The sequence below is a fragment of the Python bivittatus genome, unplaced genomic scaffold (assembly GCF_059951505.1).
Source record: "Python bivittatus isolate LINGU-HERP-01145 unplaced genomic scaffold, Pbiv_v1 ctg000680_np1212, whole genome shotgun sequence".
In the NCBI taxonomy this organism is placed as follows: Eukaryota; Metazoa; Chordata; class Lepidosauria; order Squamata; family Pythonidae; genus Python; species Python bivittatus.
In genome coordinates, this window is record NW_028277095.1 from 6,666,883 (window position 1) to 6,719,951 (window position 53,069).

The 53,069-nt window shown below is 44.6% G+C and overlaps 1 protein-coding gene across 2 annotated transcripts; it reads right to left on the reverse strand.

The window, feature by feature from the left end:
• Positions 1 to 13,632: 13,632 nt before the first annotated feature.
• On the reverse strand, positions 13,633 to 52,551 carry ARID5A (AT-rich interaction domain 5A). 2 transcript variants are annotated; one of them, XM_088151944.1, is made up of 7 exons: positions 52,436 to 52,551; positions 37,351 to 37,475; positions 25,730 to 25,919; positions 24,473 to 24,525; positions 23,417 to 23,514; positions 20,359 to 20,512; positions 13,633 to 18,107 (listed from the first exon to the last, which is right to left on the reverse strand). In XM_088151944.1, exons 1-7 carry the CDS (start codon positions 52,437 to 52,439, stop codon positions 16,602 to 16,604), a joined length of 2,130 nt encoding a protein of 709 aa, XP_088008070.1. In that variant the 5' UTR covers positions 52,440 to 52,551; the 3' UTR covers positions 13,633 to 16,601. The 2 variants fall into 2 exon arrangements, with proteins under 2 accessions (XP_088008070.1, XP_088008071.1); XM_088151945.1 differs by lacking the exon at positions 52,436 to 52,551 and adding an exon at positions 50,946 to 51,485.
• Between the last annotated feature and the right edge of the window lie 518 nt (positions 52,552 to 53,069).

The following is a 53,069-nucleotide window of genomic DNA, read 5'->3' on the forward strand; positions in this document are numbered from 1 at the left end:
CATAACGCAGAAAAAGACTTTTAAACTACTGGAGGATGATCATAAAAAATTGGAAGAAGAGTTACAGAAATCCCCGCAAAAAAAAGATATTAAAGCTAAAATGGATTTAATTAAACATAAAATGGGATTAATGGAAAAGGAGGAACTGGCACAAAAAATTAGAAGTGCTAAACAGAATTACTTTGAAGATGCAAATAAACCAGGTAGATGGCTAGCCTATAAACTGAGAAAAGAGAGAGAATCAAAAAGGATTAATCAATTAATAAATGAAGAAGGACAGATCTGCTTTGGTAATGAGGACAAGAAAAAAATTATACAAGATTACCATGGAAAATTGTATTGTCAAGAGAATGTACAAGAAGAAGAAGTAAGACAATATTTACAGAAAGCGAAATTGCCTCAGATACCTAAAGACATTGAAATAATGTTAGAGGGGAATATAACTATGATGGAATTAACAGAAGCTCTAAAAAAGCAGAATGTCGGGAAAGCCCCGGGTCCAGATGGACTGCCAGTGGAATTTTACAAAACCTTCCAGGACATATTGAGCCTTCAACTATTGGAAGTTATGAATGAGGTTATGACAAAGAAGAGGATACCCCAAACATGGACTGAAGCATATATTACACTTATACCAAAGGAGGACACTGACTCACAACAGGTCAAAAATTATAGACCTATATCCTTATTAAATTCAGATTATAAAATTTTTGCTTCAATATTGGCAGAAAGACTAAAAAGATATTTGAATAACTTTATCCATGCTGATCAAAACGGATTTTTGCCAAAGAGACAAATTAAAGACAACATGAGAGTAATTCTCGACACATTGGAATACTATGAAGCACACCCTGAAAAGCAAATGGCCTTGATATTCTTAGATGCACAAAAAGCCTTTGACAACGTGAATTGGCGATTTATGCTACTGCAATTGGAACAAATGGGCTTTGGTAGAAAATTTACCCAAGCCATTGAAACAATATATCATAAGCAGACTGCAAAAATCATGATAAATGGAGATTTAACAGAACAGATAGACATAACAAAAGGGACGAGACAAGGTTGTCCACTATCGCCTTTGTTGTTTGTCTTAACATTAGAAGTGTTGAACAGGAATATAAGAGAAGAGAAAGAAATAAAAGGAATGAAGATCAAAAAGGAAGAGTACAAATTGCAAGCCTTCGCAGATGACCTAGTATTTATACTAGAGGACCCACTGGAAACAGCACCTAAATTAATTGAAAAGATAGAAGAATATGGAAAAGTAGCAGGATTAAAAATAAACAAAGATAAAACAAAGATATTAACAAAGAATATGCTAGCAAGGCAAAAGAAAGAATTGGAAGAAGTCTTGGAAATACAGGTCACAAACAGGGTTAAATACCTAGGGATATATATTACACCAAGATGTAGTACATTGAAGGAGGATAATTATGTTAAACTTAAACGACAGATTGCAATAGACCTGACAAAATGGGAGAATTTACAATTATCAATGATTGGGAGAATATCCACTATTAAGATGAATATATTGCCTAGGATGTTATATTTATTCCAGACAATTCCAATTCGTTTAGGGAAAGAGTTTTTTGATGACTTAAATAAAATTGTATTGAAATACATCTGGGAGGGTAAAAAGGCAAGAATAAAGCTTAAATTACTACAAGATGCAAGAGTAAGAGGTGGGTTTGCCTTGCCTAACTGGGAATTATACTACCAGGTGACAAATCTGATGTGGGTAAAGGACTGGATAACTTTAAGAAATAATAGACTATTGACCTTAGAGGGACATGACCTGTTGTTGGGCTGGCATGCTTTCTTATGGTATAAGGGAACGAAAACACAGGGCTACTTTAGAAGGCACTATATTCGAGAGGCATTGTTTTTAAACTGGGAGAAGACAAGAAGACAATATTATTTAAAAGTTCCACGATGGATATCCACTATTGAAGCCTTTTCTTATTCAATAACATATAAAAAGGAACAAACAGTTAGATATACTGAGATATTGAATGAAAAGGGTGAACTTAAAACTATGCAAGCGTTGGAAGAACAAGGTATAAAAATGAACTGGTTCTCATATTTGCAAATACAATCTAGATTCGATAAAGATTTTAAAGCAGAAGGTATTTATGATGAGCTGACTGTTTTAGACAAAATTTTGATGGGTACTGATGAAAAGGTGATTTAAAAACTTTATGGTCATTTACTAGAATTTAAGATGGAGGAAGAACAGGTTAAAGATACAATGATCGCATGGGGGAAAAATTTTGGATACGGAATTGATTTAGAGAAGTGGCAAAAATTATGGTCTCAAAACTATAAAATGACAATGTCAACTGCATATAAAGAAAACTTGTATAAGATGTTTTACAGGTGGCATTTACCCCCAGCAAGGATTGCGAGAATGTACAAGAACAAGTCTGATAAATGTTGGAAGTGTCATCAGAAGCCCGGTACATATTACCATATGTGGTGGACATGCCCAGAAGCTAAAAGATATTGGATTAAAATCCACACATGGTTGGAAAAAATGATAAAACAACATATAGACTTTAAACCAGAGACATTCCTACTAGGAATTATACCTGAAACATATAGTAAAGAACTGAAATATTTGATTGTAAATGTTCTGACAGCAGCTAGAATTGTATTTGCTAAAAATTGGAAAAATGAAAAAGTACCTATGCAGGAGGAAGTCATTAAGAAAATTATGGAATGTGCAGAGATGAGTAAATTAACATTTGAAATTAGAGAGCAAGAAGATAAACAATTCTATATGATATGGGATTTGTTTTATCAATGGTTGGATGAAAAGATATAGTAATGTAATAGATCAGCAAATTATATAATAGAAACTTGACAAACTGATATAAATTATTATATATATATATATATATAATCAATGGATAAAAATGATATAAATCCTATTATGAAAGCTGGTGTTATAGACTAGTAACAAATGAATAATAATTGATAATTGATAAATATATAAATATGTGTTGGATAGATGACATGAGATTCTATATAAATGATGAGTGAAGATTATGAAAGGATGGCACAAATGATTGGTAACTGGCTGACACACGGTTTAAAATGGAAGATGGTTTTTTTTATGCTTTTTATGTTATTGTTTGTGTGTGTTTGTTGTAAAAAATAAAAAATTTATAAAAAAAAAGAAAAGAAAAGAAATCTAACTAGATGGGGAATCTTTAGCTGCAACTGGGCATCTTTATAATAAGGGTGGAATAACAATATGTGGGTTAATGTTTCAAAAAGTTCTTCACCACCAAGGGAATTCTCACTCAAAAACAGCTCTTGAAGAGGCATTCAATCTTGCCAGGGTTAGGGGTCTTCTGAATTTGGGAACTGGATATTAAGTTGCCTTGAAGCAGGATGTAAGTCCCCAAGAACGCGTCTTTGGGTACGACAGGCTGGTCTGACCGGGCTTCCAAAAGCCTGGCACGTTGTTTAAGGACTCATATCTCAGCATCAGGACTGATCAACAGTAGCATTTCCTTTTCTTTTCTCCTTTTCCTTGTTTTTTCCTTTCTGTTTTGTTTTTCTCTTTTTACGATTCATAAACGACAATAAATAACAATACCATGGAGACCTCAGCATTAAGTATTAAGCTCGAGATAGAAATTTTTATTATGCTACAAAATAATTCAGGCATTTCGCAGTAGTCTGTCAATGGTACACATAATTCCAACTGTATAATTCAAGCAATGTTAAGTTCATTAATATCTCAGAATTATAGCTAATGTTGACATTAACTTTTCCCCCTTATCTCTAAAGGCTTAAGTTATTTAAATTATTATAGTATTAACAAATGCTAGTTTATATAGTACAAAGACCACTGTACCCAGCTAATATCTGTATTCCAACAGAAGAGAATAATATCTGTATTCTGTAATGCATTGCCTGCACCTTATAATACAATAAAACAAATTTTATTGGGGGAAAATGGCAACATTTCAATTTTTGTGCCCTCCTACCCCAAGATGAAATAAAGGCGTTACTTAAAATCAGGCATGTCAATCCTTGTCGGGCCTTCAAGGTAGATCAGACTAGGAACCCATATCATATATGTCAATACTACTTTATTGAAAAGTAACAGAATCTTACAAGTCTGAATGTGCTTCCCCCCTCCCACACTTTATCTTTGTGGGAACTAGGGAGGGGCTTGTCTGAGATCTTTTCTCAGATTACCTACTTGGACCGGGCTCAAGACCTTCTTATCTGACCATTGATTTGGTACTGGTGCTTCCTCCTGTCCTTCAAGGACCTTCCCCCTGGCCTCTACAATCTTATGGAGGAAAAAGTGACTCTAGCCAATGGGAAATTGAGGGTTGATATCAATTCCGAAGGACCAGCTCCAATGTGTCAACTGGCTTTTCTGTTCACACAAACAGCAGATTTCAGGCTGTGTCCAAAGATGGCCTTGTGCATAAGTGTCTGGTAGAAGCCACCAGTGGGATCACTTGCATCATGATGTCATTGGCATCACAACACATCTGATCTTTGGCCATGAGACTGCAATTCTTCCAATTCCCAGCCACTGAACTGGGAGTGTCAGGACCAAAGGCTGGGTGCTGATTGAAAAGTGGGACAAAGGTGTCAGAAATAACTAAATACATTAAAGAAGGCTGGGGTAACCTGTGAGCACCTTTAATGGAAAGGGGACCTGTTTTACCAGTCAGTTTCCTTCACACCTTTTCATCCTCCACTGAAGACATCAAAGTGAAGACACCACACCCTGTGACTAATCTATTTTCAAATGACCCTGTTGATTTACAAGGATTTATTTTCCTTGTCATTGTCGACATTGTGGAGCCTTATCAGTATCTCCCTTGGCACAGAGAAATCCCATTAACAGCTGTAGATCTTAATCACTTAAATCAGGCATGTCTGCTGGGTGTGGTCAAAAAGTCAAGATGGTGGCTGTGATGGTGTAACCAAAACTCCATTTGATTATTTGTCTGTCGCATATTCCAAAAGAGTCACTTTGAGGTCTGCCGTAGAGCATCCTGAGAGGCTGAAGTGCTCTGATACAACGTTGTCCCTCTTTTGAGTCCTGATGTCAATCTTGTGTCCACTAAATCTTGGGGACAAAGTTTGTTCCATTTATCCTATGTGGAATCCAGAGAGGCATTGCTGACATATATCACATTAGGGGAAGAACATGTGAAGGAACCTCTAATCTTGCTTTTGTACTTCTTAGGGCCTTTGATGGTCCTGGTGGTGTAGCTGTGAGGGTAAAGAAGACATCTGGGTTTGTTGCAGTCTTTGGTTCCCATGATCTTTCCTGTTCCCATCCTGTCATTGTCCTGTTTTTTCTTTTTCTTTTTTTATAAATTTTTTATTTTTTACAACAAACACAAACAAACAAGAGCGTAAAAAACATAAAAACCATCTTCCATTTTAAACCGTGTGTCAGCCAGTTACCAATCATTTGTGCCATCCTTTCATAGTCTTCACTCACCATTTATATAGAGTCTCATATTATCTATCCAACACATATTTATATATTTATCAGTTATCAATTATTATTCATTTGTTACTAGTCTATCTATAACACCAGCTTTCATTATAAGATTTGTATCATTTTTATCCATTGATTATATATATATATATATAGTAATTTATATCAATTTGTCAAGTTTCTATTATATAATTTCCTGATCTATTACATTACTATATCTTTTGTCCAACCATTGATAAAACAAATCCCATATCATATAAAATTGTTTGTCTTCTTGCTCTCTAATTTCAAATGTCAATTTACTCATCTCAGCACATTCCATAATTTTCTTAATAACTTCCTCCTGCATAGGTACTTTTTCATTCTTCCAATTCTTAGCAAATACAATTCTAGCCGCTGTCAAAACATTTACAATCAGATATTTCAGTTCTTTACTATATGTTTCCGGTATAATTCCCAGTAGAAATGTCTCTGGTTTAAAGTCTATATGTTGTTTTGTCTTTTTTTCCAACCATGTGTGTATTTTAATCCAATATCTTTTGGCTTCTGGGCATGTCCACCACATATGGTAATATGTACCGGGCTTCTGATGACACTTCCAACATTTATCAGACTTATTCTTATACATTCTCGCAATCCTCGCTGGGGGTAAATGCCACCTGTAAAACATCTTATACAAGTTTTCTTTATATGCAGTTGACATTGTCATTTTATAGTTTTGAGACCATAGTTTTTGCCACTTCTCTAAATCAATTCCATGTCCAAAATTTTTCCCCCATGCAATCATTGTTTCTTTGACCTGTCCTTCCTCCATTTTAAATTCTAGTAAATGTCCATAAAGTTTTTTGATCACCTTTTCATCAGTACCCATCAAAATTTTATCTAGAACAGTCAGCTCATCATAGATACCTTCTGCTTTAAAATCTTTATCGAATCTAGATTGTATCTGCAAATATGAAAACCAATTCATTTTTATACCTCGTTCTTCCAACGCTTGCATAGTTTTAAGTTCACCCTGCTTTGTCCTGTTTTTTCTTGTTGCTTTGTGGATCTGCTTCAGGTTGGTTGGTTGTCTGTATGCAAGTCTGGGCCTACCACCCAGTGCTTGAGAAAGGGCAGGGTCTTTGTTCAGTAGGGTTTGTATCATCATCATCATCATCACCATCGTCATCATCATCACCATCGTCATCATCAATCCCCCACCCATCCATCACTTAAATCCTACATCGGTTCAGCCATTCGCACATCTGATGAAGGGAGCTGTAGCTCTTCACAGCTAATGCTTTGTAATAAAATGTGTTAGTCTCATAAAGATGCCACCACCCTTTCTGATTCTGGGCTACTATCAACTAACACAGCTCTCCTCCCACAAGGTCTTCTAACCCATTGTGATTAATGGGGACAGGCAGTGGAGCACAGCATGAGGGGGACCTTTCCTGTCATCTTACCCGCAATCTTGAATTAAGCAGCAGAGCTTGAGTTAACAGATCGATTCCTTCCTTCCTTCCGCTGCCCCCAAAGGCTTCCCAGAATGGCTTGTATAGAATCAATTCAGACATGGCACAGGAGGAGGGGAAAGAAGGACACAGAGGAACCAAATCTTCAATTCTGTAGAATTTCTTGTCTACCATCCACTGGTTATCTGGATTTTGGGAGCCCACATGTGGTAGCTGTGATCCTTTTGCATGCAAGCTGGTGCTCTACCCCTGAGCTATGACCCCTCTCTGAACTCTCAATACAAGCTTCAGGCTCTGTTCAGATGTATTCCTGTTTCCTATTCTTCTGTTTCTATAAGAGGACGACCATATTTTGTCTGCAAAGATCCTGACAAGCACTAGATGGCAGCAGAGCGAGACTGAACATTATAACTGTTTACTGCGATCATGGTCCATCTGGATTTTTGTAGCCCAGATACAGTAGTCCTCTATATTTTTCTTGGTTGAGTTGCACAAATTTTCTAAAAGGGCTGCTGAGAAATCATAATGAATACAACAGGGAAATACTGCCATCTTGTGGTGACAGAAGAACCTGCAGGAGGAAGGGAGATCTAGTCTTAACTGGATGAAAGTTTGGAATTTAGCTCAGCCTTCTGGTGCCTTCCAGAAGTACTGGGATTTGAAATTCCCAGCATTCTTAGCCAATATCACCTTTGAGGAATTCTGGGAATTCCCCAAAGGAATCCCAGGACATCTAGAGAGAGCAAAGCTGAGGAAGGCTGATTTAGGTCAACAGATATTCATACAGGGTCTGGAATAAAGACAAGTCATTTTCTCATTATCCCCTTATACCAGGGGTTCCCAACCTGGGGTGCCTGCACCCCCAGGGGGTGTGAGATGGAATTTCAGGGGATGTGGCCATTTTATGCGCTGAGTTAAAAGCTTATTTTGTTTAAGTTCAATTTGTTCACCTGCATTAGAAATTAGACTTCTTCACCTTCAAATGTGATATTACTTTTGTAGGGGGTGTGAACATTAATCAAACATTTCCTAGGGGTGTGGGGCACAGAAAAGCTTGGGAACCACTGCCTTATACCATCTCAGATACCCACCCATTGTTATGCCATCATTGTTACAAAATGACCTAATGAGGACAGCCTTTCTACCACTTCAGAGGTGGCTGGAGGACACTCCAAAGATCCTTGAAGTCTCTGGTGTGGAAATGGCCTTGCATTAGTAACTCCCCAACCAAATCCTCTCTGTTGGACCAGTTAGTGACAGAAGATTGGACTGAGACCAAGCCCCACCCTTCTACAACTGGATGACCATTGTGCAAAAGATGAGAGAGACCTTTTTCTAGAATCCCAGAGGAGAGAAATAGAACCAACTGGCATGGATACAGGTTTGCTTGAAAGAGGAGACCAAACAATGGAAGTGTTGGCTTGCAACTTGCAAGATGCAAAACAGCTTCCTTCCTTTGCAGGTAACCTTGGTGCAAACGTGCCCTGACAACATCTTTTTTCTGCCGTGTCAAGACATTTCCTTCATTCTGTCCCCAACTCATGAGTGAGACAAGTCATCCTTATGCTGAGGTTCCTGCTCCCCCTTTTTCTGGCCAAGGATGGCCCCAAGAGGGTTAACATCTGCTAGGGTTTGTCACCCATTACCTAGGATGGCAGTCAGAGGACTGGAAGGATTGGGAACAGAGGTGACAGAGGAAGCAAAAGGAGTGGCAAGGGAGACAGTCCAGGTCAAGCTGGTAGAATTTTCTGCCAAGTCCAGGGTGGATAGGGAGCAGGTCAACTCCAGGTGTAGAGGGAAAAGGGGATGGCCTCAAAGGACAGAAGGAAGAGCTGCTACCAAGGCAACTATCAGATAAGAGGGGCTTGAGCCCAGGCCAAGAACGTAATGTGAGTAAACGTCACAGACAAGACCCTCCCTAATTCACATGAAGATAAAGTAAGAGAGGGGGAAGTACACTGAGATGCGCAAGATTCTGTTACTATAGTTGCTACAATAAAAGTAGTCCTGATTTATATGGTATTGGTTTCTTAGTCCAGTCTATCTGGTTTTTTATTTTTTTATTTTTATTTAATAGACTTGTCCCCGCCCATCTCCCCAACTTTCAGGTTGGGCTGACAACAGGGAAGGTCAACAAAAAAAGATAACATATGTAGCTCAGGGTTGAACTGTGGAGTCCTTGGGGTTCTCTGAGCTTGGTTGTTTTCTTGCAAGCATTTCGCTAACTGGCTAGGTAACATCTTCAGTGCTTCAGTGCTTCAGTACTTCACTTCAGTATTTCGTTACCTATCCGGGTAATGAAACGTTTGCAAGAAAACAATCAAGCTCAGAGAACCCCAAGGACTCGAAAAGTCAACAAAACCAAGATGGTCATTGTGACCACACAATCAGAGCCTTGCTCCCTTCTTACATACAAATCAACATCAAGAGTAATAGTGACACACAGCATGCCAGCCCCCAAACAACAGAAGCTCAGAATTAGAGGAAGAGCCTTTCTTCCCTACTAAAAGAATTCTATGCCCTTCTGTGAACCAGCAGAACACAACATCAGATTGAAAATCTGTCCACTTCGATGATCCCCATCCTGCCTTTGTTGCCTGTTTCAGATCCTTCTGGTTTACTCCAAGCTAATGGATTGCAAAACCAGGCAGATTTTACAGAACCAGAGGCTGCTATTGGATGCTGCTGACTCACGTGGGAAAACGCCTCACTAATATTAGTAACAGTATAGTGTAGTGCTTGTATCTAGGGGTGGTACAAGACCCCTTTTTTACAATATCTTTTGCTGCAGCTAAGGATGCCTTTAATCTGTCTATGAAAGTGAAAGTTGGACTTTGGAGAAGCAGGATGACCAGCCACAAGGTGGAGGGACTTAATTTCAACACCGTTGGAAGATATGAAAGATCAGGTCATCCTGGTCTTTCATCATCTATGTGGTTGCAAAGAGTCAACACAAACTTGATGAACTCATTTGCTGGAGAGAAGATGATAGCAACATCATGGGGACACGGCAGAAGAAAAGAGAAGTTTCTCAGGCACGTTCATGGTCAATCAGGTTCAAATGACAACCTACCCTAAGAACTTTATCCATAGAAAAAAGAAAACAGAGAAATATTTCTAGGGGAGGTGGAAGAACAATTGAATGTTTGTGCAAGTTACCAGATGTTGCAAATTGACCAGGGCTTGATTTCACAGATGCAGGAGGTGTCATCCCCTAGCAAGTTCACTTTCTGTGACACGGTGCCTGGAGCATTATTCCAAAAGCGTTGAGTGGACAAATCTGTGGTGGGGTGAGGGGGATGAATGGCATGCAAGTGGGGGGTTGACTTTTACACAAAAGACAATTATTGTTTTCGACTTTGCAAATGCTACACAGAACTTTGAATCACTGGGTTTCACTCTGTGTATATTTAAATGTCAGCATGACTGCTTCAGGCTCTGCTTTCTGCATTTCATTCCCTTTGCACCTTCATTTACCCAATTTGGGGTAGCAGGAGAACATTCGAGGTCTCTTTACTGATGGAAGGTCAGAGTGGACCTTGCCAGATGAATAATGCAAATGAGAGTTCACACAACTGGCTCAACCGGTCAATTAAACACCTAATCAGTGCATTTCACACTTGGGCAGTTTGTGTGTGCTTGTGGTAGGGTAGAGATCCAGTGTATTGTGTGAATCCAGTTTATTTGGTATTTTACTGTTTAATGTACTGTGCAAGTGTAGAAAATGGGTTAATTCAGTAACCGAGTCAAGGGAACGCAAGTGAATTCACTAATGAAGTTGAACATCCAAACAGAGTTCTCCTACTGATGGGAATTTCTTCATTTCATGTGTTGATCTCAGCATGTCCAGTGGAGCCCACATTGTTTCAATACTTGGAAGAACTGTTCTTAGTCCAACATCACCAAGACAATTAACACTCCTGTTCTGTTCACTTTCATCATGGAGAAAATCTGTGTAGGTCGCTAAGCGTCGACAACAACTTGATGGCATGTAATCATCATCTTCTGCTCACATTGCATCTTAGTCTGTGTGGCACTCAGACCCTTCAATCTGGCCTATCTAGCACAGACTCCCCACCAATCCATATCACAACCACTTAAATCTTACAATTCTCCAATGCTTAGCCAACCCTGAAGGGATGATCCAAAGAAGTTGGAGGATCCCAAGTACTAAGTCTTGGGATCCTCCATTTTTGAGACACGATCACAAGATCAACGGTGGTTTGTGTCAGCTAAGCCACAAACTCTTTTGATCACGTCATTATGTACTTTTCCTTGCAATCTACCCACCATCTCAACTCAACTTACATCTGAAAGGCAGATCTTCATCCGCTTGTCTGCTGGACTTGAAAACTGAATTCCTTCCGCTTGAATTTTCCATGAATAACAAACTTATTTTGGATTGTAAGCAAACACTGGAAGGATGTGAGTTAATAATATGTGAATGGTGAGATCCCAAATTTCAGATCTATTCTCATGAGATCAGAATACTCCCAGCCCAAGTATTTATGCATTCTTAGATGAAGGACTTCTAAACTGCTTCCTCTAGCCTATGTTCGTAGGTTCTCACCTATAAGAAAAAAGACTATCCAGCAGTTCCAATGTTCATTAAATTGTCAGTTACTTCAACTGCTACATTTTACCATGATGAGTGGGATTACAATCCAGGAAGTACCTCAGTTTGATGCAATTTCAATGCAATTCGGCCAGTAGGGAGCAGCATCTAGCTGTCCTTAACTGATCACGGAAAAGCTAAGTGGAACTCAGACTCTTTGATGCAGCCCTGGATTAACCATTAAGCAGACTAAGCCCATGCTTAGGACCCAAGGGAAGGGAAGTATCAGAGGTTTTTTCCCCTTAATTATCCTGCCCTTAACTCTTTCATTGCCACCCTCAACTTTAGTTTTCTGCGCTAATTGAGTCTTAATGCCTTGCCAGTGAAGCAATGAAAGGGCCAAGGGGCACCATTGTTGGGCTGTGCTTAGGGCATCCGTTGGCCTTAATCTGGCCCTGCTTGGATGGGAGATCACCAGGAAACCCTAGGGTAATCTGGGAGGTTAAAGAAATCCCATTAGAAGACAGTGATAAATGACTTGTGTAAGACTATCAAGAGTCAAGGAAAACTGCTTACTTCTTAGCCTCTTAGTGGCCAGGCTCTTAATAATCAACTATCAGTCTTAGCTCACTCTATCAACAGGATAGAGCTGCAGCAGGAGTTGGTGCTCCATTGACTTCGTTTTGTTTTTATAGTATTTCTAGGTTACCCTACACCTTTTGGAATCTGGATGACATGTCCTTTACTGGAATGTGTGACTGGTTGTAACCTACAGCTACACACAGGTCTGAAATTATTGTAAGGCAGTGGGAGCAGGGGTGGGGGAGAGAGACAGAACATTTATGAGGGTTGAATGAAAAATAAGGCCCCCAATGTTATAAATTGCCAGTAGATGGCAGTACTGATGCACTAGAAACTGATGTGTTCTTTAGCATCTGTCCTTTGACTTCAGTTGTGCTTTAAGCAATGTGCTGTAATTGAATGAGTCCCTCCAACTGAAACTCACCACTAAAATGCAGGTTGCTTAAATGGCTGTGTTGAGATGAGTACTGTGCATTGCAGGGCCAAAAAATGTAAAGATGGAGAACCAGGAAAAGCTGACTTGTTTGGCCAAGATCAAAGTAGATGACAGCAATTGACAAGTTTCACATGAGAAGAGTTGATGAACTAATTAAGGACAATCAGCAATCACTCAAAGAGAAATTGTTGTCAAGCATGGCATTTCACAGGAACATGTGGGTCACATTATTGATGTTCTTCAAAATTGGAAAGTTTGTGCAAGACGGGTTCCTCGCATACTGATGACAGGGGTGAAAGGTTGAAGAGCTGAATCTATCAGCAAATGTTCTCACACTGCCAGAATGAAGGTGAAACATTTCTTCACAGCATTGTGATAGCTGATGAAACATGGCTCATTATGACCCCAAAATGAAGCATTATTCCATGGAATATCACTATAAAGTTTCACTGTAGAGGAAAAAAAAATTTCAAAACCCAGGCTTCAGCAGGAAAGCTCACAGTTATAAATTTTGAAGATGCAGATGGTGTTATTCCCATGGATAACACTCTGGCACCACTGTCAGCTCAGAGTGCTATACTGCAACATTCAAAACTTTGAAACAGTGATTAAGCAGAGTTTGGAAGAACATTGTGCTTCAGCCTGACAATGCTAGGCCTCACAGCTCACGAGCCACCCAAAATGCAAATGCAAAGTTGGATCTCACCTTCTTTCCCCATCCACCATGCAATTTCCACCTTTTCTCAAAATTTGAAGGAACACCTTTGTTTGACTCAGACAAAAAGGTGGAAAGGACGATCAGGACCTGATTAAAGAGGCAAAGTATGACGTTCTTTCATGATGGCTTTCAGACGTTTGTCCATTGTTGGCCAAAATGTGCAGCAAATGGAGGTGACTATATGAAGAGGTAAATACAGGTAACAGAAAAGCTCATTTCAAGGATTATTTTCCCTGTTCCATTTATTAAAATATCCCTATTTAAACTAAAGTTATGGAGGTGGAAACATTACTTTTCATTCAACCCTTGGCATTGTTTGCACTCACTCCAAAGGTAGAACAATTGAGGTGAATATATGCAATAAATCCCTATTATAATTTGGGAAAATATTGCTTTCTGTTATGGAATGTATCTACGAAGAGGGACGTGATGTGATGGACAGCAATAGCGCAACGGGTTCTCAGGAAGGAGGGAGCACATTCCAGGAAGGTGGGGGGAGACAAGAGGCAGCACAGTCCGGAGCAGGAGCGTGGGAAGAGGAAGAATTTAAGGTAGCCGCTCCCTAGAACCTCCCAGGGTATATTCACTAGTTGCAGTAGGAAAGATGCAGTCTCGCAAGATTCTGTCTATATAGTGTAAGCAATAAAAGAACTGAACTTGGCTGGATTGTTTCCTTGTTGTTCTTGGGCTGGGCCTGACACTTTCAGATTTTTAGGAAATAAAGTTCCTCCAGCCACTTCTTCTTTTCCTGCTCCTGTTTCTACATTTGGGATAAGTATTATCTAAGGTTCTTGCTAGACCGTGGAATGGAAGGTGGTTTGAACTGTTCTGTCAAAAGAGAAGCCAAAATGCACCATTTTGCCAGGATTTTAATCACTAAGTAATTTTTGCAATTGCTTTCATTTATGCTCTTAAATGTTCTCTTTGTATTCTGTGTTTTAGTCAGGGTTAGCCACCATGAACATGCAAGGGAGTAGAAAAGGGGTATAAGAATCAAATAAATAGTATTTAGAGAAAGTAAATGCATTTAGGAAAAAAGGAACCAGAAAATAGCTATGAAAAAGGTTATTGTGATTTGAAGATCCACGTAAATTGTGACATTTCTCTAGAGCAGGGAGCAGGGGCTTTGGGGGCGGGGAGGCCATCCAAAAAGCAAGATGGCAGCTACAAGTGTGTGATCAATGCAGGGCACATTAAAAAAGGGCAGGGCTTGAATTATGTGGGTGCCATCTTGACTTTCTGGATGTTCTCACGTGAAGAACAGAGGAGATATACACCTGACGTTCCCACGTTTCTCCCCAGTATTGGCATTGCAACATCCAGAATTTCTCAAAATCATGTTGACTAAGCATTTTGGGAGACCCCAATTCTTGTGCTTGGTCAATCTCACCATCAACTTCTCATCTCCAGTCCAAGTCTTGAGTGTGGTGAATGCAGCCACCACGCTTCCTACAGATTACTCTATCACATGTCATATACCCCATGATTCATTCTCTCTTTCTCTTTCTTCTTCTTCCTTCCTTCCTTCCTTCCTTCCTTCCTTCCTTCCTTCCTTCCTTCCTTCCTTTTCTTCCTTCCTTCCTTCTTCCTTCCTTCCTTCCTTCCTTCCTTCCTTCCTTCCTTCCTTCCTTCCTTCCTTCCTTCCTTCCTTCCTTTTCTTCCTTCCTCCCTTCCTCTCTCTCTCTCTCTCTCTCTCTCTTCTCGTGGTCTGCTGCCACCTGCCACTTCTAAGAAAGTTTCGGGACCCTGCAAGACAATTCTCAAAAGTGGATGTGATAGGGGATGCCACAGTTAAATCTCCCTTAGAGATCATAGACATGATTTGAGAGTTAATTTTGCTTCCTGGTGCACCCCACCATTCTGAATAGTACAAAATTATTTTTGCACTTACAAGCAACATGCGAGTCTCTGACTTTATACATTCTAGTCATAAAAAGGAAGAAGCAAATGGGTGCTGGGGAAGGGGGGCAAGTGACATCACACACCCCATGATGTTATTGTGCAAATTACAAATTCGGGTCAATCACATGACATGATTTGTTCCATCTGCGCGATAACATCAGGACGAGCGTGAAGTCTTCACCCGGAAGTTCGTCCTTGGTCCTACGTGTCCCTCTGTTCATTCAGGGAGCGGGTGAACTTTTTCACCAAAACATTAACTCGGCATCTTTGAAAAACGTTACTGCCATGCCACCTTGAACATCTGTATAAACTGCACTTCCCAATCCCAGTTCAGCACCTTTAAAATGTATATAGATAGCCCTGTAAGTTTTTAGAGAGTATCCTTTTAAAGATTACAGCGATACAGTATTCCTGCTTAGCTTCAATAGTTCTGGTCAAAACCCTTCATCCATAATTAACATTATATTACCGCTTAAGCAAATGCTCTCATCTGGTAGAGCATCCGGCATTACGCACTTGCAGCCTCCATAAAATCGTGTCATTACTGAATGCCCATAGGTGAATTATTGTTAATGAACTGCCTTTTGTTATTTTATAGTATCTTTATATTGGAATACAAGAATATATTGGCAATCAGTGCTCTTTCCTCTTTACAATAAACATATATACTGTGTGTGTATGATTCCCCTCGAGACTTAAAAAAAAAAATATCTGTCCCCGAGGCAAAGATTTATCTTGGCTCAGTTTCTTGCCTGCCTAAAGTTGGATATCCAGCAAAAGTCGCTGAGCCCTTTGCCTGAAAATGACAGCTTGGAGATCCACCTTTTGGGACTGGCAGCTCTTTCTGGAGAATGCCCATAATGTGCTCTCCAAATTCAAATGTGCCCACAATTCTTAAAAGAAAAAAGAAAAAAAAATTAATTCTTCCTGTAACCTAATCCTCAGACCGAAGCGTGTTCCTTTTTACGAGTTAAGCAACACCCAGAGCTAATTGCAGAGGCTCAGGTCACATCCAGAATCCCATGGGTTGGTCATTAAACCAGGTTCTCCTCTTTCCCCTATTCTACCTCCACCCCATAACTCACATGGTCCTCTTGAGGACTAGTCACTTGTGCATGCCAGCAGCATTTGAAGCAGCCTACGAAGAATGGGCAAATTAGAAGGAAATTAGGCCCACGCCGTGCACAGATATAAATCTCTGTTTATAAGAACTTTGTTCCCTCTTAAGTTTTTTTTTAAGCACAAGTTATTTGCATATCATGTCAGATACAAAGACAGTTCATAGTCTGAGCAGTTTTTTTTTTTTTTTTTAAGTTATAGGGTCCTGTTTTGCAGTGTCCTAGATAAGAGCTCGGAAAAGCAGGAGAATCAAAAAGTCGAAAGGCTGCGGACGTGAGGTTCGCACATCCCTCGCACTGCTCCCAAATGTGACAAGTCTTTGGTGGTCCTGGGGAGGAGTGGGGGGGCTACAGCTTGGTGTTCCGATGGTAGGCTGGGACATGGGCAGAAGCATAGGCTGGCTGGCTGTGCCACGTGGACACCGGGTACAGCCGGTGGCGTAGTGCACTGTCGTAGGAAGTGGGGTAATGGACTAGGCTGGTCCCCAGAGGCTGGCCCAGGTCCGAAGCTTGGACAGACGCAGTTAATAGTGGGGTGGGGAAGGCGGGGATAATAAACGGATTGATGGAGAGAGACTGGATCAGTGAAGGGCCCTGCTCCTTGAGGTGTTCTCCCGGGCTGCCAAAGTTAACAGGCAACCTCAGCATCGTGCCCTTGTACACGTCCTGGAGTTGAGGCACGGGAGCCACCGGGAATCCTGACCCCGCCACCGTTGCTTTGGGCTTTGCGATCCCCGGCTGCCCGCTCGGGGACGTCCCCCGCTCCAGCCCATTGTTTGGGTCCGCCTCCTTGATGAAGGGGGACACAGCCTTCAGCTTCTTGCCATGCAGGAAATAATCCTCCTCCGAGGCTCTTTTCTTCTGCACGGGGATGCCCGCCTGGCCTGGAGACACGGACGGCCCTCCGTTCTTGGAGACCTGCGGACTGACCTTTGCCAGGTTGACCACGGGTGGAACCCAGGAGGCTTTGACTGGTGGAAATGTGGGAGACCCTGCCTTGCCGCTCAGGGGACTTGCCTGGAAAGCAGAAGAGTGCTGATGGTCCCCTTTCCAAGAAGACAGAGGTTGACTTGACTTCCTACGGAGATCTTCGGGCTGGTCCTCCAAGCTCTCCTGCTTTTTCTGAGACCCTGGAGCTACCAGCACATCTTTTCCAGGCTTCAGGTAGGCTGGAGAAGTCTCAGAGAAATCCTTCAAGCCGGGATAATATTCCACCGGTCCTCGAAGAGGAAGGCCGCTGATGGGTTTCATGACAGAGCTTCTGGCTGTGTGAAAGTATCCACTAAAGACTGGTGGCCCGGTGGATGGGTGAGCCCCACAGCTTTCCTCATCTGCTTTCATGCACCCTGGGCTCTCCTTGAGATTCAGAGGAACCTTCAACAAGCCTTCATGGGCTTTTCCAACCTGGGAAGGACCAGGACGACTGCTGGAGCCGTTCACCTCTGCTCCTGTCTTTGCTGCCTCTCTGTGGGGACGACCAGCCTCAGACTCCAAGCCTGACATTTCCCGGATTCTGGTCTTCTTGTATTCGGGGCAGTGGCTGAGATGCTTCTCATGAGCATACAAGCACTCATCCTGGCTCACCTGCGCCAGCAGCTTCTTCTTCGCCAAGGGAGACATGATGCCATTGTTCCCCCTGAAGTAGAAGCTGGAGAAGAGCCGGGTGTAGGCTTCGGAGCAACCGTGGGACCGACAGTTCCCCAGGCAGCTGCCAGTGGGCTGAGTCTCAGGCATCTCTCGGCTGCTTGGAAGGGAGAGACGCCCCTCCGTCTGCTCCCGGGGCTGGTTCGGCTCCATAGCGTTGGGAGGTTTGGGGACCGAAGCAACATCTGGTCTCACTTTCTCCGGCAGACCCTGCAAACAAAGGAGAATATTTAATTTACAAGGAGAGCCAAGAGGGAGCCAAGGAGGCCCTTCTACACATCGGCAAAATGCAGATGAATAGGACTCCTCATTCCTCAAGGTTCAGCTGAGGGTGCCAACAGGGTTCTCGCTTATCTCCTCTTAGTAAGACAGAATTGTGAGTTTTCCGCATCAACAACAGAACATACTTTTTTCACTCCCGTGGAATTTGTTGGCTTTTTTTATATGGAGAAGGTGTTGTTGTTGTTTTAAAATGTATGCCGACCACAGGGTAAAGCCTCTGACAGACCTTGTCTGGGTTTGGAAGGCATTTTTATCCACCTATCGAGTCCTTCCCAAGGACCTGGGATAGGCAGATGTTGTTTCTTGATGGTGTGAAAGGTGATGTCCAGGAAGGGAACGAGCGCGAAAATGTCCCTGGATGCCTTCTCCAAGCCAACCCCAGAGGGCAGCCAACCCCAAGAAATGTTCACATCCAAGGTCTGTTTTGGGATGGCAAAGCCATAAACTAGGTTCTCCTCAACCTGGTAGCCTCCAGATGCGTTGGGCTTCCCAGAAGGAGCTGAAGCCCATAATAACTTGGAGGGCTCCAGGCTGGGGGAAAGCAAGCCATGGAAAGAGAGAGGTGCCCGTTTTCTTGCAAAGATCCAAAATCCTCTGCACGGTGGGGTCGACTGACTTGCCGCACGAACGTGAACCAGCTTTCAAGTTTCCAGAAACTTGGGGTGAAGACGAGATAAAGAAGGAGGTGCCCAGGGAGATTGAGAAAAAAGATGGTGACTGTGCAATCATATGCGACCCATATAAAGGAGAGGCAGGACTTTGATGGCATGGCTGTGACTGCCATCTTGGCTTTTTTGACCTCCTTTGAGGATGGCCTTGATCCCCACATGCCTTGAGGGAAGCAGGGGACCGGGAAAAAGGGGGTGAAAGGGGGTTGATGTTAGAACCATCTATTGGGGAAGGATCTAATGGGGGACCTGTGTGGCTGTGCCAACTGGGCCATAAAGGAGAGAGAGGGGCAATTTTGGGGCATCTGAGGGACATCCTTGGCCAGAATGCCCTATCCAGAGGTCCCATCGTCCATCGCCAGGGACTTAATGAATGGATGGAGCTAAAACATCCAGAAAAATGGCATCTTGGTCCTTCAACCTCAGTCCTGTTTTGGGGCAGATGAAGTACAAGTGTCTACCTCCCCCTGTTTTGCCCCTTAAGGTACCCAGAAAATATACCAAAAAAGTCCCAATGCTTTGGCCCCACCCATGCAGTGGGAGCAAAAGCCTCATTTTATTTCTTCTTGCTGTATTACAGAATATTTCAGGTTACAGCTTCCCCTCAAAATAAAATAAAATAAAATAAAACCCCAGGCATTCATGGGGGAGTTTCTAATTCTATTTCTATGGAGTGGGGCTGGAGGCATGAATGTGGTTGCATCGCAGTAGCGTCCACTGGGTGAGGTCAAAAAAGTCGATATGGTGGCCACCACCCTGCGATAGACACCCTGTCCCTTCCCCCCACCCGTAATTTATTGTATTACTATAAAACAGAAGTCATACATTTTATTATTGGAATGCAGTGGTATTTATACAAGATTGACTAGAGATTATAAATGCTGCAATATTTAGACAAATTCAGCCTTCAGAGAGAAAGAGGTTTATCAGTATGAACTCTGATTCCTCAAATGCCAGTGCTGATAAGGATAAAGTTGTTTAAATTTTGCACCCAAAGCTAAACGTGGCCTCATTAAGCCACGGCAAAATACATCAAACTGTTGGTTATACAATAAAGGTTTCTGTCTTCAGCTTCACACTTCACACTAACATCTCCACTGGATGGTTCCTTCTTCTTGTTTGTACGTATTAAAGAAAAAAGAAACTTTGCCCTATTTTAAGTGAATTCACATCCACCATGGATGAAGCACAGCAGCGTCCACTGGGAGGGGTCAAAAAAGTCAAGATGGGGGCCACCAGCCTGCGACAGAACCCTTGAACCTTTTTTACGTGCATGTAAAAAGGGTCAAGGTTTCTAGCACACGGTGGTGAGCACTACCTCGACTTTTTTGACCCCTTCCAATGGATGCTCCTGTGAGGTATCCATGGTGGTGGCCACCATCTTGACTTTTTTGACCCACCCTCAGGTGGCCGCCTCCGGGGCCCACGTGCAGCATATCGGTTGCCCACCCCTGCGTTGCTCAGCGTGCAAGAAGGCATCATTGGAAGAAAGACGATCTCCCACGTCTTACCGGATCTCTCATCTTCTCTTTCTTCGTTCTCTTCTTCTCCGCCGCGCGATCCCCCTTCGGCTCCTTGGAGATCTTGTACTGTTTTCGAGGCTTGATTGGGGGCAGCGGCTTGTCATCCTCCCCTTTCAAGTGCCGGACGTATGGGAGGACCAGCCTGCAAACAGATGTTAGGGAGGGAGAAATTATGGCCGTGGTCCAGATGTGTTTTGGCCACAGGAGGCCCAGGATGGATCAATAATGCCTTTTTCCCCCCCTTCCCTGAAAATCCACACCTACAGGATTTTACAAAGTCCTTGCTGGCTGTTGCGGAATTTGGACTCTTGAAGGAGCTCGGCTCTCAGGGGTAAAGCAAGCATCTAGTCCTCAATGTGTTGAAATGAAACATAGGCAAAGCAGGATCTTTGGGGACCGACAAAAGCTCAGATTTCAGGATAATCAGCTATCTCTGATCTAGGGGTATTGTTGTGGGGGTAAAAGAAAATTAAGAAAACCCATTCCTCTTCTGTGCGCTGCCCAAAAAAGGGCATGGCTTTGATCACACAGCCGTTGCCGCCACCTTGACTTTTTTGACCCCCTCAGACACCCCTGTTTGATCGTTCTGTTGATCTTTTCATCATGCCATTTATCAGAATAAAGTCCAATATTGGAATCAAAGCCAACCGGGCTCAAACTTTAAAATGAAATGACACGAAATAATAAAGTGAATAACTCATTTCTCTGTTTGCTCGATCACAGAGTAGTCGACGACTTTACATTCGCAGCTTATGTCCATATTCAAATGATTGTAGCAGTAATCATTGCCTTTTAAAAATGTTTTCAAAAGTCTCCCTGGGAAATCGTGAAGGAACCACACAACAGCCCTGACTCTCATAACCCCGAGTATTAATTCTTACAAGGAAGTTTCCAGAGATTTTTATGAGCCGATCGCTACACAAACAAAGCCACCTAAACATTGACATAAAATGAATCCTTGACCGGGAACCAAGTACAATCAGTCTTCCAGCAATTAATCTACTAAAGCTGAGCTGATTAAAAGGTATTTTGTTACACGTTTTCTTGATTGGCCCACGTGCAACGTTTGAGATGAAACCTTCTGATGACAGGATCAGAACTCAGAGCAGGAATGATGGCCGTATTGAGCATGGAGGGGTGGCAAAAAGAATGATATTAAGACGTTGGAAAAGTGATATCATTCCAAGGAACGGTTGTTGGAAATGTGTGATTCATCTGTTTTTGGAAAAGGCAAAATTTTCTCCTTATCAAAGGATGAAGCAATATGTGTTACTATGGCAGATGTTTTGTGACGTCTTACAGATATCTTGCAGTGTTCATATTATGGCAGTGAATTCATTAGTAAACCAGTGATTATGGATAAAATGTAAGATATAAAGATAGATAGATAGATAGATAGATAGATAGATAGATAGATAGATAGATAGATAAACAGACAGACAGACAGATATAAATAAATAAATAAATAAAATGTATAACTCCCACCACCCAGAGTCCCTGGGAGTTAGGCGGCATACACATTTAATAAATTATTATTATTATTACTATTATTATTAGGTAGATTTTTTTTCTTTCTTTTTTTTTCTTAGTCTGCATTCTTAGTTTGTACTTTTAATATTTTTTAAAAATTCTTCTTCTTTAAGATTAAAGAAAAAAAAGAATAATTTAAAAAATTCAGAGCAGACGTGGCAAGTCGAAGTTTCGTCAAAATGACAAAATGTGTGTTGCGATGTCATTGCACAGGTTCCGCCCCTTGCCTACCTTCATGCAACAATGCATGCTGGTACAAAGGGGAGGAGTTCAGCTCAGGGGGTCACAAGGCAAATTTCACCCTTTCCTTCTGTTGCCAGCCCCCACCCCTTAGACACAAAGACCAGCTTCTGTAATGGTCTGCGTGAGTGACCTTGCAGGCTAGGCAATGGTCAGATAAGAGGCAGCTGAGCCCACAGAAACAATGGAGGTGTGGAAAACATCTCAGAAGGGACCCTCCCTAGTTGCTTGGACTGTAAAGGGGAGGGGAGAGAGATGGGTATTTGAGTTCACGGGACTGCAGTAAACATCCACTGAGTTACCTGAGATATTGTGATGGAATGGAATTATGAAGGCCAGGCTCAGGGAGATAAACATTTTCTTAGCTTGCCAGAACCGCGTGGGAGGAACAAGAGGATGAGACTGGCTCCTCCCTGAGGAATTCACACTGTTGTGGCTGGCTGACTTTGGAAACTGAGGTTTTAGTCTGGGAAGACTGATGTCAGGCCTAGCCCAAGGAACTCCAAGAGACAATGCCAATTCAGTCCAGCTACGTTTATTAGCTACAACCTCTAGCAAGAATCTTCCCAGACTCAAACCCCAGTTCCCAAAGTCCTCCAGCCACAACAGTGTGAATTCCTCAGGGAGGTGCCAGTCTCATCCTCTTGTTCCTCCCACACGGTTCTGGTGAGCTAAGAAAATGTTTATCTCCCTGAGCTTGGCCTTCATAATTCCATTCCATCACAGATATATAGCACTGAGACTCAGTAGCTAATGAGAGGGTCCCAAACCCATCATCCCTGCCCCTCAACCTATAAGGTGGCTCTGCTGTGTGCTGCTCAGTGGTTGGCTGGTTCCAATGGGGACCTTGCAGGGAGGGGACCTGGACTGGCTTCAGGTCTCAACAGCAGAACAGGTGGCGAAGGCAGCACCTGTAATGGTCTGTGGGAATGACCTTGGGAGACAGGAGGAAGAGTCGCAGGCTAGGCAATGGTCAGATAAGAGACAGTTTAGCCCACAGAAGCAATGGAGGCATAGAAAACATCTCAGAAGGGACCCTCCCTAGTTTCTTGGACTGGAAAGGGGAGCGGGGAGAGATGTACTTTCAGACTTGCAAGATTCTGTTCATGTAACCTTACAATAAAGATAGAGCTAGTACTCCTGGGTGTGCTTCTTGTCTGGACTACCTCGCAAGGCTGACAGCATCTACAGTTTGGCCCCTTTACAAAACACAAATCTGGGCCTGCCCAGTGCCTCCCTTCCTCTGGTAAGAAAAGGGGATGGATGTGAGCAATACCTCTCATAATGTCGCCGGGTGCAAGTGGCAGCGCTGGTACTTCCCGGGCTGCCTCCCAACATGTCGTAAACATTTTTCCAAAGACGTCTTCCAGTGACCTGAAATAAAGGTAAAATAAAGTCTTTCTCAGGTCAACCTAAGTTCTTTTTCAACTTCCTAATCTGGTCTATATTTCTGAGATTTCCTAGTGGTCTCCTTTTTGAGTCCTAGCCAGATCCAACTCAAGTCGGTTTTTTGAACAGCACCAGTCTCCCTTGGCTGGGCTTGACTCCCAGTGACCTCATGGACACATCCAATGGAAAATGTTTTGCTCTTCTTTCGGAATTTTTTTTCTCTTCCATTTCTCCATTTAGTCTACAACCCTGTTTTTTTGGGGGGGGGGGGTCTCTAAGATTTAAACTTAAGATTTAAATCTAAGATTTAACCATGTTGGAGTATATTTCAAGATCAGCCAAGGACAGCGGGCGGATGAATGAAAATTGAAAATGGGAAACTGAGAAAACACTCTTAAGAGAGAGAGAGAGAGAGATGTTTAGACAGACACCCCAAATAAATTTTCAAATTCGATAAGCAGAATAAAATGCAAAACAGATAACAAAGGAAAGCTAATTAAAAAGACACTTCATAAAATATGCCGGGGAAGTCTGAGAGCACTTCCATATTGCCATCTTATCCCCCTACATACACCCCATTGCCGAGGAGAATAAAATGCCCAATTTTTTAGGTTTTAAATGTCACAGGTAGCCATAAAGTTGCTCTGAGACCACCAAGGGGCTCCCCTTGAGCATCGTGGCCCATCCACCCCAGTCTGCTCTCTACAAAGGATCCAAAGTTCAGAGGGAAAGCCCAGTGCAGCTACGCACAGACCTCTTTTTAATGCATACATTATTCCACAAAGTGCCCCTCGCAGCAGCATAAAAACCAACTCTTTGTAACGTTCTTCCTGTTGCGCAGAAGGGGAAACTTTAATTAAAAATCATGTCCTGCTCTGCCAAGAAGTCCTCAAGACGTTTCATCCCCCTTTCCAAGCAGTGAAGTTGACTTGCTCTTTCTTACCAATTCGTAGGCTCCGAGTTTCTCCACAGCTTTGTAGATCTTAAACAGATTAACTATTAAAAAGAAAAAAAAAGACAGAAAAATATCAGATTACAGCCAGGAATCAGAGAGGCAAGACATAATGTATGTTTTGGGTTGAAACGTTTAACTTGTGAACTGCCTGGAGCGGCTGGGAATTGGGCAGTATACGCATTTAATTAATCAAATAAGTAAATAAATAAAAACCAGGCTGTCCTCAAAGCTATTATTCTGTGGAATTGAGAACTGGGTATTGATGTGGCCCAATTTCTGAAAATCAGCATTTTTTATTGAAGCAAACTTCTACTGACCACGACTGAATAGCTATGCTTGAAACAGGGGTGTTCACAGGGAGGTCCAAAAGATATAGGCCTTGCACCCTGAATGTACAAAGGGTGGGGCTTCAGTCACATGGTTGTAGCCACTATCCTGGCTTTTTTGAGCCCCCCCTCTGGTGGGTGGGTGGGTGGGTGGATGGAGAGAGAGATGGATGACAGATAGATAGATAGATAGATAGATAGATAGATAGATAGATAGATAGATAGATAGATAGATAGATATTCCTTTCTGGTTGGTTGGTAGATAGACAGGCAGACATCTTCTCCATCTCCTACAGTAGAACTAGCTTCACACCTCCCCTAACAAAACAGGTCAGGAAAAGCTTTCTCATGTGAATGTATGAGTCCAGGGAAGTGGAGTGCTGTTTTCCTAGCAGGAATGGGTGCTTAGACACATGTCAGCTCGGCTTTCAAAAGGGGAGGGGAGATGGGTGAGTTCTGAAGGGCCGAATATGATCAGATCATTCAAAATGGGCCAATTAAATAGGAGGAAGGCTTCCTGTGAGCCAGGAATTCCAGCAATAGGTGTCCTTGATCATTAGTTTTCACCTCCATGCTCATAGATGTTATACACATGGGTTGTGTTCCCATGACACACTAAACTAGGTTGTACGGGGTTGACCGTTTAGGGTCCATTGTATTGTGGGAATCCAGATACGTCTTAGGATGCTGTGCACCTCAAGAAAGTCTCAAGAACCCACCATGTGGTTTATGGGCTTTGCAAACCCAACAGAGCTTTGTTAACCTAGGTTTAGAGTAAGGTGTGTTGTGCAAATGCAGTGACAGACACATTGAGTTTGTGCGATACAACAGGTTGCCTGAGGAAAGCAGAAGATATATGAGAGAGGACCCATGGATACACACACACACACACTTTTGGAAAAGGCAGCCAAGGACATACTTTGCTTGAAGCCAAGATGAGGCACCCTCTCAATTGGCGTGTGGCGCTCTTTCATGAATTTGTAGAGGTTGACCAGAAAAATCTGCTCCTCTTCTTTCTCACTGCTCAGCATCTGCTCATCTCCTGAATCCTCTTCAGAGGGTTTCTGCTCAGCTTCAGAGGTGGCATCCAGCTTGTCAGTTGGAGACACCTGAACGAAAAAGGACAGGCAGTCAGGCAATTGTTTACCAACCACAACAGAGAAGCCAAGAGGGGACAGTGAGATGTTATGGAAGCTCAACAGAATCTCACCTCCCCATGGCATCGAGCTCTGCCCATAGCACAATGGATGGGGCCTCCAGAAAGACTCACCAACATCAAGAATACTAATGTTCAGGTCACGACAACATCAAGAATACCAATGTTCAGGTCACGCTTACATGAGCAGGATTACGGGGGGGGGTCCGCAAGAGCCCCCCAAAGATCTCTACTTATTTTCTCACAGTACCACATAGACCAACCCCAGATTGAGAGCTGGGAAATGCCTTCTTCTTCCTGAAATCAGAGATGTGTTCCCCAACCTAGTTCCCTCTACATCTGGGAATTATGGAAACGAGGGTTGAATACATCTGAGGGCATCAGGTGGTAAAGAAACTTTAGGAAGCTTGCATGGGCTAATGGGCTAATGCAGTATTACTCAACCTCAGCAACTTTAAGAAGTGTGGACTTCAATTCCCAGAATTCCCCAACCAGAATTCTGGGAATTGAAGTCCACACTTCTTAAAGTTGCTGAGGTTGAGAAACACTGGGTTAATAAACTCATTTTAAGGCCTGCTCCCTTCTTTGAAACCCAAAAAGCACAAAGTAAGCTGACAAGAGATTTACAAGCATTGTAAAGATTTTAAGTACAGATTCTCAGGATATGAATTTCGTTCTGTTGAAGTTCCTCATGTCATCTGAAAACGACCAATCATTATTAAACTCAAGAGCATGTATGAGTATCAATGACAGTAATCAGCACGGGATAAAACATAAGTGAAAGTGAAAAATTGCAGTCTTATCTAGTCAATCAAAAATCTATCCTTATTTAACAAATCGCCCTTGATATAAATGTTAAAACTATTATGTTAAGAGAAACTCAAATTTCAGTGGTACAAGCCCAGAGGGAGAATTACAGTCCAAAAATGGTTTCCATGTTAAATTAAATTCTATGCCAGATTTATTTTTCAAATACGAGGTTATTTTAGACATCATGGCATACTCCCAGAACTTATTTTGCCATTCTTCTGTTGAAGGAATTATACATAATTTCCCATGCAAAGACATGGAGTATCATACCAGCTGTTAACATGTACAAAGCTAGTTTGGTACGCTTTGTAGGAGTACAATGTTTAGTCATATTTAATAGAAAGATGGCAGGTTGGAGAAGTAATTCAACTTTAAAAACTTGTTTCATTATATTAGAAATCATTTTACAAAATTACTGGGCTACACAACATTGCCATCAGAGAGAGAAGAATGATCCAACCTGATTGTTACATTTCCAAGAGATTTTAGAAAAGGAATGATCAATTTAGCAATCAGGACTGGAGTTACAGAGCATTGGTAAACGTCTTATCCCACTTTTCTCTAAGTCTGATATTTGTGTAAATCTAATATTTTCCTTCCCTTGAAATGGTTGCATATCAACTGTTCTGTCTAAATTCTACTTCCACTTAATCAGACAATCTTTAACTTGCTTGGTTTCTGAGTCATATTTCACTGGCAAATGAAATATAAATAATGCCAAGCAAGCACTCTGAGGTTTGTATAATAAGATCTTCAAATTCAGTCCAAGCTCTAAGTGTTCCACCTTCTTTTTGCAATTCATTTAGAATAATACTAGTTTTTTTAAAACATACTGAAACCGGTCAGGAGGTGCTGATCATTCTGAAGAGAAAACCTCAAAGAATTTCATCCTGATCTCATTTGCAATTAAAACTTGCAGTCTGTATGATTTATTATTTTTCCACTGACCAAATTCCTTTGCACTTTCATCTTCACGAAAACACATACTTAATAATAAAGCAATAGTGAGACCAGAATGTCATCCTTGTTGTGATGCTAGAGGAAGGTTTCTCAACCTTGGCCACTTGAAGCTGTGTGGACTTCAACGCCCAGAATTCCCCAGCCAGCCATATGGCTGGCTGGGGAATTCTGGGTGTTGAAGTCCACACAGCTTCAAGTGGCCAAGGTTGAGAAACATTGTTCTAGAGATCTGGAGACCTTCAACAGACAACTCTCTGCATTCTCATTCAAGTTCCCAAGAGCCTTTGATGAAACTTTTCAAAGGAATGAAAGTGAGATTGGACCACGGGGAAACAGAAGTTCCAAATTCATAGCTGGATGATATTTTAATTAGGACCAATGAACATAATACGAAACAGTAGGCAGGAATGAACAAACTTGGATCAATTGCATTCTTTAAAAAAATTGTTTTGGCAGCAAGGGTTACAGGAAGTCCAGTAAGTAGGTTCAACTAAGGTTTCAGCTAAGCTGTATTCCAGGGCTCAAACAACTATTTTTTTCAATTTCCCATCTAAAAACTGAGGGAAACCACATCACTGGTTTTTGGCTGGGGGGAAAAAAAAATCAGCAGTGTGGTTGGGGAGGGGGGCCTCTGGGTGGGGGCCAGAAATCTTGTTCATCCCTAATTTAAGGCTGGGAAGTAGCAATCTGTCAGGCAACACATTTTGTAAAACGCAAATTTCAATAAAACACGCTTTTCAATGAAAGAGACTGACCTCTCATCTAAGCACGATTACCAGATTTGGCTACCTTATGAGATTTTAGCTGGTGTTAACTTCAATCTTTATCCTCTAGATCAGTTTTTCTCAACCTTGGCCGCTTTAAGCGGTGTGGACTTCAGCTCCCAAAAGTCTGTATGATTTATTATTTTTCCACTGACCACATTCCTTTGCACTTTCATCTACAAATACTTAATAGTAAAGCAATAATGAGACCAGAATGTCATCCTTGTTGTGATGCTAGAGGAAGGTTTCTCAACCTTGGCCGCTTGAAGCTGTGTGGACTTCAATGCCCAGAATTCCCCAGCCAGCCATATGGCTGGGGAATTCTGGGAGTTGAAGTCCACACAGCTTCAAGCGGCCAAGGTTGAGAAACACCGCTCCAGATGTTGTTGTAGGTGTCGTGGTGTCCCTGCACACTGCATTATCACTCCCACCCCATGCAGGAGGTAGACTGGTGGAAACCTATCTCTTAATATTTCAAGTGAAGAGCTGGTGAACCCTTTCTTGGTAACCGTAGTAGAACCAGCCTCAAACGCTTGGGTTCCTGGTCAAAGAAAGCCCACCTGGTCTCCACCCACCCTCAGAAGGGAAGATGCATATATATAGCCAGACAATCTCTCCAAAAGACACAATTCAAAGGAAGGCAAGATGTTGGCCCAGCCAAGCTAGAACTTTGGTCCAACTAAAGTACTGATGGCCGGCTTGATGATAGACTTCCAGGGTTTCAGATAGGAGTCTCTTCCAGACTTTGGAAGGTCAGAGAGGAGTCTCTTCCAGACTTTCAAAGGGAGGACTCTGAAGCTGAGTCTGTAGCAAAACAGCAAGGCGTTCTTGGCTTCAGAGCCTTCCTCCATGACTAGGAATCTAGGATGTCCTCAGAGTGAGTCCTACTGACAACTCGCTGACGCTCATTTAGCATTGCAGAGTTTTCTACCCCAAACTGAGAACCAGTTTGGTCTAGTGCAATGTTTCTCAACCTTGGCAGCTTGAAGATATATGGACTTCAACTCCCAGAATTCCAGGAGTTGAAGTCCACACATCTTCCAGTTGCCAAGGTTGAGAAACACTGGTTAGTGGTTAAGGCACCAGGCCAGAAACCAGGAGATGGCGAGTTCTAGTCCCGCCTGAGGCATGAAAACTGGCTGGGTGACTTTGAGCCAGTCCCTCTCTCTCAGCCCAGCTCACCTCACAGGGTTGTTTTTTGTGGGGAAAAGAGGAGGATGAAAGAGTATTAGGTAGGTTCGCCGCCTTGAGCTATTTATAAAAATTAATAAAGGTGGGATTAAAAAATCTAAGAAAACAAAAACCAAAAACCAAAACCCAATCAGAGGCTGATGACTGAAGCCGGGACAGTCTTCATACAAAGCAGATGTTTTGTCACTCTGCTACGGCTCTGCCCCCGCAACTGTGCTCCAAGCGGGATCCAATGCCAGAAATCATTTTATAACCCAAACAGCTTCAAAGCGCTGGTTTGTAATCCAGTTCCTTTCTTCTTTTTAAATTGGCTTCTTCTGAGACCCAAATCATTTGCTCTGGTGGAAACCGAAAACAGATGGGAGTCTGTTTTGGTTTGGAACAGCTGCAGAAGCTGTAGCTCCAGAACGCATGACCTCCAACCCCGCCGTCAATTAGCAGGATCCGGGAACAACGAGGCGCACTGTTCCCAGGAGAGAAGAGCAAGGGTTGTAGCAGAAGTTGAGCAAAGTCCACCGCCATGTTCTTTTTCTTCGACTTCACATTTATCAGCATGATTGCATCTCCTCCATAGATCAGCTTTTTCCTCTTTGGCTTAGCTTGTTGCAGACACACAGCCATTCTTGGTTTATTAACAACTGATGACTTGAAACCTCGGCTTAAGCATTACCTTTCACATTCCTCGTCAGAACTTCTCAACAGCCTCCACCCATTCTGGCTTTGGACCGTGATCATTCCTGACGCGTCGTCCTCAACCTGCTACTTAAGGGCTGGAGCAACCATCTGAACTTAATGTACTCCTGTCCTAGTATGTACTGAGAAGCCAGCCAACTGTAAATTTCCAAACCAGCCGTGATGCAGAGGACACAGCAGATGAAAGGGACCTTAGGTTGGCCCAGCTCGGCCAACCCCCTGCCCAGGAAACTCCTCCCCTGAAAACAACTTAATGCAAACGGAGAACCACTTGACACTGCGCTGCTCTAACGCATTTCTAACAAGGGCCGAAATGTGTGACTCCCGCGTGGCTTGGTGCAGCATTTCCAAGTCTACCCTTCAGAAGTAAACTGGACCAAGGGCCATTTTAATGGGCGAGGGAGTCGGAAGTTCAACCAGGGTGTCCACAGGGAACAGGGCCGAAAAAAATCAAGACCTCAATCCCACGGCCCCAACTGCCATCTTGACCTTGGCTACCCACCCTGAATGCTCCTGCCTTAAATTTTTGCAAGATCTCTAAGACGCTCAGTTTGTTCCTAGACCTACGCATATACCCCCCCACCCCACCCTCCACACACACACTACGCACACACACACCGCTGGGGGCTGTCAACCTCAGGTACGTTGTGCAGATTCAATTAACTGTGGCTAGTTGAACAAACCAAAGTATTTTCAAAAGAGGGAAAGCATGATTTCCCCAACTCCCCCCCCAAAACCCCACCAAAGTTCAGCAGTGATAGAGGCTGCCCTGCTTAAAAGCAGAAGGGAAGAGAGAAGCCCCAGAGCCAGAATGTGCAAACCTCAAGATCATCAAAACACAGAGTGGCCCATCCACTTTAAAGGAAATTACAGAAGCGCCCAGATGTGGTTCCTGATCAGCCTTGATTTCTAGATCGTTTGATAACAGCTTTGTGGCCGCCACTCTCCTTGGGAGGAGAAAGAGGGGCAGGGGGAAGCAGCGAAGGGCACTTTCTCAACCTCCCTCAATGCCAAAAGGCGGCCGGAATGGGCCCCCTTCTCCTCCCCTGCGCCCCCCCCAGCACAGCTGTTCCCTCCCGTCAAGAGCTGTTTTGTGGTTGGAGGCACTTTAGTAGCTCCAAAGACCAGCCAGCTCACTCCGCCCCGAGAGGCGCGCAAGGAGCGTCTTCTGCTCACGGCCGGGCAGCCGGCCAACTTGGTCAGAGTGCCGAGATGTGTGAGAACACAAGAGGCTGTTTCCAGGAAAACACAGCGACACCAATTCTCGCTCTCACACGCCCTCCCTCGCTCTCTCGGCTAAAAATGCTTTGCGTTTGTTTGTTCTAAATTTTCCGAGAGTTATAAAACTTGCTGCTATTTTTGGGGAAGGCAGCTGCTTCGTTCTCACCCGTTCTGCTTCGCTCTATTCTTTTCGCTGCTCGCAAGAGATGGGTTATTTTAGCTGCAAGGCTATTTATGGGACTGGCTCCCTTTTTAAAGGCAGCCTTCTCTGAAGCAGTAAAACTGGAATACGCTTTCAAGGACAGATTTGCCTCTCAGGGGGATGATGGGCGACAGAGAAGCCAGAATCTTGGTTCTTGTAGGACCAAAGGATCTGAGATGTTCTTAAGTGATGGCCGTGGAACACCCACATTAAACACAAATTAATTATTATAGATCACTTTTAGGTTACCAGATATATCTCTACGCTTTCAAGGACAGATTTGCCTCTCAAATGGCGACAGAGAAGCCAGAATCTTGGTTCTTGTAGGACCAAAGGATCTGAGATGTTCTTAAGTGATGGCCACGGAACACCCGCATTAAATACAAATTAATTATTATAGATCCCTTCTAGGCTACCAGATATATCCATTCATTAGAACAGTGTTTCTCAACCTTGGCCACTTTAAGATGGGTGGACTTCGACTCCCAGAATTCCCCAGCCAGCATGGAGTCAAAGTCCACCCATCTTAAAGTGGCCAGGGTTGAGAAACACTGCATTAAAAGAACACAATAGCCTTCCTTCCTATTTGGTCCCCATATTAACCTGGTTAGGTACATTGAGCTGGCCCAAGGTCACCCAATAAATGAATGCCTCATTTGTCTGGAATCTCAAACCTGGGTCAACCCTGTCCTTAGTCCACTGCATAGACTTCCTTGTACATTTTTACACTGTTTACATTTTTGCATTTGAATGCCCACCAGATTGCACATGGTACATAAGATGGCTGTGCGTACTTCCAAAATGATCCGAAGGAAGTGCTTTAGGCATCCACGCGAGCCTAAAACAAAAGATGCAGCTGCATTAAAAGCCATGTCGATTCACGTGGCTCCTTAAAGCAGCTGGATCTTTTTTCAGGGTTGCCCAGAGGGGCTGTTTTAATGAGACTGAAAACGTCTTCCAAATAATTTGCGAAGCAGGCATCACTCCATCGAGTGCTTCAAAGTGTTGCCGATATTAGAGATCACAACCCTGAAAATTATGGAAATTTGGGAGGAGCACAGAGTTAGGCTGCAACTCTAGTACTGTTAGCACATACTCAGTTGCCCCTTCTGCAAAGAGAGATCGTGCATGCTTCTATTTGGCCCTCAATCTGCAAAGCCTCTGTGACTGGTAATGTGGGTCAAAAGAAAAGTATTTGTATACTAAAGGCAAAGTACTTCTGCATCACACTGCTTTTAACTCTTGGGCAGCTATTTATGGCCGGATTCCAGATTTATCTCACCAGGTTCTACGAACCCATCTTGATGTACTGCAGCCAAACTGTAAGCGGGACCTGGATTCCTTCCTGCTCAGTCATGAAGTTTGGCCATCACCTCTCAAGCTAAACCTCTCTTTAGGGTTGTTGTACAAAGGTCCAATCCAATGTCACCTTGGCTGAGTCCAGACGCATGAGGCGCTTCTCTCATTGGCCAATGCCAATGAGAAATGCCTCTGGGGCACACTATAGGAACCCAGCCACCCTAGGCTAATAAACCACTGTTTATGGTATGAACAAACCCAGCCAACTGCGATTTGTTCAAAACAAACATGGTTAAGTTAACCGTACCTTGTGCGATATGCAATATCATGGGCTATGATTATACATTTGACAGTAAAACAATCTGACATATGTATGTATCAGCCCATCATAATGGGATGGTCTTAAATTTCTCAGTATTTGTCCTGGGCACCTTGTGCTTCAGCAGGAGCACCCAGGGTGGGATGCGGGAGTAAAAAGGAGCAGCATGGTGGCTGTAACCACATGCAATATGATGCAAATAAAAAAGAGGTGGGGGGTTGAGTATGTGGTCGTAGCCGCCATCTTGACTTTTTTGACCATGGTCCCCAAGATGCCCTTTCCCCAAACATCATTTGCCATGAGCATGACATCTGCATGCACACTTAAAGCAACAACAACACAGAATTCCAGATTTTCAAAGCAAACCAAATTTTCTGCACCACGTGCCACTTCCTCTTATCAATTCATCGGTATTTCTGCGTTCTATAATAATAAAATAAAACGTTTCTTGCAGCAAGGCTTTTAACAACAAGCTTCCAGTGCAAAGCAATGGGTCAATGTCAAGTTTCAGTCCCCAAAGCAAATCGCGAATTTCCATTTTGCTTCACGGCAAAAGTCTTTTAGTTTATGGAATTCCACGCTAAAAAATCATTGGTTTTCCTAGAAGGAGGAGTTGCAGCAAAACTTCTCACTGCTGCAGACACCCCAAAACTGTTTCTTCTTCTAGTACAAAAAGAGGAAAGAACAGAGTGAACGTCAGCATGATCAACTTGAAATAATTCAAGCATACCGGTTTAATTTGTTTTACAGTACACCCATTTCCATGAGAACAAAACCCAGCTGTTTGAGTAAGCAAACAGAAGCCGGAGGAAAATAGCAGAGGACGGTCCCCATCCTGGTCCCCATTAAATCAAATTGATTCTCAACAAGCCGCAGCAGTGAAACCCCAAGGAGCAGACAGCTTTGAGTCTACGCTCAAATACGGTACAAAGGCAAGGCTCAGACCATCTGATCCCAGGCTACAGGTAGTCTTCACTTAACACCCATTCCTTTAGTGATCGTTTGAAGCTACAACAGTGCTGAACAAAGGGACTTACAACCAGTCCTCACACTTACAACCGTTGCAGCACCCCTGCGGTCACGTGATCACGATCGGGGCACTTGGCAACCAGCTTGCACCTACAACAGTTGCAGCATCCCAGGATCGCATGATCACCATTTGTGACCTTCCCAGCTGGCTTCCAGCAAGCAAAATCAATTGGGAACCACATGATTCGCTTAATGACCACACAATTCGCTTAACAGCCACAGCGATTTGCTTAATGACCGCTGCAAAAAAGGTTGTAAAATCGGGTGTGACTCGCTTAACAACCATCACGCTTAACAACAAATTTTCCAGTCCCTATTGTGGTCATTAAGCGAGGACTACCTATATGATGAAAATATAACCAAGCTTCTTCTGATAGTCAACCAGAGGCCAACCATGGGTTCACTGGCTCAGAAAAGTAAGGGGGGAAAGCAGAGACTTTAAATCCTGGAGTGTACATATCAACAGCTCTGAATACCTTGCCTGTGATGGGCAATCTGTTGTTGCATTAGAAGTTTTATCCTTCTCTGTAGTAAAGACACTAATCTACCTGAGTTGCATCTAAGTTTTCTGCCAAGTCAAGCCAAGCACTGAACTAAGGAATTAAGTGTCTGGAGGGCTGTGATTTATTGCCAAGCCCTAGTGTGAAGACCAACACATGGAAACTCCCTGGAGTGGTCCCTTCTCAACCTCCAAAGGTTGGAAGGATGAAAATGGAGGGCAGGCAATGCTAGAAAGCAGTGTTTCTCAACCTTGGCCATGTTAAGTTGGGTGGACTTCAACTCCTAGAATTCTGGGAGTTGAAGTCCACCCATCTTAAAATGGCCAAGGTTGAGAAACACTGTTATAGAGGATGCTTTGAACTCCTGAAGGAAAGGCAAGATAAAAATCAAACAAATGAACACCCACAGCTTAAGAGGTGTTTCTGTTTGGACATTAAACAGGTTCTCCTGGTTATGAGGAGAAGAGGAAACAGAAAAATAAATCATTGGCTGATAATTCAAGGGATGGTGATTATGTCACACCCTTTGATTTCCAAGATGACAGGTGGGATAGAAATCAAGTCAGATCAAATCAAATCGATCATTGTCGCGAGCCAATGTCATTCACCCAGATTCAACTCCTTGAATTAAGAAATCAAACTTAGTTTTGCTTGTAGAGTAGACACTTCAAAGGAGGAGGGGCAAATTTGGAAAGCCCACCCATCAGGGATGTCAACACGAGGTGGAGGTCAGAAAAGTCAAGATGGTGGCCACAACTGTGTGATCAAAGCTCCGCCCCTTTCAGGACGTTGACTGCATGGTCATGGATGTCATCTTGACTTTTTTGACCCCCTCTGTGGATGCCTCCAGTGCTGATTTGGGATTATGACTAGCTGTAAATGGTTTCTCTTCTCTTGAATGCTCATTTCACTGGAAATCTGCTCCAGCTGAGCTGAAATGAATGAAATGAGCTAATCCAGTTCCAGAGAACAACTCAGTGCAGATTTGCTCTGAGTCCAAAGTGGTAAGAAAGGAAATGAAGACTTCCCTCACTACAAAACTGTTTCTCAGGAAGAAGAATGATTTCTTGGCAACAGAAAACTCATTTCAGAAGTCCCTGCAGGTTTCAGTGCTCAACACAGAACACACATTTGTGTTGCAATTTCAATTTCTCTCTGGATATCACTCTCATCTGAGAATTAAAAGTTTTTTCTCCATTTCTCATTTAAATTGTACCTGTTGTCCGAGATACAATAAAAAAATAAACACTCACCGGAAACCTCTAAATAGAAAATAAACAATTGGCAGTATCACAAATTCACAAACATTGCCAACACTTGGGTATCTCATATTATTGCATCTAAACTCAGAAAGATAAGAAGCAAACATTTCCATGCAAATTAATAAGCTATAAACTGTAATCAGCCACTTGATCTGCAATGCCCCTTGTCTGAACCAGGAAATGCTGCTGGCCAATTTCAGAACAAACCAGGATCTTAATTTAAGCCGTCAAGCGTCTTATGCCACCGTCCTTTCGTGGGAGAGGGACACCATTTTTCTGGAAGACCCTAGATCAGACTGGGAGCCACGCGGAGAAGGCAGCATGGAGAGGCAAAAGATGCAGGACAACATTTCAACCCCCCGTTTTAATGTATTTATTGACTTTGCTTCTGTACCGCCCATTCCCAGAGGCTCTGGGCGGCTAACTTGGTAAGCACAAAGAAATAACTCCAGAAATACTTGCAAGCATAAAAACAAAAATAAAGAAATAAAAACAAGCAATCCATCTCTTTCGAATCACAGAGCGACCTCCTCCTTTGCGAGATGGGTCTCCAAAGCTTTGCTGAAACCCAGGAGGGATGAGGCCCATCAAATTCCCATGGGGAGGGAGTTCCACAGTATGGGGGTACCTACTGGGAACACCCACTTCCAAGGGCCCATCAGGAGGCAATCCCACAGCAACGGAATCGGGAGAGGGTTGATCCTTTCTGACCTGGTTGGATGGGCAGAAGAATACAGGAGAAGGCAATCGCTTAGTTCAGTGTCTCTCACCCTCAACAACTTTAAGATGTGTGGACTTCAACTCCCAGAATTCCCTAGCCAGCATGCTAGGGAATTCTGGGAGTTGAAGTCCACACATCTTAAAGTTGCTGAGGCTGAGAAACAGCGCCTTAAATAACCACACTGCAAACACTGTGTTCAGACTCAAAGAGTAGGTTCACACTACACTAAGTCATGGTTTGTTTTAACCATAATACGCTGAATCAGCCACAATGGCTAGATTCACACAACATGCTACACCTGAATGAAATAAACCACCTCATGTCTTAGCTTTCAGTCAAGGAGATGCAACCATTTCTTTCCACTTGGTTTATTACTCTTAATAAATTATCATAAAGCTGGTCTCAGTACTCACTGCTTGTTCCGGCCTCTCCAGGATGTTCTGTTGCTCTTCTACTGGGCACAGACCTGGCATCTTCTGGGATTCACTCTCAGCCATGGGAACGCTCTTCTTTTTCCGTTTGCCCTTAAGACTGGGTGCTGCAGGAAGAGAAGAAGGCCACTGAGCCTCAAAGAGGTGGAACAAGGGAGTCACCAGCTTTGCCCCCCAGCCCAGATCTGGAGCCAGAAAGAACGCAATCAGCGTTCAACCCTCTACTTTGGCCATTATGAACTTCTCTGATCTGTTGGGGAAAGGCCACCGCTTTGCAGAAATGCTCCTGCTTGCCAAGTGGACCCCAGGTTCGCTTTGGGGTCTCCACGTAAACAGAACCAGATTGCAAGTAAAGCGAAGGTCCTCTGTTAGGATCCCAAAGAGCCAGTGCTCCCTGGAGTACAGTGACGACTACAGCCAAAGGCTCGTGTCATTTGTGAGCTAAGCAACCTAAGGCCTTGCTCTCCCATAGACGCCTTCACCCACCATTACCCAAATCACGAGGAGGAAGCATGAAACAATAAAGCTTTCGTCCTCATCCTCACGTTTGCAAACAAGGACTTCTGCAGGGGAGGTCAACATCTGCAAGATGGCAGCTGCAGGGTTGCCATCACACCCAGCCCCATGGATGCCCCTGTTTGCAAAGGTCATGGGAGCACAGAAGGAATCTTGTTTCTTTCCTTAGCCTACCCACTGAAGCCAATAAAGACGATCGTTTTCTGCTCTCATCACCAGTGGGAAATCTGTGATGTGAAGCTCCAAAACATAATAAATATGTAGTAATAATAAATGACTAATAATATAACATAATAATAGATTATAAACACGATAATAACATAATAAAAAGGAAGACAAAATAAGGTCCCCTCTACAACCTCACCACTGCTCACTGATCTCCTATCACTAGAAGAAACCAGCCATCTGACCAGTGGGCCAGTGGGAAATGTGGGCCTGCATCCACGCCCCCCCCCCCCATTTTAGGCTAGGTGGACACGCTGCTTGACCTAGTCTAAGCCACCTTGTTACGAGTCCTGGAAGTGAATCACAGGCAAAAAGCAAGTCACCAAAGACCAATCAAGACATCCTTTCTCAAGCCATTTTTCAATCTCTTGGCAACTTTCACTTAAGTAGAGGGACTCCAATGTTTATCATGAAGATTGGTTCCAAATGTAAGAGTCTAAGATCTCACCTTTGTTGAAGCAGCATTTAATCTATTCCCAAAAGACATAAACAATGACCCTTCCTAACCTGCATCTCAGATATCTTTTCACCTCCCTGTACAACACCTCTGCCCTACCCCATCCTTGCATGCTGGTTTTCTCATCTCTGCCCTCCCATCAAATTATCACCACCCCTGCCTGCAGGTTTGATGCGTTCCATGTGTCCACTTCCACTCCAGTGATTTGGTTCACACAACAGCCTAAGCCCTAATCTGGATCAACAAAGCACAGTGACTGTGTTTACATATCATGTATCCCAAACAAGTAAACCATGATAGCAACCTTCCAATTCATGAAGGAATGTCACAGGGCAGAGGATGTGGACTGATTCTCCAGAGCACCCAAGGGTAAGACAAGAACCATTGGGTGGAAGCTTGACAGAGGGGGATCCAAACTTGAAATAAGGGGAATTTCCTGACTGTGAGAACTATTAATTAGTGGAACAGCCTGCCTCCTGAAGTTGTGGTTGCTCTATCACTGGAGGTTTTCAAGAGAAGATTAGACAGGTATTTGCTCAGGATGTTAACAGGATGCTGCACTGGCCAGGGGGTTGGAGAATATTACCTCCAAGGCACTTTCCCACACTTTGATTCTGTGATCCTCCAGTCCTATCCTAGGATTTCATTTGATGGCCTGGTTCACCCAACCACCAAAGACAACAGTTGAGTTCCATTTCATCTAGACCACAAGTACCCAACATTTGAGCCTCCTTTAACTGTGCCAATTCAGCCAATCTGCATTTGTGGTTGCCAATTATGACATCCTGATTCAGCAGACAGAAATTTCACACCATTCAAGTTGGGTCTACACAGGGTTCCAAATGGAGCCCTGGCTGAAACGTTGCCAGCCCAGTCGCTAGATAATACTCCTTTGATGTACACGGTTCATTGGTTTCCTGTTTGGAGATAGGCATCCACGCAGGCAGTGGCGCATCCCAGCAGACAGGCAAGCCTGTGGGGGTTCCACTTTCATTTTCTAAGTGGTTTCCTGAATGGTGTGAAATTCACCCCACATCCTTCCCTCCTAGACATGGCTCAACCAACTGCCTCTCCTCAACATCCTTGAGGCCCACACTTAGCGCAAATTCTTCTCTTGAAATGGGGCAATGCGCTTCACCTCTACCACACACTCCTAGTAGGAACAGGCACGACGTTTCGATCAAGAGAAGCTCCCCGAGTCACAGTACAAAGCAACAGGGGACAGGAAAGCAAATGTTGAGAAGAGAAGCAGAGATAGGCATGGAGATAGGGATATTTCCTCAGCATTCAAGATGTTTGAATAGGGTTTCTCAGCCTTAGCAACTTGACCCATGGATTCCAAAAGCTGATGGAGAAAAGAAAACATCTGAAATTGCCCGTTTTTGCAAATACTAATTCCAGACGTTCATCCCTAAACCTCTTCTCATCTTCTACAGCCATCAGAGCACGGCCAGGCGGCTTACAGTCTAATTGCCAATGAAGTCTTTCCCACTGGAAACAATGGGTGGTGTGATGGAAGACATGAGCAAGGAGGATCCTGGAATGGAGCTTCAAGGTTACAGGGAGAGGGAGAGACATTCCAAGCATCTCCTCAGCCCCCAGCCAGAGCATGTGGAAGTGAAGAGGAGACTGGCCCCTCCCTAAGGGATTCAAGGTTACAGTTGCTGTCGTTGGGGGTTAGAGTTAGTCTGGCAAGATTGATGTCAGGTTCAGCCCAAGAACCACAGCGAGACAATCCAGGAACAGCCCAGTTACTTTATTAGCTTACACCTATTAGAGAGAATCTCACCAGACTAACTCTAACCCCCAACAACAGAAACTATAACCCTGAATCCCTTAGGGAGGGGCCAGTCTCCTTCTCTTCACTTCCATACGCTCTGGCTGGGGGCTGAGGAGATGTCTCTCTCCCTCCCTGTAACCCTGAAGCTCCATTCCAGGATCCTCCTCGCTCATGCCTTCCATCACAGGTGGACATCAACTCCCAGAATTCCCCAGCCAGCATGTCCACCCATCTTAAAGTTGCCAAGGTTGAGAGACCTGGTTTAGAACATCAGGGCATCTCCTTCTGCTTTACCCTTGGCAGCTGTCACATCTGAAAGTCTCAGTTGTCAACTGTCAAGTACTTAAACCCTGTCAAATCTGACCACATGCCAACGAACAAAACCCAGTTTTGCCATGTCAGTTATCTCATAACCAAATGTCTTATAGTGAAACCAAGCATCACCACTCGTCCAGTACAGAACATCAAATATTTAATGAATATCCAGGATGAAGGAAGCATCTGCAGAACGTTCAGCACCAACCTTACCTGGTTGCTAGTGCTAATCTCCCTTATCACACTTGGGCTGAAATTGTGTTTTTCCTGTTAGGTGGTCAGCCCAAGGAAATTTTCAGGGAAATGACAAAGTATTGCCCTACAACAATCCTGGTGAGGAGACAGTGTGTCTGACAACATTGGTCTACGAGTCCTTCACTGGCTTCTGAAACTTGACCGACCCTCATTTATTTAATTTATTTATCCATTTAGTATTATCATGATATTTTTGGTTGCTTTCTCTTAACCTCTTTTATCCAGTTTTTAATTCCCTTTCTCTGTGTGCATTCTGTTACTCTGGACCCATGAACCGTAAATTTAATAATGACATGACTGCCAACATTTGCAAAGGAAATTCACTTTTTGATCTGGACTGTAGCCTGAAGTGAACCAAACTCCATCATCCTTAGCTTCTCCTCTACGAGGTGGACATAGTCACCGTGACCTTCCACAGTATAAAGATGTTGTGAAGAATACCAGAGTCATACCAAGACCCTGAAAGACCAAAAATGCTTTTGACCATCAATGCATCGATCTCTAGCCAAAGCTAAATTGTACCGATATTAATTAAGGAATCTCACTGCTGATCTTGAACTTCACAGGCATCTTCTTTAAACTAGATTCACTCACTGTCCAAAGCCGTAATCACAGCCCACCACAGCTGGGGACATTTGCCATGTCGTCACGATGCAAGCTCCATTCCTTATGCACTTGTGTTGCAACAACATGACACACAAACCAAAGGATAGCGCTTGGGTCACAATGTGCATTTGCAGGTTTAGCATCATCGTGCTTAGAATAGTCACTGATGACCACGTTACTTAACCACGCTCTGTAAATAAATCATGGCAGCTTGGCTCATTCAACATGCTAAGCCACAAAATCACAACGCTGGTTACATACCAGCTGTTAAGCCAAAATGAAATAGATCATATTATGACTTAGTGGGATGTGCAAACCTTGATTAAGAAAGCTATGTCAGGAGGATAGTCCATCGGGGGTTGTCAAGACAGTCAAGATGGCAGCCAGGATTGTGCAAAGTTGCTGCACGTAAATAAAAGTCTAGGCTTTGATTATGCACTCACAACCCAATCCTCACCATCTTCACTTTTTGGACAGCCCTGCACATCGGGATGTTCTCAGACAGAAATCCCAGGCCCATTGGAAAAATTATAATGACTTTCAGCCTTCCTAGAAAAACCAGCTTCCAAACAACCCAACGAGCCGTTGCTTTCAAAACTGAGCGAGCGGAGTGAGAGTGTGGGGAGAAGACCAGGTATAAGAGACTTTCTTATTTTTTAAACAAGTTTGCATCAGCCTGTGGCTCTGAGAAAAATAAACTCCAGAACCCATAGAGAGAGTTACAAGCAGAAGTGTATGAAACCGTAGCAAGCTTTTGAATTTCCAAGAATTCTTAATCAGGCAAGTTGACTAGAAAAAAAAGGGGGGGGGAGGAAAAAGATGTAATTCATCTTGTGCTTCTGATTAGAAGGAGGCTAGGGAGCCATCAGCTCTACAGAATAAGCGGGGCCCATGGATTCCAAAAGCTGATGGAGAAAAGAAAACGTCTGAAATTGCCCATTTTTGCAAATACAAATTCCAGGCATTCACCCCTAAACCTCTTCTCATCTTCTACAGCCATCAGAGCACGGCCAGGCGGCTTACAGTCTAAACGCCGATGAAGTCTTTCCCACTGGAAACTGGTCCATTTCTAACACGCAACGATGGGAAAGAGGAATTAAAATCAGGGAGGGGGCCCAGAATAGGCAAATGAACTCCCCACCCACCATTTCCCTCCCTTTGCCCCACATTTCTTGCAGCCTTTGTTCCTTCTTCCTCAAACCCGTCTTCTGCTGACAAAGGATGTCCACCACAACTTTGAAAGAATGGCGTAGCCAACAGTGGGGGGAGATTAGCAGTGGGGCACGGGAGGCTTTAATCTCCGCAGGTTGTCAACCTCAATCCTGCATGGGTCACTAGGAACTGGGAGCCCACATTAAAGGTGGGGGGGAGCGGGGAGGGGACGTGACAGCTGGTCCTTCCCATCCCCACTGTAAAACTCATTGTGGGCCATCAGCTCATTAGGCTTTCTCTCCTACGCCTTCTCCCATCTTTTTCTTGACTGCCCATCAGGGAAACTGAGGAACAAATGAGTCATAGTAGCAGAGAAATTCCTCTCTCATCCATCCGAGCAGCTCCTTTGAAGAGTCAGGATTAGTAGGGGTTCAGGTCAGGTGGCACAGCAGGATGGGTTTCCAAGTCTACCATCCGCCTGGATCCTCAGTGCAGATTGCCCCATGCTAACCAAACGGGAATACCTGGGCACAGAGAAGCGAGGAAGAAGCCCCCAGCCCTTCTCCCGGGTTCTGTTCAGGCTCCACCATGAAGGAATGCGGGGGTGGGGGGCGCGGTCAAAGCCCCAAGTGGAGTGGGAGGACAACTCTATCTGACTCACAGTGTTCAGATCTCCCCTGCCAACGGAAACAGTTAGTAAGCAGTTCCAGAGCTATTGTTTCTGAATTGCAAAATATTGCATCGCCAATCTTGGAGCTATTCAGCCCTTCCCCCTGCAAACAGTGCTGTTGCTGGCTATGGGCTTTCAAAATTAATTGGTTGCTCAATGAAAGGCAGTTATATGAATGAAGGGGTGCTAATTCATAGGGTAGGTGGGGTGTCTTAAAGGAGGTCAGGATGCAAGAAAAGGTTGCACGTTCGCTTGACGTCGGACTCCCCCTACAAATGGTTGTACGTAGCGGTCAACCTGAACTTCCGTGGGTTCAGCCTCCTCCTGTTCAACAGCCATGCTGGCTGAGCATTCTGGGATTTATAGCTCCACCATACCCACCCAACCCCCCTTCTGTTAGCCCTGTGAGATAGTCCAGACAAGAAGCACAACCAGGAGTATTAACTCTTATCTTTATTGTAAGGTTACATCAGTGTTTCTCAACCCTGGCAACTTTAAGATACGTGGACTTCAACTCCCAGAATTCCCCAGCCAGCTGGGGAATTCTGGGAGTTGAAGTCCACGTATCTTAAAGTTGCCAGGGTTGAGAAACACTGGATTACATTAACAGAATCTTGCAAGACTGAAAGCATTTCTCTCCTCCTCTCCTTTTACTCTCTGGAAAAGTAGGAAGGGTCCCTACTGAAATGCTTCCCCCACCCTCCTTCCTTCTGTGGGCTGAGATACCTTGTCCAGTCTGTGGCTCTTCCTCCTGTCTCCCAGGGTCATTCCCACATACCATTATATACACACACACAAACACTCCTCTTTTCCAAACTCCATCATACATGGGCTGGGTCCTTTTTAAAGTGTATTTGTGCCTGCCCCACGAGGTAGCCATACCTGACAAACCTTGGCTGATACCACAAAATGCTCAGAGGGTTAAGATGGGGATGGGGAAGGGCCAGAAAGTCAAGATGGCAGTCATAACTCGTGGATGTCCCTTGAGTTGAACTCAACTCAGGAGAATGTTTATCCTGTCTTTGCAATCTACTGCCACATCTCCACCACCACCACCATTAGACCCTATCCCATCCCTGTCGACCATCTCCATTTTCCTCCTTGCATTCCATCATAATTCTAATCTAGAACTCGGCCTACAAGGAGATGCATCCATCTTAATTTGATTATGAAAAATCAGAACGCCATAAAATAAAGGACCCGCTCCCTTTTAAACATAGGCAAGGTGTAGACATCTACCTTAGCCTGCCGCTATAAGTATGATGAGATACAACGGTATTTTTCAATCTTGGCCACTTGAAGACAGGTGGACTTCAACTCCCAGAATTCTGGGAGCTGAAGTCCACCCGTCTTCAAGTGGCCAAGTTGAAAAAACACGGATTTATATTTAACTAATTCATTCGAAGATGGGTCGACCAACCAAGATTTCTTCCAAAGCAGTCATCTTTCCAATGTAAAAGTTATTTGGATTCTCTAGCCTGGGTGTGGACACCCTTCCGCGTTCCTACTGCTTTGTGTAATACATTTACACAAGGGCAGAAATCAATCAAGCAAGTGCCTGCAGCCACAGGGATATTCCTAGATTAAACCCTTTGGGTGACCCACAGCCACACTGAAAGTTTATTTTATTTTATGAGTTATTTTGTAAAAGTGAGCCTGGCTGGAATTTTTTTCCCCTTGTACCCCCACCCAATCCCACCCCCACCCCCCTGGGGCTGTGTAGGAGCATTTCATTGTGTTTTAAACTATGTTAAGCCTACTTCAGCGCTCTCACAATAGTTTTCATGCATAGTTTTCATGCGCTTCCAGCCTCCAACCAACCACAACCTCTGCTAAGGACTTTCAGCAGAAGTAAAAGGGGGATTCCCAAATAATAGGCGGGATCCCCAATAATTGAGGTTTAGAGGCTCTTCCACAGAGGCAAACCTGGTTTAATAAGTTTGGTGCCTGACATAGCAATGACAATTTGAGTTACAAGTAAGAACTACAGACCGACAGGCGCCTGAAACACAACCCACCAGACGTCATTGTTGCTGAAAAGAAAAAAGAGCGGATCAGACCTGCGGCCGTATCAGGAGAGAGGAAAACTGATGAAAACGAATGGGAAAAGGAACAAAAGATTAGGATTTGCAAACTGACACTGACATTCTTTGGAATAAAAAGTCAGCTATAATACCTGTCGCAACTGAAGCTCTTGGAAAGGGATTCACAAATATTTGAAGGTTTTAAATTTACCAGCTTTGATATCTCTGACTTTTTTTTTAACAAAAGTGAACAAACAAAACCCTACCTTGCTTGAAACTTCCTACAAGCTAGGAAGATACCTCCATGACTCCTAGCCTTCTGAACCCAAATCATCCATATATAGCCAGCCTAAAGACTGTGATATTTGCTGGATGAAATAATAATAATAATAATAATAATAACAACAACAACAACAACAACAACAACAACAACAACCACGGCAAGAACAACAGAGCGAATGAGCAGGACCTGGCAGTTGCCATCAGGAGTGGAAGATCCGCTCTCCAAGAACACCGAGTCCACGTCCAGCAAAGGACCCAACATCAGCACCTGGACTGACGCAGCAATGGGCCAACTTGGGCTCGCCTAACATCAACTGTCCCCTTCTCAAAATAGTAGCATTCCTTGGATAAAATGGGGCTCAGCCACAATGTAGTGATCTGCTGCATAATTAAGGCACCAGAGGCACCGTTCATGCACCGCTGTTCAACGGATCCCTAAGGAGCACAACTTCCAGGCTGCAAAGTGATCTAGCTGCTCCATTCAGTCTGAATGCTGGGCATTTCTTTCTCCGTCTCTCTCTCCAAAAAAAGCACGAAGTTGTTTCCAGCTATTTCTGCCCCCACATCCACTTCCAGCTCATGTTTGCTAAAACCGTTTGCGTGTCCCTCTCTGCCCTGAAGGGTCAAGGAGCATACACAAAACACTCGCATACTGTACAAAGGGAAGGGGGAAGGGGAGCTGGGTTCGAGAGAGATAGAAAGAGGAGGAAGGAAGGAAGGAAGGAAGGAAGGAAGGAAGGAAGGAAGGAAGGAAGGAAGGAAGGAAGGAAGGAAGGAAGGAAGGAAGGAAGGAAGGAAGGAAGGAGGGAGGGAGGGAGGGAGAAAAGACCTTTCTAGTTTACTGTTCTCCAGGTATGAGATGGCTTGCAGGAACTAAAGGATCTCCAGTTTTTGTGAGGATTACTGGACATGATGACAAGTTTGTTCAGGGAAACAAAAGATGCCTGGTGGGGGGGAGAGGGGAATGGGGGGGTGGGACTATCTCGGCCCCTTTCAGAAGGGTTATAGCAAACATTAAGAAGGCAGGAGGGACTGGCAGGGCCCTTCCCCTTGCCTGGCCAAGGAGCCCTCCAAAGGGAGAAGGGGATGACTGGAGAGAGGAGGAAGGAGGAATGAAAAGGCATGAAGAAATCAGGCTGAAAAGAGGAAGGGAGGAAGTCATGCAGAGAGGAAGGAAAAACGGCAGAGAGAAAAAATTAAAAAAAAACTGTGAGTACTAAGGTGGGATGTAAATGTAAACATTGCATCAACCTCCCCTTTTTGGAGAGTGGGAGACACCCACTTTTCAGCCTCCCCACTCCCCCCCCCCTGGAATTTTCCTCTCCTGCTAGAAGTCCAGCAAAGCAACCCGGGTTCAAAGGAGAAACCCAAACGCAGGCGCTCAGGCCTGCCGGACAGTCCCGCGCTTCGAGCCGCTACAGGGAAGAGAGGCTTTTCCAACTTTGCGGCTATGGGGACTACAATCCCTATCCTCCCCGGCCAAGCCTCGCCCTCCGCAAGTCAGCGGCCAACGTGATCCCTTGCAGAAGTGGGGAAAGGACGGGTCTTGCCACGGGGAGCCATCTTGGGGGCTGGGGATGATGGGAAATGCAGCGCCATGTGCCTGGAGAGCCCCAGCCTGCAAAAGCTGGTTTAGGGAGAGCATTGATTGACTCTTAGGGGCTGACCTCCCTTCCTGTCCTCCATACCTATCCGAAGTTTTAAATAAAGACTCCTGCGCTGCAAACAGTTGCCGTATTTCATCCTTGTCAGTAGCGGAGGCACCTGCTTTCGTAAAGGGTTGTCTTTCTTTCTTTTAATTCCCTCCCCTTGTCAAACAGCTGCTTGGGAGACTCCATGGCAGTTTTTTGGAATTCCCCCCCCCCCCTTTCCTTGCTGGCTTCAACAAAAACAACTGTTTTTCCATGCCCGGTTGAGATACAGAGACAGAAGGACCTTCTCCAAATTCTGCAACACCAGCAAAAATAAATAAATAAATAAAATTTAAAAAACGGTCATGTGCTAACCTCAGCCCAATTTTTGTCCTCTTTCAGGAGCAGATTTAGGGTTCTGGAAGCGATAAGTAGATTTATCAAGGGGGTGTGCGTGTGGCGTCACTCCCAATCCCACGTTAGAAGGAAACAACTAAAACTCAGAGAGAAGATCAAACGGTGACCTCTTTGTAATTCAAATGATTTGGGACGCGGAAGACCACGAGGCTTCCTCGACCTGTGGAACTCACTGCCACAAGACACAGCAGTGGCCCAGAGGGCTTTTTCTAGTAGATTAGAGCAGAGGGGATTTCGGTGTTGGGAGGCAACCTGTCTTTGAACAGGAGATTCCAGGGATGAATTAGGCAGGGAAGTCAACAATCCCACCGTTTTATGAGCTTCCCAATGGTGCCTGGATTAATCTGTCATCTGACCCGCAAAGGCAGTCCTTATAAGGCACGATATCTGACAAATTGGCAGCGTCAGAACAGTATCTTAAAAAACAGAAAGGAACTTTCAAAACAAGTATGCAAAAGAAAAAAAATATATCAGGGGATGAAATGGGGAAATAAAATTTTCAGTGCCAGTAAGTTAAACACACACACACACACACACTTAAAGAGAAGTACCACAGAGCCGTTTCAAAACTTGGGGCTGAATCACCGAAATCAGATGTGGCACAATGCCAGTGAGCTCACGCTTCTCAAAAGTGGGGAAGGAGGAGGAGGCCTCTCCTGCCAAGCCCTTCTTGAGAACATCGGCCTCTCTGTCTCACCCTCAAGCCGGCCTATCTATTTCCAGCAAGGATTGGGGCAGGAAAAAAAAGGAACATTAATCACAGTTTCACTGACGGAGAAGTGAGCAAGGCACTGTGCGCACCCTAAGGAAACAGGGCCACGATCCGGTCTTGTGCACAGCTTGGAAAGTGATGTTCGCTCCTTCCTCAGCATCTCCAGCCGCTGACCTCATCCCATCGGAGGGCCGTGGCACAGATCATATGGCAGAGCCAGGAACGTCAAGCGATTCCATTAAATTTCTCATGTCACTTAACCGTTCTCTGCAGTCTCAGCTGCCCGGAGCTCTCCTGTTAAGGCGACGCTTCCCAAACTTTTTCCTTCGTGACCCAAAACTGCTTATCAGAAAGTCCTTTTTACTTAAGTCAGTTTAAACGTCCCCATTCTGATGGATCATGGGTCTGTGTGTTGTTGCCTAAAGAAAGACCATTTTTACCCAATCTTAGGTAATTTACTCAGGTTTGGGAAGCGCTGGGTTAAGAGATGCCAGCTTCATTACAGAAAGGAAGGAAGGAAGGAAGGAAGGAAGGAAGGAAGGAAGGAAGGAAGGAAGGAAGGAAGGAAGGAAGGAAGGAAGGAAGAGGAGGAGGAGGAGGAGGAGGAGAGAAAGAAAGAAAGAAAGAAAGAAAGAAAGAAAGAAAGAAAGAAAGAAAGAAAGAAAGAAAGAAAGAAAGAAAGAAAGAAAGAAAGAAAGAAAGAAAGAAATTCCCTACAGTATGGAAAACAGAGAAGTGGAAGAATATGGTCACAGGAAGAGAACTCAGATGCTTCAGGAGAACATCACTTTTTCCAAAAGGCAGGCAAGTTACTAGTCCTCATGGCCTCCTCCTTAAAATCAGGTGCACCAAGGCCTCTGGCAAGACAGAGTTGTGGCTAATATAATCTTCCCAGGCTGGAATAGAGGCTAAGTGCCTTTACACCTGTCCCATGTAGAGAAAGTTGCTAAAATCACAGAACTCTGCAAAGCCAGAGAAATTCTACCAACTTTGGAAAGTTTAGTGTGACAGCAGAATGCAACCTTTGGAAGAAATATCTGGGTATAACACTCTACAAGCAGACAGAACCAACACACCCAGCTTGCAAAATTGATTACTGAATAAACCGATGTTTTAGGTCCATCACAATATAATGAACCATAAGTGAAACCAACAGATAGGGTCCCCACACTAAGTCACGAAAAATGAATCAAGATGAAAACTCACCAAATCTAGCATGTGATGCAAATGAAGCCACTAGTGCAGGGTTTCTCAACCTTGGCCACTTTAAGATGCGTGGACTTCAACTCCCAGAATTCCCCAGCCAGCCTGGCTGGCTGGGGAATTCTGGGAGTTAAAGTCCACGCATCTTAAAGTGGCCAAGGTTGAGAAACACCGCACTAGATTGTTAACTGACCGTGTGGAGGGTGTTGTGTGAACCAGCGGTTACCCATCGAGAGTCAGGTATTTCTGGGGTCATGGCCACATTGGGACATGCAGCACACCCTAAACTTTCATGGCCAAGACTCATAACCAAATCGTGATATTTAACTGAGCCGATGACTAAACCCAGGAAGAGCCATCCTACTGATTCGGTTTCATTAGCCTGATTTAATTTTAATCCATCAAATTTGAGACGCTCCCACTGTGGGGAATGGGGTTCCCCCAATATCACCCTCAAAAGCTCTTGGCACAAAAAAACCGCACCCCCCAGTCAAAAGCTGGGCTCAGAGCTAACCCCATCCCGCTCATTTCCTAAGCCACCGTTACGTCCATCCCGGCCACGGCTGCTGTGTGAATCCAGCGGGAAGGAAGGTGACTGTCTGGAGAATGAAGTATGCACCGTGGTAATTTTATTCAATTACCTCTCCCGGCTCCGGCACCATTTGAAACTGGAACACCAGGCCCCTCTTGGCATTTGAGAATTCCCTGGCACGCGTTGCCCTCTGCCTTTGCCAGAAATGACAATCGGGATTGTATTTCACACCAATTCCACCCCCCACCCCCCTTTCTCCGCAGGCTCCAAGGCCAGAACATGCCTCCGGAGCCCATGCGATGATGCGCTCTTCCCTGGGAGGTTTGGTTTGGTTTGGTTTAAGCATTCTGGGGGAAAGTGGCGGGGGGGGGGGAGGGAGGGAGGGAGGGAAGGAGGCTTTTAATAAGGGCAATCATCTGCGAAAATACTTCTGGAGGAACCAGCGAAGTCATTTGCATCTTCAAAAGAATGTCGACAAAGCGACTTTCAGGAAGTGACAGCGGCCAAAGGAACGCGCGCGGGGTGTGTGTGTGTGTGTGTGTGTGTGACACGGGCTCCATTCAAAAAGCCCTTTTTTAACCCTTTAAGAGTGCGGGACCTGGCCGCAGCGACTCTGCTGGGAACCGACGGGAGGGGGAGGAAGGCAGCGCAGCGCTCGCCACGAATTAGCTGAGAAGAGGCAGAGAGAGATGCAGAAGCCGCAACAGGAAGGCGGGTTGAGGGGGAAAAAAAAAACCAGAGGGGGGGCTGAAATTGACTAAGTGGCGAGAGAAAGGAGTATAAAAGCAGCCTGAAATTACCAGGAAAGCCTCGCTGGCCCGGGGAAAGGCGCTCCTGAGCAGGAGGGCGCGCTCGCGGCCCCTTCTCCGCCCCCAGAAAAGCCCAGGGCGAACTTCAGGCTACCGCGCTGGCAGGGCGCAAAAACGCTGGGATCACGTGCGCGAAGTTGACATACACGATGTTCCGAATACCAAGTGTGGGAAGGGGGGAGGAGGGGAGGGGAGGGTTTGTTGTGTTGTAACAGTCGAGCGAGAGAGTTTCAAGCCATTTGGCTGCTTGACAAAACACACACCATCCTCCTGCGCGCCCTGGAGAGCGAGGCCAGGAGAGGAAAGGGAGGAGAAAGAGAAAGGAAAAAGAAAGGGAAGGAAGAGGGAAGGGGAAAGGGAAAGGGAAAGAAATCTCTACAAGCTGCCCGGGTGTTGTTTTCCCTTCCACCTGCTCGGAAATGCAACACTCGGTGAGTTTTACAACGCAGCGGCAACACGTCCTTGCCCATAATTATACGGCCAGCCAGTGCAAAAACAAAAACAAAAACAAAAAAAAGGGAAAGCAGGTTCGGGGTAAGAGTCTCTCTGGTGTAAAAGAGGAAGGAAGGAAGGAAGGAAGGAAGGAAGGAAGGAAGGAAGGAAGGAAGGAAGGAAGGAAGGAAGGAAGGAAGGAAGGCGTTTGAATTTTCTTTCACATCTTCCGACCTTCTTCGACACACGGTTTTCTCGAGTACACACCGAAAATAACCCTCTCCTAAAAATAAAACTCAAACATACACTCCTGTCTCTCGCTCTTCAGGGAAGTGGGGGGGGGAAGAGAGAGAGAGAGAAGAAAGAAAGAAAGAAAGAAAGAAAGAAAGAAAGAAAGAAAGAAAGAAAGAAAGAAAGAAAGAAAGAAAGAAAGAAAGAAAGAAAAAGAAAACAGACTGACACGGAATCCGGAGTATTTTTCCGAGGAGGTTGGAGCGGGGGGGGGGGGGCAAGAGGTCGACGGATGATTTATGGAAAGCGGATTTGTTATTGAATTTTTACAAGGTTGCAAGCGCTCTTGAGTCATCCAGCTGTTCGCGTCAGAAGCTGACTTAGTAATAATGATAAATAGCACGGGGGGGGGGGGCGAATATATACCGCAACCAACCAACATGGAAATTTTCTCCTTTTTCTCACCCTCTTTTTAAGATCCCACCGATCAGGAAATCTGCATCGGTCTGACGCGCCTTCCCACCAAAACAAAACAATACCAAAAAAAAAAAAAAAAGTTTACACAAACTTCGGGCGGGGGAGCGGGAGGCGGAAGATGGGGGGGCGAGACCGACCCCCCGTCGCCCCCTCCCACATTTCTTACCGCTCCCCGCCCAAACTTTTTCACCCCGATTCTTCCCCGGCCACGATCCACCCGCACAGCCCAACTCCAGCCAAGGAACGCAGCGCCCGCGAACAAGTTCCTAGTCCTCAGCGCGCCCCAGGGCCCCAGCGCCCGCGTCTGGGCGCCCCCCACAAGACCGCGCGCGCCTGCTCACCCATCGCCCGGAGCGCAGATCCTGCCCGACCCGGGACCGGCGGTTCCCATGTGATGCTGAGCCCGGAACGCTTCTGAGCCGCCGACTCGCTCGCTCCGCTACTCTCTCACCCGGCGCCTGGCTCTGCGCGCGGATAGGGCGCCGCCGGGCGCCGGGCGCCGGCGATTGGAGAGGCGAGCCGTCACTCGCGCGGAAGGTTCGCGCCTCCCCTGCGCCAATGGATTCTGGGAAGTGTGGTTCTGGGAAAGCCGCTCGCGCCGCTCGCGCAGGAAAACAAAGGCGGAGGCGGGGCGCCCGCGGGCGCGCGGCGTTGGCCCCCGGCGGCCGTGCGTTTGGCGCGGGGCCCCTTGAAGACAAGTCGGACGGCTCCCGGGGAGGAGGAGCCGACGGCCGCGGATTAGGGAGTTTGGAGTCGTTTCCAGCAGACCCAGCAAGGTGCACCCACCGCTGGCCGGTGCAGGGGTCCCGCTGAGCAGGACCCCGGTGGCCCTGCATTGCAGGGGCCCAGAACTGCAGGAGTTCCCAGCAAAGGATTTACCCCCAGACCCTGAAGCCCTTCCTGGAGGTGGCCACTCCAGAGCCCGCCAAGGGGGCACCCTGTTCCTCTTGCACAGCCAAGGGGCCCCAGCGCTGG

What these genes read in the sequence shown, in the direction of transcription:
- ARID5A (XM_088151944.1), bottom strand. An exon ending in AACTCGGAGCCTACGAATTG is followed by an intron (nt 23,515 to 24,472) that starts GTAAGAAAGAGC and finishes CCTTTATTTCAG; the next exon opens with GTCACTGGAAGACGTCTTTG. An exon ending in AAGAGAAGATGAGAGATCCG is followed by an intron (nt 18,108 to 20,358) that starts GTAAGACGTGGG and finishes CTTTGTTTGCAG; the next exon opens with GGTCTGCCGGAGAAAGTGAG.